Below are 72,089 nucleotides of genomic sequence, written 5' to 3'. Positions count from 1 at the left end.
CATTCCTCAAACTCAAAAAGATGTGCAAGCTTTTATTGGCATTACTTCCTATTGTCGTCAGTGGATTCCAAGTTACTGCCTATTAACTAAACTTCTGCTTGCACTAACCACTAAAGATGTGTTTGAGCCCCATCCTCGGACACCTGAATGTCAGTAGTCTTTTGAGCAAATTAAAGCTGCACTTTGTTCGGCTCCTGTGCTTGGCACGCCTAATTACAGCAAGCCGTTTGTACTATATGTCCCTGAGACGGCTGGTTGTGCGCTTTCTGTTTTAACACAATAATTTGGAGATAAGCAACGTCTGTGTGCTTATTTCTCTGCTATTCTTGACCCTGTCGCAAGAACCTTCCCGAGCTGTCTTAGAACGTTTGCAGCTGTGGCTGTCTCAATAGGACAATCGACTGGAATCATACTTGATACTGACCTCACAGTCATGGTACTCCATGCTGTGGATACCCTTTTGAATAAAACCAAGACACAGCACCCCTTCTGAAAATGACAAAACTGGGAAACATGATTATCTTTTTTGTACGGAAGAAGAGATGAAAGGATGGGTAGACCTGACTGATGTTCCCTTACCTGATCCACAAGGGGAACTAAATGTCGAAGGCTCTTGTTTCAAATTGCCAGATGGCACTACAACTGCTGCTTACGCCATCACCACATTGCGTACAGTCATGGAAACATCATGAGTCCCTTATCAGTCCGCCCAAGCAGATGAGTTAGCCGCCCTTGTTTGAGATTTTGAATTGAGAAAGGGACTGATTGTCAATATTTATACTGACAGCCAGTATGCCTTTGGGGTCGCGCACAATTTTGTGCGATTCTGGGCTGAGAGAGAGTTCCTTACTTCTCATGGAACAAAGATTCAGAATGGTCCCCTTATACTGAGGATTTTATCTGCTTTGACACTCCCTAAGAAGTTGGCATTAGTAAAGTGTAACGCCCACAGAAAGAACACTGAAAATGTAGGTAGAGAGAATGCTTTTGCTGATCAGACAGCTACAGAAACAGCACGGACTAAGATGCAGAGAATTTTTGTGGCAGGTCTTGCTAGGTGGGTGCCTGAAGGAGCTATGTTTGAGGATACACTTGAGAAAGTGAAAGAGATCCAAAGCGAGGCTACAATAGAAGAACTAGCTATATGGCAAGAAAGTACAGCACAATTGAATGACGAGGGATGTTGGATTGATAAGTCAGGAAAGCAGAGATGGATTTACCAGATGCATATGTTCTTCCTGTGGTTACGATGGCCCATGGTCCAGCCCATATCAGTGCTAAATGTATTTGCAAGTTACTAGACCCAGTATGGCAAAATGACAACATTCCCAAGACAGCTGCACATTTAGTTAAATATTGCATGGTATGCATGATGCACAATCCTGGGAAAGGTACCCCTACACCACCCGGCAATTTTGCACCACCCACTTTTCTTTTTGAGGTTCTCCAATTAGACTACATTGAGTTGGACATGGTTAATAATTTGAAATACATGTTGGTGGTTGTTTGTGAGTTCAGTAAATAGGTTGAGGCTTACCCCACTAAAGAAAATACAGCCATTGTGACTGAAAAGGTACTCCTGGAGGAGTTCTTTCCTCGCTTCGGCTTGCCCCGTTTGATCTAGAATGACAACGGAAGTCATTTCAATGCCAAAGTTATCCTGTTAGTTTGTGAGGGTTTACAAATAAAACAGATACTTCATTCTGCGAATCACCCCCAGTCAGCAGGTTTGGTTGAGAAGTACTCTCAAGCTGAAATTGGCAAAGATTCAGGCGACGACAGAGTAACAGTGGCCAGATGCTTTGCCATTAGCTCATTTGTCAACGAGAACTACAGCACATTCTAGAACAGGATTGTCACCCTATAAGGTCATGCTTTGATGCCCAGCAAATGTCAGGGGAGTCCCGAGCCTGCGTAGGTTTTCTGATTGAGTACCCTTTACTGACAGATTACCTGTGCAAGTTAACTGAAAGTTTGTGTTCTATTCACCAACAGATTTGTGAGAACTCCCACCCATACCAGAGGGGCCCGGTTACAACATCCAGCCTGGAACTGGGTTCTGCCGCATAATTTCCAACGGAATAAGAGCTTGGGTCCCCGGTGGAAGGGGCCCACTCAAGTTCTCCTTGCAACTTGGACCGCTGTAAAGGTTGCTGGTCAAAAGAATTGGATCCATTCCAGCCATTGCCGCAGGATACCTCTACCCTTACCGTATGGCAAATGAGGCGCTGATGGCATGGGGGACGCTAAGTGTGAAAAAGTCCCACAGTTCGTTCCCTTCAGCGATGTGCAATTAACATGGACCCACATGGATGCTGAAAATTATAACTTGCTAAATGCAGCGGTCCCTTCCGAAATCCGAGCCATTAAGGAGACACTGTTTGTTAACCACTCTGCGCCTGGAGTCACAAGGTACAATTGCGTCCTCGAACTGGGAATAGTGCACAAAAGGAGAAGTCAGATTAGACTGGGATGGACTGTGTAAGTTAGGGTGTACTTTGCTGTAGTACCAACATAGTCACACCATGGTGAAGTAAGATTTGTGAAATGTTCATGACATTGGACAGGATAAGTTGCATGTGCTCTCTTGTGGGAGGTACATTATACTGATCGTCGTGGGATTCATCGCGAGCTTAGTACAGAACAAGCTCTACGGCCGGTGCTGAAGAGCGCCAACATTGATGAACAAGTTTCAAGTTTCAAGTTTATTTTATTTAGCAGAGTTACATAAAACCATTGCTACACATATCTCATTGCAAGTTCCAAAGTTAAAATCGATTAAACACATTACAGTATTTACAGTCCATTAAAAGAGCAAGCGATTATTCTAACAGCCTCAGTCTCTTTCCTTGTCAGCTGCAATGCTGATCTCATTTAGCATGTTCTTCTCCACTTTTCCTAAAAATTTTACAAACCAGCAGTTAAGCTGCATGTCCCCAAGTGCAAAGCACGCCAACACGGCCTGTCTCCGTGTATGGATGCCTCTCTGATTGAAAAGTGGTTTTAAAAGCTGTCTCCTTTCCTCTGTTAGATCTTTGCATGTACAGAGGAGATGCAGCATGTCTTCTTGCTGTGTGCCACATAGACGGCAATTAGAATCAGATTGGTTTTTCAGTCAATGTGGATAGTACTTTGTGCATTGGCAACAAGCCTAGTCTGTATTTTAAAATTTAAAATGCAGCCTGAGAGGAATAGGTACCCAGGATCATCCAGCCATGCGACCTCCTTGTTAGGGCTGCCTTATCTTTGATCCAAGATTCGTGTTTTACTATTTTATTTGTTACTTTTTGAGAAGACAGTGACTTGTCGGAGTTGCACAAAGTTCGGTAAGGCCCAGGATTGACACAATATTTGCTAGATATTTTGCTGCTGGAGATGACGGTTTCTGTTGTAGCCCAGTCCACAAGTGCCAGTTTAGGGTCCCTGGTTTAGATTTCCTTACTCTGTCCCAGAAAATGACTATTGCGCCTTTCCTTGCAGTGGTCTGTTTTTGCACACCAAACTCGAGCCTGATTTGTGCTGGAGAGACTTGTGTAGGTAGACCAAAGACTATTCTGTACACTTTTGTGACCACAGCATACAAGAGCTTCAAATCCCTTCCCCTCTGTGCCTCTCCCCCATTGGTTATTGTGGGTAGGAGTTGTGCTCGTATAATTTCAACCAGAGGGGCGAGTGAGGGGCCCATTAATCTGGAATTTAGGTTTCTCATTGAGGCGGCGAAGGCTATGCCTTTCTTTTTCATTGCATCATTTTGGTTTACAAAGTGTCCACCTTCATCAATGATCACCCCCAAGTATTTTTACTCTGACACTGAATCTATTTGAATCTTATCCCAAAACCACACAGGTATTTTCTTAAGGTTTTTTTAATTGTCATGGTTTTGTTTTTTTCCAGGTTGATGGTTAAATCATTAGCCTTCGAGTATTGAAACTTGATGTCAAGAAGACGCTGTAGAACCACCTTTGTTTGGCTAATCAATACTAGGTCATCAGCGTAGATCAGGCATGGTAGTACTAGATTCCCAATCTTTTTTTGGAGTGTGAGTTGCAGGCATTTAATAACGGAATCAAATCTGCAAGAAACAGATTGAATAACGTTGGGGCCAGTACACAGCCTTGCTTGAGGCCTTTTGTTGTTGGAATTTTCCTGGATAGTGTTGACCCGTCGCTGAGCTTTACTTGCACCCAGGTATCAGTGTGCAAGTTGATTAACAGGTTCAGTAAAACCTGGGGGATGCCCCAGCCTACCAGTTTCAACCAGAGTTTCTGTTGGTTCACATGGTCAAAGGCTGCCCGGTAAACGATGAAGCATAAATGTAATGGGGTTCTTGTGACCGCAGCCTTATCAATTAACAAAGCTATTGTTATTATGTTTGTTGAGGTCCCCACAGATTTAGAGAAGCTTATTTGATTTAGGGGAATGATTGAGTTATCTTCCGCCCAGAGTTGCAGTTCATCCAGTAGTTTCTCGGCAAAGTATTTTGCATCGTTGTCCAAGAGGTTGACTAACCGATAACTTTTGGGCTGGGTCTTGTCAACTGATTTAAAAATTGGTGAAATTATCGAATTCCGCCATGATGGAGGAAGTCGGCCTGGTGTTCTTATTTCCCAGAAAAAAGGACTAAGGGCCTTTGCCCAGTATTCTATATTTTGTTTGTAGAGCACGGGTGGAATTCGGTTAGGCCCCGGTGATGAACAATAGGAGCCTGTACCAGTGAGGCTCAGACTGACACTGGGAACACTTATCTTTATTATCATTTTCATTGCATTTCATTGCATTTCTTTCCTTGCCTAATCATGCATCCTTTTGGTCGGCCTGTGGCTGGTTCATGGAGGAGAAATGTCGAGTACACTGCTTGGTAGGTACTACTACCACTCACCCTGAGCACATTTTTGTTACTTTGGCTCCTCACAAAGAAGAGCATAGAAAGTTCTATACAGACAATGTATTTATACAAATATTGCATCAGGCCCATGATGTGTCCAATACAACAAAGTGTTGGGTTTGTGGATTGCTCCCCTCAGTTACTCACAGGAGTGACAATTTATTATCCATGCCATTGTCATATATTGGAAGTTGTGAAGGGTGGTTTTAATTGTTTAGCATTGTACATTATCATTTCCAGTTCTCTACTATAGGTATGACATCTGCTGATTCTTGCACTGTGGTAAAGTCTATACGTTTCCATCATAGGTTTACTTCTGTGGGATCGACAGTACAAGGGACTTCTGGTACATTATCCCCAAAATTCTGTATGAACATATACGAAAAAGTGAAGAACGAAACATCGCTTCAAATAGAAATGTCTTGTTTTTACAGGTTTAAGACTTCTGAGTACTTTCAATCTTCCCAAACTTGCAGACTGACCAAGGATAAACAGATACCTGTATCTGTGGTCAATATAACAGCTGGTTTCTGTGTCCAGGGGACCGGAGAGCTAAAAGTGGGAGAGAGTAAGTGCAATTACACCTATAGTCTGAGAACGATTAATATTCTGCTTTTGATCCAGCCTCATTATGTTTATTTTGTTTGTTGATGCCAAGCTAATGTCTGGCTTCCTAGAGGATGGTCTGGCACATGTTATCTATCTTATCTCCTTCCTCCTGTATATGTTGCTCCATCCAGTTATCATAAACCTCATCAGCTACAGCGTAGGAGCACTTACTTGTCCCGAATGAGAAAGGCTGTTGACACTGAAGATATAGATTAGACAGACACCACTGCACAGCAATTTGGGAATGCTATCTAAGGCCTCCTACCCTTTTGGGGCCCCATGGCCAATAGCCTTCAGCTTTGTCAGTTAACAAGAGTTGTTGAAGGGGTTATGCTGGAATACTGACAAACATCACTGCTGAGCTTCAGGCTACCAAATTTGTAACTTTGCAGAACTGGACGGTGTTAGACGTTATACTTGCAGATAGGGGTGAGGCATGTCGCGTCATTGGTAGTAGCTGTTGCGTGTACAGACATGACCACGCTCCCAATGTATATGCAGCCATACAAAAATTGCACAGGTGTTCATCTGACATACACCAAGCGACAGGTACTTGGACACTATCGGGGTGGTTTTGAGACAGACTCACATCTTGGGGCTGGAAGATCCTTATTATTCTAGCTGTGGTTGCTGGTATCTTCTACACGTGTTGTCTTTGCATACAATGTCTCCCAGCTTGCTGCTGCTATTGTGTCACTATCCTTACACCGAAGTCGGAAATATCCATGCATAATATTAATACAGCAATCTTGTTGCAGAAAAGCATTGACGAAATGATGCACATTGACAAAGGGATTTTTGGTTCTACATTGTCCCTTGCAGCTTCTATCTCTGATACTGAGTATATGGTCTGTTCCGAATGCTAGCATCCCGTTGCTCTCAAGCCTGTTATGTTTTGTTTGCCCACCATGTAAATATGTTAGTGAATGCTAAAAGCAGGGGCTGATGAAATGAAGATATTTTTGCTATTCTGTCAGTGCACAGTTTTATGTAAAGTTAGCATTTGCGGCACCATTTTATGTTTAGCCGCCATTTTGAATCATGCCACTGTCTGCTTATTGTCTCCGGGTAAAGCAGCTGGTGGAAAGTTTCATTTCTCCAAGATTAGGCCTTACTCTGCTAATGAATGCACTGTCTTATTAGGGCATACCTTTCCCACTAGATCGAGGTTTTCTCCCACTAGTCTAGCGGCAGGCACGGCCAGGATGATCTTGGCTAAGAGATACTGTGTGCCTGGCCTTGGAATCGAAACTCATCCTACTGTACTTCTTTGTGTTAGCCGCACCTGCTCGGAAAGTTCCATTATGGGCGGGTCTTCCTTGGATCTGATATGTAAATAATGTATTGCTATGTTTGCTGAGGTCAGTCCTCCCTGCAGCACCTCCTAAGCGACTTGGCAGATGGGGCTCCACTCAAGTGTAACAGAATAAACATATACTTCGTTTTTATTCTCTACTGTCTGACCGACTCTTCATTTGTATGCAAGGCTGAGAGGTGGTCGTGAGTGACCCGGGTGGCCCTTATCGGGTCACTCTCAATTCCCTTCTCAAAAGATTCATAAAATATTTATAGCAAAGGTTGGATCAATTTAGCTAAGTCTGATAGTATCCAATCGGGAACCCATCACCACCGGGGCTTTAGCTTTAGGTATATCGGCTAGTGCCTCTAATATCTCCTCCTCAGTTAATCGCGCGTCAAGTGTCATCTGAGCGTCTTCATAGAGTCTTGTCAATTGGAGGCTCTCCAGGAATGGAGTATAGGATTCCACCCTAACCACTTGATCAGGTGTATATACCTGTTGCAGGTGCTGCCTAAATTGTTCCAGTATGCTTGCTGGAGTACACCATTCCACCCGTCAAGGATGCGTATACATGTGACCGATGGTGGTGCCTGTTCTCTACGCAACATCCAAGTTAACAGGTGACCAGACTTGTCTCCCTCCGCATGTAGCCTTTGTCGATACCGGGTAAGTCTGTATTAATCCAATCTATCCCATGTATCCGCAACCTCTTCCCCTAGTGTGCGTTCCTGCTCCTGTTCCTGTTTGTCATCCTGCCCATGTATACCCAACAGCAATTCAGCCAAGCCGTCCTCTCTGTCTCGCATTTTGGAGTGCAACTGCCTCCACACTGTATAGGTCAGTCCCATTCCTGCCCCACATACTAACCTATATTTGATGATATTCTGGTCTTCTATTTTTTGTTGTTGTTTATATTTTGACTTTATATTCAAAGTATGTTAAGCTGATATTTTGGTCCTTCATATGTTTTTTGCAAAAAAAATGTTGAGCTTGTTTGTGGAGACAACGGACAGTGTAGGAAGCAACGCCACCCGGATACTGCTGAACGACAGTGAGCGATATCTACAGCTAATCCATCGGATGGCTGTGAATGAATTTTTCAATGAGCTCTGAGTTTTTAATTACTCGGCCGGTGTTAGCTCTTTGGAATCATCAATCTAATTAGGATTCCGCTGGTCTAAAATTCACATTTCTTAACCAGATATAAGTGTCAATCCTTTAACTTTTAATTCATCATCATGAAGATGGCCCAATGGAATCATCAGCCATAGAGACCGAAACGCCGACTAACACATCTATTTCCACAATTATTTGCTTTTCTGGAATTGTTTTCTGTTGCCTCAGATTCATTTTTCACTACACAGAACCCTTGGAATAGAGGTTCACACACTGGACCCTGAGGTCATAATTTTTGTACAGAACTGTTTTACCTCGGTCTCTGTATTTAGGTATATTATTTTGTACCCTGTTTATTTGTTTGTATTAAATATTTTGATTTGTTAAACTATACAAACCGTTGTTTAAATTGTTTTCTGGAAGGTTTTTCAAATTATAAATAAGTTGATTCTAATCTTGATTGTTCATTAGTTAGCCACCATTGCTGGGCTTGACAACAGATGTATTCAAGTGATTGTTGTTTATTTGATTTCTTTATAATAAATATCTTGTTGGCACCTTTACCTATTTATTATATTTACAGTATGACGCACCATCATCATAGCGCAAAGAGTTACAGATACTTCAGTATTTCTGACGTATGTGTAGGTGCAAAAATGTTGCATTGCTGGAGTGTGTCACAAAAGTGACGCAACTCCAGCAAAAGATCATTACACATGGGCAAGTCCCATGTTAAATGTGCCTGTGTCAGTCTTACGCCTGCCATTAGGCAGGCATAAGATATTGATGCATTACGTCCTAGAAGTGGTGCAATGAAATCTCATATATTTCACTGCATCACTTCTACGACCCTTACTTGCGTCGGAACACCCCCCGCATACATTATACCTGGCACAGGTATAATGTGGCGCAGGGTTTTACAAAGTGATGCATGTACCTAGATGCATCACTTTGTAAATATGACGCAACATGGTGCATTTTTTGCACTGCTAGTGCGTCACAAAAAGTGATGCACCGGTGGCGTAAAAGTGACGCAAGGCCTCATAAATAAGGCCCTTAGAATTTGTAGGCCCTTATTATGAGTGTCAGTACTTTTTAGAATACCTGATAAATAACTATACCATGGGGTAATTTATTCACCAGGTGCGATAAATAGCACCTATTACGAGTTTATCTGGAATAACGTGCGGATTTAGATATTTAATGCTCCAAATTCTGCGGGATACTGTAAATTCCGTATGCTTTTCCAATTATATTTTGGCAGGTTTGACATGTCGAAATTTTATACGATGAGGTATTTGCATCTGATAATTATTGGATATATTTAATACCTTTTAACTTGTAATTCCAAACTTTGCATAAACTTGGGATGCATTGATTACATCGTAATCAGTCCCTTATGATTATCGTCCATATTTTGCTTTGCCTGACTCCAGGATACAGCCTATGATCAACCAACTCTTAGGTTATAGTGTGTCACAATAGTTTTCCACTCTTTTCTCTGGCCTCATATTGTATCCCAAAGTTCTTGTTCACAAACGATGTGAAAGGCAATCACTCATTCATTAGTAATTTTGCATCTGGATCTATGATGTAGCAGAAAAGGGTCTGACTGTATGTATTTGTGACATTGCTTCCGCCTTTGCATTCTGTGAGAGTGAGAACACATTTCCAGACCTACACATTTCCTTCTTGATTCTATATGCATGTATTGCATTCTTCCTCAACAATTCAACATACTATGGAAGGTTGGCATACGCTCCCTAAGAATTCTTCAGACATTTTGACACTATTTACAGATAAGAATCTGCGGGAAGTAAATGTAAATTGATACTTGTATAGCGCAGTAAATACCGCTGTGGAACCCATCCTGGCTTTCCCTGTGAGGCGTCCACTCCTGGACACCCCCAAGGTGGAGGCCAGGCATCCTTAGCGTTGTGGGGGCCGTTGTGGAGATTAAGCAAGGTATTGCCCAGAGTTGCAGAGTGGGACTCCATGATTGGAATAGGCACCGAGGCAAGAATTATCAGGGCCGTGGAAATTTGAGCGCAAGACCCGCCGAGGCTAGACCTCTGCATCAGGGTCTGCCGCTCTAATCATTGAGCCACACTTCTCCAGTACAACATTCATAGAAAGAATATTGTGTTAACGTGGGTTTCTCATTAGTAGCTCAGAAAAAGCTGTACCAGTCACACATACCTTCATCCTACACTGGACATATTTAACCTAAGGTATATACAAATATGCGTTTTCACATAGGTGCAATTCATTTTACACAATTTGAAATATATTAAATATAGCCTTATATATTTGATAACTGAGTGACTTTAGAGCTCTTTGTTTAACTTATAGGGCTATTTGCCATTTTGGTCCAAGATCCACTATAATGGTTCAAGTAGAAATCTTCAATCCATCATGCAATCTTAGGGGTGAAGGATGAACACTGCACTGAGAGGACATCTTTGTTGGCATGATCTCCCAAAGGCTGTGAGTGAGCTGCTGTTGTTCATTTGAATTACGATCTTTAATTATTTATGTTTTCACAGATTAAATGCTTCTATTGCGCTACTTTTTATTTTAATCTTTGATTGTATCCATTTCATATGTAATGTATAGAACAATGGTTATTTACAAAGGCCTCCTTTCACTACAATCATTGGATTAGCGGACATCATATGAAGTGACCTCACACAACCTTCAACCATGAATGACAAAGTCAGGGCTGAAAAGGGATAGAAAATGTGAAATGTTAGACAGCTGCATCTGGGGTCCAAGTCCAGAAGACGCAAAGGGACCTCTTACTTTTAAAATATCAAGAGATTATATTATATAGTGCTTGGTTGGTATTCATGCTCTAGTACTGTACAGGCACTGTTTAGGCGTAGACCAGCATATTTCTGACCTGCTTTTGGACAGAGTTTATGGAGAACAATGATGGGTCTCCTAGCTCTGGATTTATCACTGGATTGCGTTGCCCTAGTGTCACACATACTGTTGCACGGGCGCCACAATCTTCGAGTCAGATTCACGCAACACAAGCCCACCTTGCATGGCCCTGCGTAGCTTGGTAAATCTGGAGTGACGCAAGGTAGCGCAAGTCTCTCCCTTGCTTTACTCTGAGGTGGGAAAGCATTCCATGGGTGTAGCGTGGGGGTTCCCATGCATCCATCCATGGATTTTAGTGCATTCCCAAATTGATCAAGACTAGTAAGCCTGGGAATATGTCAAAATGATATTTATTTATTTATTTTGAAGGTTTTATATAGATACATGCATAGAAAAATATAGGCGATTTAAATATGCCTTTGCGGTAAAGGCAGGAGGAGAGATGTCTTTATTTCTCCTTGTTGGTCCCTCTTTCTAAGTGTGTTGCATTCAGCAGTACTCTTAGAAAGAAGAAAAAGCCTCTAAAGATTGTTATTAAAGGTGTACCTTTCTGCACAAAAACAATACTGCCTGTAATGCAGGCACCGTTGCAGCATGACGCAAGCTTGCCTGTGTTGGTGCTAGGCTACACTGAGTGCGCCAGTGCAAGGAGAGAGCAGGAATGAACCACACCTTGATAGATAAGATGCATTCCTGCACCCTGCATTTGATGCACCACAGCAAGTTGTCTCGCTGCATTGCGCTGCATCAAGGTTTAATAAATCTGGCTCTTAGTGTCCTTCTCGTATCTCAGAAAGTCCTGGGCATGTCCCTGCCCGGGCTCATGGAGGGAGCCTGAGAGGTCCCTTCTCTGGAGGATTGAAAAGGTTCCACACAACCATTATCCATCTAGTGAAGTTGTTTTCATTTTACTGGAGTCCCGGGTGCACATCACATGGCGAGTAGAAGAATGACCCCCTCACCTGCGCTCTCTGAAGAGGAGATCGATTGGGTTCTTTAACTCCTGTCGGGGCTGCAACCATTGGGATGTAAAGAGTATGCATGGGCAGACAATATATTATTAGGTAATTCCAGTCTAGTAGTCAGATCACACAAGTCGCAAAGAGACAATATTCACCATGATCAGCAACTTAATGATGTCCACATGCATAGTTATTCCTCTTTTGGAGGGCATCCCAAGTCTGTACAGCTGCAGATGTGCAGAAGTGCACAATATGAACCTCAATTGACTAAATTAAACATGTACAGATCATCCTACAGAGAAAATATATTTATCTAGGGGAAATAATGCTATTACATGTCTGCTTTTACAACGACTTGCGCTGGTGTGAAAAATGAATACAATCTTGGTGAACATTATCTGCGCCATCTTGCCCCTTTTCGAGCCCATTCGTGCGCGTAAGCGGCAGCCATTTTGAATGCCATGGCCTCCATGCCCCTCGCTAATAGCCAGCACGTCTCTCTCTCTCTTAACCTCGCAAGCATTCCCCCGCACGCTGACAACCCCCGCTCTCTCATGCCTTGGGTCATAAACCCCTCTTCAGCGCAGCTTCACCACTGAGTCCCATCCTGTTCCCAGCGCGACACCTCCCCTCATTCCTTTCATGGCCTCAAACCCTTTTGATGCAAACCCCCTTTTTCCTGCGTCCCCGTTTGTCTTCCCTGTTCCCAGGCCGCCACCTGGCTCTGCGGATACTGTTTATTACCCCGTACAGTAGGAAGCTTCCCCTCCCCATCAAAAGACCCCCGAACCGATCAAAGCCCCCACCCCATGGGATCCGATCAACCCCATGCATTCCGTGAATCGGCGGAATGCCCTGCTGTGCAACGACCATCACCTGTTGTGACCAGGGTGGGGAATCCAACTGTAAATGTATGTGGGAACGGGTCTGAAGGGGAGATTCCGAGGATGTTCTTTCAAGTATTAAAGTATTGCGAGAATGTGTTATGTGCAATAAAGGTCATAAACTCAACTATAAGAGGCCAGGCCTCAGAGATGTGGTTAGAGCACCTCGTGACGATACTTGCTGTCTGAATTGATGTGTTCTCCTCCGGAGAGAATAAAATCCTCGTTTCCCGCCTTCCAGTCTCCAGCGCCTGCTTCTTCATTGATTTATATTGGTGGGTCATAGAGGCGATACCGCCGGGCAACATAAAGGGGTCTTTGGTTACCGGTTGTCTTTGGAACCCCTTTTAACAATTGGCGTCCCAAACGTGGGGCCCATCAGCGACTCGTGGATCCAGTGGGAGAGGTCCTGACGACAGAGTGAACGACTGCAACGATCGGAAGGTACCCTGTCCGATAGACCCTCGTCTGACAGCCGATCATCCGAACTTCACTGGTTCCGAACAGACCTCTCTCGAGTGATCTGCGGTCCTGACTGGGAACCATCAGGAGTGCCACGAGAAGTACGGAGAGAAGAGGACGATCGGGCGCTGGATTCGGAAGACGAGAAACTGTCCATGCGGTCCGGGTAAGGTCGTGTAAACACGACGAATCGCGAAAGTGATAGATAAATTGAAAGTAATTGATAATTGTTGTGAAAATACTAGTATTACTCTTTGTTAATTTATTGGAGATTCACTGTCTACAAACGGAGAAACAACAGGCTCTCCCTTTATAAACAGCGAAGGATAGGTACGCACCCGTCGGACCTATTTTTCTCCCCCACTGAACAATTGCCCCTTCGCCCCATTGATTAACGGTTATAGATTGTTTTCTGGAGATTCTCTGTCTGAAAACAGGGAAGATTAGGTCCCCTCTTTACAGATAGTGAAAGGGTAGGTGACGCGAACCTTTGCGAGCCTACTTATTCTCCCCATTGACCATATTGATTTTTTATTTTTGACCTAACATTGATTGATTGCTCAGAATTGGTTCATGAGGTATTCACTACGTGCAAACAACGTAGAATAGAAATATTCTGTCTAGTCTTTGCGCGCAGTGATAAGATAGGTAGTGCTGACTATTATCCCATTGTGATCCGTCATGCCTGTCTTCTCCCCACTGGTTAGTAGCCTGTTTAACCCGGACCGCTTATTAGAGATGAACCATCCGGCTCCGCTGGAAGGCACCCCTAATAAGGACATGTTCATGAAGCATGGATTAATTGCTATAGCCTATAGTGAGCTGTGGCATAATTATACAAAAAGGGATCGAGAAAGACAGTGGCCACTGAGAGGATCCTTTGATCTCGACAAAATAGAAACAGTAGAAATAGCCCTTCGTAGGAATGAAACAACACCTATTATGCTCGATAGCCTCGGTATGTGGCGCAAAGAAGCCACGCAACGAAGGGAAGGCGACGAATTCAGAAAAGGTGAGGGGACACGACGGATAACCCTCCAAACGTCTAGTAGGCAAAGGGAAGGGCCAGCGATGGCACTGCCCCAAGGAGTAGACATGAAAAGCGAACGGTGTAAAGGGATGTACCGACAAGCCAACCCCGGAACACAACGACCCGAAGGTAATCCCCCGACATTACGCACAGGACGGACAGATTTGAAACAAAACCAATGTGCTTTCTGTAAATGCCTTGGACACTGGAAAGCCCAATGCCCGACTCTGCAAAGCATAGGTAAGAATGGAGGGTTGACAGAAAGGACGAACCGACAGAAAGGAAAAAGACGTGAGATAAAAACCAATCAGACTAGTGCAGACAGAACAGACAGGACCACCCCGTTTGATTATGCTCGGTGGCACAGATTTCGTCAGGCCAATTTTAACGACATGTTAGAGTTCTGGGACTGATTGCTCTCTGTTGCTCCCCCGCTCTGAAAAACAAACACAACTGCAGGTCAGTGTAAACAACCCCCCGTTAAAGAAAAGACTCAAGGAAGCCAAGCGTCTATTATATAAACTTAGGATTTAATTACGGTAAAGAAAACACACAACCAACGGTAAATAGAATAACTAGTAGAACTCTCTAAAACAAACTTTACTGATAGGAAAAATACAAAACGTGTTATGCTCACTCCGGAAGTCCTCCAATGTAACAGTTCGATGGTCCCGCCCATCCGAAACACATAGCACGTGTGGGGCGGGGCCTGCCAGCAGCCATGAGCCAAAAGGAGATCGCTGGCGAGAAAGTCCTGGAGGCTCCGCCAAGCAGGCAATGAAATGGTCTTCCCATACCGCCCTTCCAGGGATGGCGTCCCCCGGGCCATAGGTGGGGAGGGGGCGGCTGCAAATGACCCCCTCCCTCGTATCTTCTGGTCCGGCCATCACGAATTCCTCCATCGAACGGATGCAGGGTGGGCAGGGAGGAAGAGGCGACGCGGACGAGCCTCTTCCACCTCCACAGGTAGGAGGCTTCCCTGCCCTGGTCCGGCGCCGATGTCCTCCAGCCGGGCGACGGCCATATACCTACGCTGCACAGGAAATATAATGTCCGGCTGGTATATTTCCGCAACACAGGACATACAATGCCCGCCTGGTATACTTGCATAGCACAGGACATACAATGCCCGACTGGTATACTTTCTCAGAACAGGACATACAATGTCCGACGGGCATATTTACGGAGCACCGGACGTACAGTGGTCCCCCAAGAGTCGGAATCAGGGGTGTAGGGTGGTCATCATGTGCGCCCCTGATTCCAAGGGACGGCGTAGGATGCGCCGGGAGAGGAAGGCGGCACAGACGAGCCTTTCTCACCTCCCCAGACGAAGGCTCCACTGCTGCACCCTGGCGCCCCGAACCAAAATGTCCAGCTCCAGCAGCATGATGCTCTGTCCTTCGCCATCACGAGAAGTTTCTTCCACTCCTGACGGATACGGCAAAGGCGGCTGCCACAAGGATCCCAAAATGGCGTCTGGGCCCTCGAAAGGCGGGTCTAGGCCGCTGGAGTAACTTTGTCCAAAATTGCAACTCGGGCACTTGCCCACCTGGGCGCAAGCCCCCACCATCGACAAACATCCCCTCGACTTTGAAGATTCTACCAAAGTCCCAAGAGCCCTCGGCCCCTTCAGGCTTCCGGTGAGGAACAGTTGCATTGATCTCAAATGAAATAACCACGGCCCAGCAACAAGATGGCGGTGCTCTCGTGTCTGCATCAGCTTCCGTCTGAACGACCCAGGAACATTATGGGCTAACGAACTTGAGTAAGTTCCGGCTGAACATCAACATGACCCGGTAAGAAAGACTCTACTCCCTCCCTCTCTTGATTGACAGTCCACACCACCAGCCCCTCTGTTAGCACAGTTTTCTTTTGAACTGCCGAAAGGGACTCTGGTCCAACCGCCAATTGTCGGGGATATTTTGCCCCTGATACTACCTCCGGACTAAACCGGCCTCGCCCAAAATGGCGCTGGTATCAATGGAAACTAACGAATGCCTCGTGGTGTTCCTTAGCTAATGAAACTTGATGTACTAAGATATATATATATATATATGTACGAACCATTGCGCACTCGATGTTAAAGGGAGGAGGGTCCACTTGGCGAACATTTAAGAAGGGTTCCGTAAAATGTTGATTTCAATGAACAATCTATTTTCGATATTTGTTGTAACTGATACATAACGTCGCTTATAATGCATACCCACGGTATATATCTAGGAAATGTGATTACGATGAACTCGACTATGTTTCCTTTTATGAACTGAAATGCCCCTGATTCCTTCATCACGCAACGAAATGTTTTTGGTTACTTGCAAATAATTAATTAGACCTTTTTTCATGTTCTTGTGTTACAAAAACCCCTACTGTATGTGCTTCCATCGACGACATATCAGGCCAAAATATGAATTGCGCTCTCACATTTTACGTACTGAATAATTCTACAAATAAAGGTTTTAAAAAGCTATGAATAGGCATCGCATACCTTTGTGAATACGGGTATTGGTGGGAGGGTTTTTCTGTACGCAACTGTTCTGCTCTTTTTTTAAGGTTATCCGAGAAATGGTTGTTCGGCCCTGGGTTGATGGTCGAATCAAAGGTATGATACGCTGCCTCCAAAATATGCGACTAAGCCCAGGAACTAACGTATGAAGAAGGACCTCGACTTCTGAGAATGGGTAAAGTAAAGCAGGGTGATTGATAAAGTGTTATAAAGATATGGTGATCGAAGGTACTAAGGTGCAGGGTTGAACGACGAACTGATATGCTTTAGAACATCACAGCTTTGGGAATGATTTAGGGATCCCGAAGGCCGGATACATCTACAAACCCGGGTACCTCACGCTAGGCACCTCTGATTCTTTTTTAAACGTTTCACTACACACGATCCTTAATGCCTTCCTCGAACCTCCCCATGAACAACCTATCACATTACCTGCCCCCATGACTTTAGGAAACCAGAACCCTAAGGGATTATATCCCGAAGAGATGAATACGAGTATGCAGTAAGTAAAGGACTTTCGTGCCCATACATTTGATGTGTTTGAATGTTGTCCTCCCACTCCCCCCTTTTCCCTCCTTTTTCCCTCTGCAGGTTACGTTAGAATCCCGATTAGAGTATCCTAAGGGATCTGGAACCACGTCACGCCCGATGCATGAAGACGGACTAGCGCTGCAAAATGGCGCAATGAGGACGCTCTCACGGCCTTTTTACCTGATCTAATGCTCTTCTGTCCCGAAACTGCATGCCTTCTACCTCGTAACACAGACCCGAAACGCCTAAACGTCGGGTAACGCCCTGAATAGCCCAAACAATACACGGTCATTCTCTATGTCCCATGTGTACTGTTTTGCCTATTGTCTCTCTCTCTCTCAATCTCTTACTCTATCTCTCTCTCTGTCTCTGTCTGTCTCTCACTCACTCTTCCACCCCTCCACGCTTTCCCTTTTCCTAGCAACTGGCACCTAATTGGCGAACCTGGTGCACCTCCTGGTTGGCCCCAAATACCCCAAGTATTTGCACAAATTTGTCCTAAATAAAATTGTATCGGTACCACGTTACTACCTCTCCTTTTCTACTAAAATATGGATGAAATTTAAATTGGCCAATAGGAAAGGGACAGGTAAGACGACAAAGGTTCCCTAAATTTGACCCACTCTCAGGGACCTATTTGTCAGTGGTTTCTATGATAAAATGTGTCTGTGGTAATGCGACCATTCCCATTGAAAATTGTCTCCGTACCCCAAGCTGTAAGAAATGATCGAGACACCCCCATCTACCCAAAATGCCCCCAGTTTGGTATCAGCCACCCTGAACGAGAACTTGAAAAATGCCCCTTGCTCCGATTCGCTGTGTCCCTAATCGTTTTCCATAAGATCCCTCCTTCCCGGAGGATAAGTTTAATAATTGTTTCAAACCACCCCTTCCGAGTTTTTGTAGTAACCAGGTTGCGAGGATTTATATAGAAAGTTAGAAGGATGTGTGTAAAGTTGAAAATTAGATTGAAAATCAAAAGAACTTGTTGCAGTAAGCCTGGTTGATAATAAAATGTTTTTATGTAATGCAGATTTGTTTAGCCTATGTTCACCCCTCAGAAGGATGCCTATCAGACTATGGTGACTAGCACGTTACACTTTTTCGTAAAATACAAAGCCCTGAAAACCAGCCTAGCCTTGCAAGACTCGTACTAGGAAAATAGGTCTCTACCGGAAGAACTGACATCTACTATGATAAACGTTTGCAATAAATGAGTACCAGACCCCGTACCTATTACAAATGAACGTAATAACCATCAAAGCACCAAAGAATTAGCCACAAAAGGAAGTTGTAAGGAATCCAGCAAACCCATCATCAATTGCATATACGCTAGCCGCAAGAATCTCCAATGTAGCGAGTGCTTACCCCAGTTGCTTGGTGTTGGGAGAGAAATAGACTTATGTAATTACCTTCTTCTGCAATATTTCTAAAGACTGTCTTTTCAAAACTCATTTAAGGGTATCACTGTCGGAGGAGGAAGAGACCGGATGTGGGAGCACGCGGCCTGACAGCGGATTGTGGAACATCAGCGACGGAGGCCGAGGCGAGACCACAGCAGTAAGGAGACGCCGGACGGGGCATTGTTTCAGACAAAGCTAAGGAAAGGGCTGACCAGAAGCCCCTGCTATATGATCAACGTGTGCCAAAAGCCCCCGCTCTCTGAACTTGGTTACGGACTCGCCTGTCGCAAAACTCTCCGCCTCCCCCTGATCTGTTCCCGACTTGGCCTTGCTCCATCCCCTCCTCCTCCGACCTACCATAAGGACTGTTCACACCCGCACCTCTCCATCTGAACTCCCAAGTTCCTCCAAATCCTACTGAGCTACCCAGAGAAGAGTGCTCCCTGCATCGGAAGGGAGGGAGCTCCGACTAAGTAGACCACGAACTATGTTAAACCCCAGAACGGTGACCTAGAACTCCACCAAGGGTCGCCCCCGAAGAAAAGATAAACAAAGTCTGTGGTTCTGCCCGCTACCAAACACCCTGAAAATGATGGAAGCAACAGGAAATGCCCACCACAGAGACTCAAGAAACGAACAGATCTCACAATTCTGGAACAATCGCATTTTTTATTGCAAACCTATGCTCTGCGCTACAAAAGAAAGTGCACCTGTTCCAAAACCGTAACGCATTGCTCCTATGGGGTCTGGCGAAACAAAGCAAAAAGTACCCCTGCCCGCAGACCTCCAACGACTCAATCCACATGAACATTTCTGTTGATAGGTAATCCAGGTGCTCAACAGTGCTGACAGAAGACGACAAAGGACAACGAGAACTCTGACATTTTTTTCTGTATCTCCTTTCTCTCCCAATCACCATTGGACTGACTATGCACCCGCCGTATACAAAAAGGACTTACTTATATGATAACTCACCAGTTCTTATTCTATGATCTGTACCCAACGCCCTCACTGCGTAATTCTAGTCTGATATTGCATTACGATGATTTTTCCTGCAACCAACTTAACAATGAACCCGCTTACTAGATGATGGGATTTTTCAATGTGATGTTTATAAAATGATGTATATGCGCAGTTCCTTTGCCTAAGCCCCCTCTCCCTTACTTATGATCGCTGCATATAGGTGTAGATAGGAAATAGGCCAGCAAGATGTCTTGGAAATGTTAAAGGGAGGACTGTGAAAAATGAATACAATCTTGGTGAACATTATCTGCGCCATCTTGCCCCTTTTCGAGCCCATTCGTGCGCGTAAGCGGCAGCCATTTTGAATGCCATGGCCTCCCTGCCCCTCGCTAATAGCCAGCACGTCTCTCTCTCTCTTAACCTCGCAAGCATTCCCCCGCACGCTGACAACCCCCGCTCTCTCATGCCTTGGGTCATAAACCCCTCTTCAGCGCAGCTTCACCACTGAGTCCCATCCTGTTCCCAGCGCGACACCTCCCCTCATTCCTTTCATGGCCTCAAACCCTTTTGATGCAAACCCCCTTTTTCCTGCGTCCCCGTTTGTCTTCCCTGTTCCCAGGCCGCCACCTGGCTCTGCGGATACTGTTTATTACCCCGTACAGTAGGAAGCTTCCCCTCCCCATCAAAAGACCCCCGAACCGATCAAAGCCCCCACCCCATGGGATCCGATCAACCCCATGCATTCCGTGAATCGGCGGAATGCCCTGCTGTGCAACGACCATCACCTGTTGTGACCAGGGTGGGGAATCCAACTGTAAATGTATGTGGGAACGGGTCTGAAGGGGAGATTCCGAGGATGTTCTTTCAAGTATTAAAGTATTGCGAGAATGTGTTATGTGCAATAAAGGTCATAAACTCAACTATAAGAGGCCAGGCCTCAGAGATGTGGTTAGAGCACCTCGTGACGATACTTGCTGTCTGAATTGATGTGTTCTCCTCCGGAGAGAATAAAATCCTCGTTTCCCGCCTTCCAGTCTCCAGCGCCTGCTTCTTCATTGATTTATATTGGTGGGTCATAGAGGCGATACCGCCGGGCAACATAAAGGGGTCTTTGGTTACCGGTTGTCTTTGGAACCCCTTTTAACACTGGGGGGCGCTGTAAGATAGGGAATAGTTTAATTTACTATCCAAAACCTTCCCTACTATCCACGGGGACTGGAGTTGGAATAGTAAATTAAACTATTCACTATCCAGCGCCTCCCAACGCAATTCGTTGCAACGACTTGCGTTGTAAAACCTGCGTTGTAAAGGCATGCGTGGAAAAAGCATGCGTTGTAACGACATACATCCTATTTGTGTAGCACAAATCTAGCCAAAAGCATTGGAGCGCAGTGCAGAGTTTAAAGCAAGGATACCGTCAACGAGGGATTGGAGAGGGAGCTGGTGTCTGTGAGCAGAAGTGTATGTTACTTCATTAGGAATGATATAGTGTTCTTTACAAAGGCGAGTCTTCAAATCTTTCCTAAACTGGCGCCAGGTAGCCGTGGTCCTAATGGATACATGAATGTTGCTCCAGATCCTGGGTGCTTTGGTAGAATAGGTCTGCTGCCCTTTTTTCTCTTATTTCACGTTTTTGTCACATTGTACCTGATATTATTAACCAGAGTGGACATTTTTTTCCAGAGCAGCATGCCCAGTCGCAGCTCATGCATGTAAGTGTGGTGCAGCGGGGTGGGGTTGAGCTGGCAGCAGCAAACGACAGAATAGAGGAAATAAAATAAATAAAACCCCTTACCTTGCTCTCGCCGGCGATGCAGCGAGCGCAAGGTAAGTGGTTTTATTTATGTATTTATTTTATTTCCCCTATTCCGACATTTGTCACTTACAACCCCACCCCGCCGCGACCCACCACCCCATCGCGCTTACCTGCACGAGCTGCGACTGACCATGCCGTGATTTCAATTTTGTTGAGAACTGAGATGCCTATTATTATTAATGTCACTGTATTTCTGCTCATAATTTGACCAAGGTAGGCTCAGTAAACATTTAGACATGTGGCTCGAATCCACACTTTCTCCTTCCCAGGCAATAATGCAACACATAGCCTAATTTATAACACTACAAGTAGCCGCTGGCATGTCTTACAAAATGGCGCAGAACCTACAAGATATTCCTGTTACATACTCAGCACTCTGAATGTGCTAATAATGAAATAAGTACAACAGACAACGTATATATTCTAAAGGACTTTTAATATAAAGCTCAGTTGATCACGTTATAGTCCTGACCAATATTAACATTTTTTTCAATTTATAAACTTTTTTTTCCAAATGCAGTAACAAAAAATACATAGCGTTCCATCTCCATGAAATCCTGAAGACAAATTTCTCGTACGGGGGAGATGTCATCTAACAAGATTATACTTATCTGAACAATTCTTTACAAAAATTAAAATACTGCCATTTTTACATGCACAGAGAGAAATTCAGTTGCACTGATGTATTAATTAAAAACCACAAAATAAGAACAAGGTATTCTGTCATCTGTCAAAAGGTACTTGATTGATATGTATATCTAAAGTGCATTATTTTACAACAAATTAACAAAAATAAAAATACAGACAAGTCAGCAGCACCAAGATACATTTACAAAATAAATACACCATCCAACAAAATAAATTATGGTAAAATGCAACAATAATAATTGGCTTAGCCTTTAGCAAAAAAATATTCACAATGACCAATGTGCAGTTTCATAGAGCAATTTACGGGTACCGGGGAAGGGGGCGATGGGGAATGAGAGCTGGGGCTGGGGAACAGGGTTCATTCTATTGCGTTTACAATATTTACAGACAATAAATATTTCTAATACTTTTCCAAATTTTCACCATTCCAGAATATTGCAAGACGTTTTTTTGCCAGGTCTTGGCTGAGAAGTATCAACGCCTTCTGGAACAAGAAAGGGAAAAAAAGAGAAACACGTTAATACTCGTCTTCTTGCAGTTCGGGTGCATTTCCATACATTTGTCTGACTTCACGTTATTTCTTTTATGATGTTTCGACATTAAATTAAAGCGCTTTTAAAACAGTTGAATACAACATGCAAGCCGGTGTTGTTGCAGAAGGCCTCTGTGAGACAGAGAATGCCATTGGTGCATATCTGTCAGTGTCTTAATGACGTCACACAAGGTTTGAAACCCAACTAAACCTCAACCAAGGAAGGAACATTCTGAAGTTCACTGCTGATTGCAATACAGAAATGGATAACAAGGACTGCACACTAAATTTCCCCTTTTCAAATGTATATTGATTACTGTAAAAGAAAGGCAGTAGGACCAGATAGGGGATGTAATCAGCATTATAATAACTTCTCCACAGGCTCCTAAAAGGTGTTTTGCTCTTAATAGTTGAGATCAAAGATCGATGCATGGAGTATGTCTCGAAGAAATGTTTGTCTGTCTGTCTTCAGTTCACGCTCAGGCCAAGGATTTGTTACACCCTGTGCTACCGAAAGGCTGCCAGGTATGAGAAAAATGGGCAATGAAATACACCACATGGAGCACATTTACATACATTGGGCCAACAGAGGGGTGCAGCACAGACCACAAACCAGCGTGTTAGTGTGAAAAAGGCCTCTTTATTGAAGACAGGTGCACCTAACAAAACCAATTCCTTGGCCTGTGCCGTACAAAACTAAACCTCACTAAATATTTACCGCCTACCATTCCCCCACCCCCTCCCCTAAAGTTTCCCCTTTGCAACCATTTAACAACCCACAAAACTTGCAACTTCTTAACCTTTCGTAACCTAGTTATCTATGTAACCTTTCTATGCTACTTCCCCTTCCTGCGTGCTCCCAGAGTGACCTTTCCCAACCCATAAACTGCAAACAGACCTACCAACTATTACCCAGGGAAAAGCGCCCCCAAACGGCTAACAATCCATAAACAAACCCAGCACCTACTTCAAGCGACAACCAAACGTGCATGCTTCCCCACCCGGTGCACCTGTTCCCAACAACCCGACCACTGGCAGTGAAAATTACCTCTTATACCTTGCCCAGCTTCTACCTGATAGTTACCCCCCTGAAAAAAGGGGTGGGACAAAAATCATTCCCCTGCCCTACCCAGCCGGCTGTCGTGTCACTACCACGGAAATGGTGGCCAGTGACTCAAAATGGCCGACTAAATAGCCCCCAACCCAATCCTAGCCCAAGTGAAGCCCAACAAGCCCAATTGGGCTCTGGCTACACCCCCGGCCCAAACCCCCCCGGGGGGGACAAGCTCCCGATGGTCGCCCCCCCACAAAGCCCTATTGCACCAATTGCTGCAGGTGGCAAAAATACCAGCGGTCACAGCATACGGAAACCTTAGAAATAGTACTAAGGCCTTATAGAGCAAATCAAGGCTCCATCATTACGCCAGTGTTGTGTTTGGAGGCCACATACAACCCATGATTCCCAGTGCAGCTGCTGCTTGAGTTGTTTTGAGGGAATAGAAAGACTAACAATTACTGCAGGCCATATTCTCTCTCACAGAAATAAAGCCACTTTGCCTTAAAATCAAGGATATTCTCTTCCGCACAGTGGTGACCAGCCTTGAAGCAGAGGGGAGGAAGCGAAGATGTCATGGGAACCAGAGGTGCAGTTGTAGCCCAACCATGAAATTGATTGATCTGCGGAAAGGATGTGATGAACATATGTCTAGTCCATCCTTGGTCTCTGGGGCTGATGTACATCTTTCTAAGTGGGAGAGCTTATACCTCACAAGGGTAAGGGATCACCCTCAACTTCATGTGAGTAACGAGTGATCACGTATCGGTAATCCCTAACCTATCAGGATGGGTGAAAAGGACCCCTATCCAATTGTAAATACTACTTTACGTGAATCGACAGATAGACACATGAGGAACAACCTGGATGGGGTTAAAACCCTAACCCTGTTGAAAATATTCAGTGAATTAAACTAAAGACATTCATTCATTTCTGGGCAATGAGTGCAACTTGCACGAATCAATGTTTTGGAAATAAACATACATGAGTTCAATTTGCGCAAAAATGTGTCTATATTATATGTTACTTATAAGAAGCTTTAGTAATCGCATATCATTTTTGTTTATAACAATTTTCCCAACTCTTTGATAATGTATGGTTGTGGATATATGAGACATGTCCATGGCTAGAAAAACGCATCATTTTAGAAAAAATCTATAATTTAGATCTCTGTCTCTTGATTAATTATTATTTTTTCCTCAAATGTTTTCCTTCTCACACCAATCCTGTAAGTACTGCTGAGACTCCTTCCATTCAGTCAGCTGTGCCACCTTTGTACGGTCCTGTTCGGTGTGTGTTAGCTGCTTAGAAAATTGAAATGCACGCATTGTCAAGCTTGTGTGGATACCCAAAAAGGGACTTCTCTGGGGGATAATGTAATTATGCATTTCTTGTTCTTGCTCAGGCGCGCTCTTGGTCACACTAACTTTTACATTTGGTGAATATTGGCCTCATTGCCTACCGCAACCAAGCGGATGAGCCAAGTAATAGATGTTTCTGAGTTGTGTGCACAGTAAGCACATGGCCTGCATGGTGTGCCTCCTTGGAAACTACTTTCTATTCAAAAGCTGCAGAGCAGATGCCTCATTTAGATTGGTGGGAGCTCAAAACCTGTGGACTAATCGTGTTATCTGGCACTTTGTCATCACCATTCCCAAATCTCCTTGTTTTGTCAAACTCCTACACATCAGGGAATTGAGGGATTTGTGTGTTGGGTTCAGGAAAGCAATACTCTTTTTGCATATATTTTGATTTTTAATTTTCTGGTGCAAAGTCTAGCCTCAGTTTCCCAAAGAGCCCTATCTCTTTGATTAATACATTTCATTTTTTGGTGGGGTGGGGGGAGCAATGTTTGCAGTTTCCTGTACTGCACCATTGGTTCTGAAAATTGCCCAACTCTTAGGTTCAACAACTGCTAAAGGCCATTGTAAGGGAGCTGGATGGGAAACTGCTGCCAGCGACACAGCGCAAAGTGTTTACTATCCAGCTCCGCACAGGTTATCAGCACATCAAAGCGCTAGCATGAAGGAGATCCAGCACCAGAAGCAAGGAACCTCAGCTGCACTTGATTGGCACTGGAGCGCTCTCACTCAGGATGCGAGACCGGAGGCGCATCATCTGCCCTGGCATGCAGGAGAGATAAAAGAGGAACTGCACATAATTCATTTCACACACAACCTGCTGGAAGTGTCAACCATTTGGTAAAAGTTCAAAAACAGAAAAAAGTGTCTAATGTTCTTTTCGCTGCTTTTGGCAGGAACATTGGCTTTGACGGTGCCATCTAAACTCTTGGGGGTGTGATCATTACCCTGTGGCTTGGGCACTATTCCAGCCATCTTAGCATCAACACAGCACCACTGGCGTGTACCAGTGGGATGCACCGGTCATTAATACCTACTGATTGCGCCAATAAACAATCAGAGTCAAAGCCCTGCTGATCATTAGCGATATCAAGAAACTAAGTGGGATCTCAATGGTCTTTACACAATTTGTTTTTCTGGGCAAAAACGTTACCAATGAGGAAAGGGACAAAGTTACTTTTTCCAAGTTCAAGGGCAGGAGAGATCTTGTAGAAGGTACTACAGATATATTGGTTTCTGAAAATAAATCAGGTGCTCGATAGTGAAATGACAAGAAGCTGTTAAAGTCCTGCAGAAAGGAAAAGGATTGCAGCAGAAGAGTAATAGGACATCTTGAAATGTAAGAATGGCAGCGCCACAAAAGTCAAAACTGAAACACCATCAAAACAGAGTATGGCCATGCCTTAGAGTCAAAAACTGGAACACCATAAAAACTGAGTATGGCAGCGCCACAAGAGTCAAATACAGGAACCCCATCAAAACTGAGTATTGCAGCGCCACAAGAGTCAAATACAGGATCCCCATCAAAACTGAGTATTGCAGCTCCACAAGAGTCAAATACAGGAACCCCATCAAAACTGAGTATTGCAGCGCCACAAGAGTCAAATACAGGATCCCCATCAAAACTGAGTATTGCAGCGCCACAAGTGTCAAATACAGGATCCCCATCAAAACTGAGTATTGCAGCGCCACAAGAGTCAAATACAGGAACCCCATCAAAACTGAGTATTGCAGCGCCCCAAGAGTCAAATACAGGATCCCCATCAAAACTGAGTATTGCAGCGCCACAAGAGTCAAATACAGGATCCCCATCAAAACTGAGTATTGCAGCGCCACAAGAGTCAAATACAGGATTGCCACAAGAGTCAAATACAGGATCCCCATCAAAACTGAGTATTGCAGCGCCACAAGAGTCAAATACAGGATCCCCATCAAAACTGAGTATTGCAGCGCCACAAGAGTCAAATACTGGAGCACCATGAAAGGAGAGTACTGCAGCACCAGAAGAGTCAAATACTGGAGCACCATCAAGACTGAGTATGGTAACACCACAAGAGTCACATACGGGAACATTAGGAAAATGGAGGAAAGCAGACCATTGAAACTGAAATACTAGAACACCATGAACATGGCGCACCACAGCAATCAGATACTGGAGCACTGTGGAAACTGACTACTGCAGCACCACAAGAGTCAGAAACTGGAGCACCAGGAAAACTTACAATGGAAACAACACAAGAGTCAAATACTGGAACACAATTGACCACAATGATGGCGAAGTATGGGTGCACCGCAAGTGACAAATGATGGAACACCACAAGCCAAGCATGCTGACACCTGAACAGATGGATTTTAGAAGAGCGTGAATGCTGCGCCAGGAGACTACAGTGGAGGCAAGTCTTAGAAGACTAGGTAAGATAAGCACGGGCACACACAAGAGCCAAATGTTGGAAACTATTGACTGCTAGCTATGGTGACATCACAAGAGCTGAAAATCTAGAAGTTCATTACAGCAGAATAGAGTGACAGCTCAGTGGCAGCATCTTGGAACTCTAGGATCCCACACGAGTGTGTGTTGGAGCTTTTCAGAAGCTAATGAAAACCATAAGCTTTGGAAGTAGGGTGACCGTCTAATCCAGGGCATTACAGTCGCTGTTCCCAGTTTCTAAACTTTTCCTACAAATCACTGATTCCCGGTTAGTCAGTCTAACGTGTTCAATGAAGCAAAACAGGACTACAACACCCAGAATGCATTAGGCTGTCACACAACAGTCCAGGACTGGCAACAGTGCCCAAAGTGACCCAGGAGGAGGTACTCATTTAATTTGGAACACCACAATAGATGTTTATAATATCAGCACCTTAATAATAGTTTATAAATGACAGTGTGGATGGTATAGAAAAACGACATTCTCCATGGATAGGCACGTCATACGGACTAAAATGGGACAGAAGACCCCCACAAAGGGATTTTCAATCATCACTTAGAGTAAGTAAAAAGACATCTCAGTTGCTGTGTGTGGGGGACCTTCCAGAAAAAAACATTGCAGCCACTGGAGGGGTGCTGGGTTTGTGAATGAAAGTCGCCCTCATCGTTGCCATGAAACGTGCAAGGACTGTCTGAAAATGCTCTAAATTCATATCAGTGACCTGTCAGAATAGAACCCTGGCGCGCAGAAGCCGCACAGTGAAACCGGAGCAGGCCTAAGCCACGACAGGGAGGCCTCCTTTTCCTGAATGTGTGTGTGAACATGTAATATATATAAATACAACTCCTAAAATACTCTGGAGCTGTGAGCTGTCGTTCAGACGCCCGAGTGCTTTGTGGCAATCCCCGCCGCCGCTAGAGGTCTAAAGCATGCGATGACAGACGGCCTGGAGCAGGCCCTGGCGGGGCGACCGAGCCAGACACCGTGAAACCGTGCGGCTTCTGCGCCTCGTCAGAGCCGCGGCGTCCCTCGGAGCAGAAGGGAATCCCCCTTTCGGGACGAGGCGCGAAATAACGGTACACCCCAGTGCTGGTGGTGGCCCGGAAGGAAACGAGGGAGTTGTGTCAGCGCTTCCATCCAGACACCTCAGATTTCGGGTGGAATTAGCAAACAGATGCATTTTGAAAACGTGGACTTCCTGATTGGGTGAACAGTCTAGACGAACACTGTCCATAATAAACATGGAGATATGCGCCAGTATACTAGCTCGGTGGGTTGAGCTGGTGCTGCACAGTTTGAGTGTCATTTACAGTCCCCATGTTTCAGCCCCAGCAAATCGCACTCTTTTTTAAGTTGATTAATAGGTAGAAAAGTGCACTATATGTAAGCACACTGCAAGAGACACATTTGTTTCTGAGGTTGAATATTTTGAAGAATTCAAAATATAATCATGGAATCTTTCAGCAAGTTTATAAAAGTGTCGCTGGCCGGGCATCACAATGGTAGTTTGGGAACAATCGCTGAAGTTCATGGTCACAAGATGTTCTAATATTCGCTGATAGCTCACTGTGGCTTGTTTTACGGGATAATCTTAAAGTATGTGTTAAAACTGCCTCGCCCAGTTCCTTCCTTTCACCCGCCAGTTTAACTCAGGGTCACTTTGAGATGCTGGCCTTGGGATCCCTGCAGCCGGTCCAAATACATGACCAGCTTCCTTTACAAGGGGTCATTTGTCACGAGGCGTGAAGGACAGGGTCATGAAAACATACCCTGGTTGGACAGGTAACCTTGGTGGGAATTCCAGCTGCAAATAATTGTACAATATGAGTATGTGTGTATACATATCTATCTATCTATATTTATAATATGTATATATGTGTGTGTGTGTATATATATATATACATATATATATATATGTATGTATATATATACATATATATATATATATATATATATATATATATATATATATATATATATATATATATATATATATATATATATGTATGTATGTGTATATATATATATATATATATATATATATATATATATATATATATATATATATATATATATACATATATATATATATATATATATATCACTGTATGGACCCCTGTGATTCCAGTTCCGTGCTGGGAGCAGTGCATTGTGTCTAAATAGATCACTTGGTTGCAGGTGGTATTTTTTTATCTAACCATGGAACTTTCCATGTTTTTTTCTGCTGGTCATAAGGTGGACATACGATGTCCAGTGTAGAAAAACTCACATGCCTCATCTAGATCCATTAGAAGCCATGTGTAATTAATCACCTGGAATTTCTACCAATGAATGCACATGTTGGTATGCACCACCACGTAACTATATGTTGCACATCAATGACCACACATCACTTGTTTTTAAATTAGAGGTCATTAGGAGCCCAATATTCCTATCCTAATCTTTCCTTTCCAAACATACGTTATATGGTTAGTCCAATGGGGCCAATTAAACTGAACTAAGACTACAACTCCCATAATGCACTGGATGTTAAATGTGAGCCTGCTCTTGTCCGGGGCTTTGATTTTGCAAATGATTCTTCTCAGTCAGGTTAGTCCACTTGTTTCATTTAAATCACACGGGTCTTCAGGGCAATATGGGCTTGTCACTATAGATCAAAGCAATGTGAAATATTAACATGGACACAAAACAGCTTTCAACTGAGGACATGTCAGGAGGGAGACCATCAATCAGTCGTAGTTTCAGCTTTAAGTGATAAGCACGCTCGGACTTGCGGCCTAGCTAGCTGAAAAACCAACAAGACTAACTAAAGGCCACCTTTGTGACACTGGGTCTGTGGCTGCCATGAATAAAGTGATTGACCTCAGGGTTCAACCCTGCAATCAGGGTTTTAAAGAGAGGACAATGTTATAACAGTAGTACCTGCATTTCCTGCAGTTGTAGCCAGGTGGTGCATTGACATTTCGTAGCAGGGCTGCCATATTTTTAAAGGGACAGTACACGACTTTTCAATCTTACATTGTTCCTGTCAGGAAGTGAGGACTTGTACTTCTACTATTTCAACCATCAAGACCAATTTACCTTAAATGCAAGTCCTGCCACGTGTCCAAGAAGTCCAAGAAGGGCAGGTCTTCTGCGCCACTGGCAGACTCCATGGAATGAGGCCAGGCCGAACGGGTCCGCCTCTTCTTTTTCTCCTGCTCCTTGCGTTTCCCGGGCTTCACCTTCTTCTTCTTTCCTGGTGTCTTCAGCGCGGGCTCCTTGTAGGGCTGGGCCTTGTTGGTCTCTTGCGTCAGGTAACCGCCCTCGTCGCAGTTGCCGCAGCGCACGTGATTGTTGTAGTTCTTGGTATTGGTGGAGGGCTTGGGGTTCGGCGACACCTCCGAAGTGGCCCGGATTTCAGCCGTGTTCACCCCCTCGATTAGGTTCTGAAGGAAGATTCTTCTCCTCAGCTCTTGGATCGACCTTCCCTTGTCATGCAGCAGTTGGTGCTCCGACACTGCTCTTTTTCTGAAAAAAGAAGGAGAAAGGGAGACCTATGAGATGAGTGTTTTCAAAAACAAGAAAAAGTAATCACATTTTCAACCAGTAAAAATAATTTCTAGGGTAAATAAACTTTATTTGCTTTCATTATGTTGGTTAGAATATTTAAATATCAGTTTAATTGAGGACTTTGCAATACTAGTGAACTCATCTTTTTGACTCCCTTGTTCCCCTTTCAGAAGGCATTGTGTCATTCCAGACATGAGATTGACTAAAAAGTACAGGAAAGCCATTGCTTTTAAATTAGTCAAAACTCCCATATGTTTATCCTGCATTTATGCACTATTTTTAGATTTGGCTCGGTGCACCCGTGATGGACACACCTGTGCCTAGATTCCCTGAAGTAGGGATTTATAGATTTTATATGTACTGTATTGATGATTATGGTGTCGATTTCATGTATGCTTATGGTTTTTATTTACTAATAAACTTCATTTTTGATTGGTTGACTAAAAATTGCTTTAGAAAGCAATCCATCCAATTATTTGTTAACATCCATTTTAATTTAAAAGATAGTTTCCCTCTCCATTTTTTAATGGAACACAAAACAGTTTTAACCCATATACTCTAGCCTGCTTCACTCATTTGCATTCAAGTCCTTGAATTCTAGTGGGGAACAATGGATCAATCAATCGCAGACAAAGACAACGAGGAGGCTGCACGAAGCAGCTGCCAGAGTTGTCGAAATGTTGGGCTTCAAGTGGCTGAATCTTAGAGTTATGACATATTTCACATCTGCAGACACAAATCACCATGTGTATCTAGTGCCTAACCTACAGGAAGCTACCTCAGAGCTGACAGTGTGCCAACACGGAAGTGGCCCCACCTTCTCCTCCCTACTTCATGGACATTATCTCATATCTCTACCCCAGCACTTTTGATGTATAGAGCTCCCTTGCTCTCCAGATGGATTTACTCTAAATAAATGCCATTGGGGACTTCGCTGCCTGTCCTAAGATGGCCGCCACATGATACTTGACAAGGTGCAACAATCAGTGGCAGTATCAGATAACTGTGATAACAACTGTTTTTGCAAGTTTCGTAGCAAAATGCTGTGTTTGGCCCCTCGATCCTCTGTCTCTTGATGGACCAGCAGCCATTCTGTCACAGACAAAAATATAGACCAGCAATCCTTTGGGTTGAAGTTGCACTCCATTCCCTGTCCGTCTATTTTTCTGCCACCGTGGTTTCATTAGGGAATTTCACTTATTCTCATTTCATGTCTCATCTGTTGCAGGCATGTAGGAATGGTGTAGTGAAATCTAACCACAGTACAGACTCCTACTGTGGTGACCTGTTCTGCTCTGCAGCAGTAAGTAAAAAAACACTATATTCCCTTGAGCAGTTCTAAGCAAGATAGTTAAGTACAAACAAACCTGGTTTCACTGACTGTGAGCACAGTAATTTTCTGGTCCCATCTGTTTGATTATTAATGTAGTTAAAATAACAGACATACTGTAAAAAGCGGCCTTCTGCGCTGCAGACGCCCAGGGGCGCGGCTTTTTGGTGCGCTCACACAAGCATGCAGTAACCAGCACGCTGTCTGACATCAGCCTCATAAGTCATATGTAAGGTGGCGGAGCAGGGGGGCAGGGAGGAGAACGTCAGACCCCCTTTATTAAAGGACCTGAGGTTCAGTAGCGGCGTGACATCACTCCATGCCACACCTTGCCCTGTCTGATGCACTGGAATTTCCACTCTCCAGCCCCCTGATTTCCTTCATCGGCCTCCACTAGGGACAGGATTAATTGCCGCTACCACCCACTTAGAGATCTTACTCACAGGAAGTGACTAACCTTCCAGGCAAAAGGTGTGCCATAGCCTGGACTGCCTGGTTTTTCGTAAGGCTTGGGTGAAGGCGTCACTTTCGTTTAGTCTCTCTCTGCTCTTAGCTGTGCAGCGCGCGCCTACCTTCGGATGAGTCAAAGTGACACAGATCCTGCTTGGGTGCCAAATCTCTTAGGGTAGGGGCAGATTAGGCTGCAGGCTCTTCCTGCCCCCTACAAGGTTGCAGGCCGAAATTCCCTTTTCTTGGCTTACATTGGGAATTACTTCATTATGTCATTTCATTTTCAATTCATTTCATTTTCAGTATGCCAGTGATGTCACCTAGGCATGCTAATGCAGCTCATTGGTCCTGGCTGAGCTATGAAAGAATGATGGGATATTGGGATACGCATTTGGAGTGGTACAGGGAATCTGAACGCAAGATTTAAACTCCTCTCAAGGTATAGCTTCCTGTCTCATCACAGGAGTGTCGTAATCTTTGCCTGCGATAACATTTTATTTGGTGGATGGTTCTCAGCACCTGAGGCCAGACCTGGGGATGGGAGGCTAGACAACAGACTCCGTCCAGTCATGGCACCGATAAACAATAAACACAAATACAAACTTAGGAATAATAAATACTAATAATACAGAATTTTGTATAGCGCGATCAGCTACCTCACGAGGAGGTGTCCCGGCGCTGTGAGAACAAGATGTCATGACTGCGGAGGCAGGAAGAGGGTGGCAACTAGCGTGGCTGGGTAAACAGCCAGGTTTTCAGCAGATGCTTGAAACAGACTTCGGATGGGGCCTGTTGAAGAGCATGGGGGAGCGAGTTCCATAGTGTCGCCACGTTGGCCGAGAAGGTTCGTCCTCCCAGTCGGGCTCTTTTTGCTCTGGGAACTGCAAGTCTGACATAGTTGTTGGATCTGAGGGAACGAGATTGAGTGTACCTAGGTAGTCGATCTTTCAGGTAGTTTGGGCAGTTACCGTAAATAGATCTGAAGGAAGAGATTGATAACTCTGGGGCATGATCATCCTTGAGCTTAGTCTATGAAAATATGCCACATCACTTCAAAATCATATCTCAAATGTTCGAAGGCCTTAGTTCCTATAAACTGACAGTGCATTAGTGCATGCATAGGTCTGTGTCTGAGATGTCAGTCAGGGCCTGAGGTATGGGGGCTGTCTCTCTGACCAATCTGGTGAAAGTATCTACACCCCACCATGCTATCACACATATTATGGTTGCTGCCTAGGAGTATCCGGATTGCACATGGGAATAAACTATTTAAGCACTAGGCAGCCTTTTCACAGTCAGACATATGGGCCTTGGAGCTAGCGGATACTTTACCGTGCTAACATCACATAAAGGAATACAGAAATTAAGTTGTTGGTGTCTAGCTTTTTTTCACAGGACACTATTTTTATAAAAATGATGTCCCAACTAGATATGAGAATGTCTAGGCCACATCTTACTTTGCATGCATATCCTGCTAATAATAACAAAATGTTGTGACTATTCCTATGTTAAATGCAGAATTCAGCCACCTATGGGCATGAACATTTAGCTTTTACCTGTTGTTGACTAACTCAATATGGCGCTCAGAAGGTGTTTGTTACCGAAGGTTGTACGCGTGCGCAGTACAAAGATGACAGCAGCCGTGCCTGCGCCCTCTGCCAGTGGCACCCTTCCATCACGTTCGTCACTTCATCGACTCCTGTGACTCACAGCACATTCCTGGCTCTAAGTGGCTTCCCAGGATGCCTTCATGGGAAATAAGGTTATCATTCCATTCCCTGGGTTTATAAAAAGCTGACAGGAACCCCGGTGCTTGACTGGGTTTAAAATAGAAGGCCCCCGGAGGAGAGCAAAGCGCGCGCCGTCGGCCGCCAGCTGGTTATCGGGCGGTAATTGCTAGTATCAGGCAGGAGCTGAAAGCCCCTTAATCCAGTGATGAGCACCTAGGCGCACAAGTGCTCTCTGAGAGGGCTGCCACCGAACAGATTCACTTTTGTGCGCCCTCTCGGAGCGAGAGTCGGAGGGCTTGGAGGGCTGCGTGCCCGCTGCCAGGAGCTCCGAGTAACCTGCAGGCCACAAGTTCAAGCCCCATCCGATAAAAGAGCCCCATTGAGTCAGGAGGGATGGCGCCACGAAACTATTCGCTTTGTTGTGGGTGGAGTGTGAAGAATCCATGTAAGATGGCTGCCTCTTGGTAGACACCCTGTCAATGTTGTCATAAAGGGGGGTTAAGCTGATCACCAGACCAGACAAAACTAGGCCCAAACTAGGAGTGAGAGGTTGACGGCCCAATGGCACACTGACACCAAAGTGTGCTGCTTTGATGCAAAGTGTGAAAAACGCACTGCAACATGATTAGGAAGTAGCTTTTGCTCAACATTGATGGTCAGTTTCTGTTTGGCAAGCTTCCTTTGATACACACGAGGAGCTGGCCCAAGCATGTCAGGCTAAGCGCTTGTGACTGCACTGTGCACTTGTACTTTTTGACTTTCCTTTGCACCTGTGGTAAAATACGTAAGATTATCTGACAACTGACTATAGACTGAAATAATTACATCTATGTCGCACTGAAACCACACGCTCCTGCCCACACAGAATGGTGCAGCTCTTGAGTACGGTGTGATTGATACTGTTTTTACTTCGACTTGATGGTGAACGAACACCACATATGTCTTTACCACCGATCTGTTAGTTGTAATAGTGCACGAGGTACACTCTCTTTCCTGATTGTCTAAGAGATTTCTCCTGTCCCTGACAGAGGCTTCATATTGTCGCCATTCACTAAGGCCACCTGCCAATCAAAAGTTGTCAAGTATCAGAAAACAGTCAAAGAGGAAATGGCATTTGGGGCCTCAAGAGTGAACTGAAAATTAAATATCTCACTGAGGACCCAGGGTGTGTAGTTTTTTCACCAGCTTACTCTTGCTAATCATTCACTTTGGTTCAACAGGTGTAGAGTTCACTTTACAAGCAGTTCAGTTGAAAGGGGGGGCGTGTCCTATGTGTTTGTGACTCGGTCATTTTCACAGTGTTTCTAAACATAACAGACAGTGTTATCAAAGTTTAGAACCAAACCTTGGCCTCTAGCTGCCCAAGGTCACACAATATGTGAGTCAAGTTGTAATGCACCAAAACCAGGACGTCCAGATGACGTAGCACGCACCCCGAGGGCTGGAGGCAGCCAGAGGTGATAAATAAAGAGCCTCGGACCGCTCGAGGTCAGAGTGCAGTAGAAAGCGTGAAGTGCGTCTGGTCTGTGGGCAGGGAGGCCTATGGCTACATCGTGGGCCCCTGTGGGCAAGGGCCCTCACCACAACCAGGATGTTCTCACCCATTACATTTGTAACATGTCTACCAGCGTAGGCAAGCTTCTCGTGTTGGCAAGGGCAGAAACGAGACGAGCCAGACTGCGCCCTATACATAGAGCTTTTCACTGATTAATGGAAGCCCAACAAAGAACAGCAGTTGGGACTTTCAGACCGAATGCATTCACTGAGTGGGCGCCTGAACGGAAACTACTCCCTTGACAGGACGTTTACACATCGAAACGCCAACCACTCCCAGTGCTTAATCGAGATTTTCCAAGCTGTAGTGCAGAGGAAATCTAAAATTAATATCTACTTAACATCGGACTTTAAGCTTAAGCCACTATGAACACGACAATATCGTCCACAAGGGTTGGATTGGGATTACAATTCGACCAGGGCACGCTAAAAAAAAAGTGGCCCACATTTGCATATTGCCTTGCCGCAAAAAACCGCTTCGACTTCTCCTAAAACAGCAAGCGTCCCAGAGGTGTATCTGTTTAGCAAGTTGTTTCTAAAAGTGACAATGTTAATTGTGGCCAATTTCAATCTTTATTTCGTTGCATTGCAACATAAAAGATACATAAAATATACAATACATTATAGATCATACAACAGTAAAAATCTTCATCATAAGGGCACCCTAGTATTACATTGACTCTACATTTCATCAATTCATCACATTGGCAAATATTTCATCAGTAGAGCACATGATATATAACTCAGTTTGGCACAGTATCAATAAATATAAAAATATTTTAAAAAGAGTAGAAAAATTAAAAAGATATTAAATTGAATTTACACCAAAATTTAAAATGCTATACATTGGCATTATTCATGATTCCGGGGGGTTTAGTTTAAAATGGAAGGGATAATTTCCTTCTAACAAAGTAGGTAGACAGTAGGAATTTGCTAATACCGAACACGATTACTTGACTGGTGTCCGTGGTCAAGATTCTGCCCGCTTCCCTATGGGAGGATGTGCCAAGATTGCGGCACAGGGGGACTATCCATTTTTTCCTAGCTTTGTCATATCTAGGACAAAAAAACAATATGTGGAAGATGTCCTCCCTTTGGTTATCGGTGCACAAAATGCAATGCTCTTTATCAGACTTCCCCCATCTTTTCTCAGTTACTTTTAGCCTCAATGTTCACTGATTAATGGAAGCCCAACAAAGAACAGCAGTTGGGACTTTCAGACCGAATGCATTCACTGAGTGGGCGCCTGAACGGAAACTACTCCCTTGACAGGACGTTTACACATCGAAACGCCAACCACTCCCAGTGCTTAATCGAGATTTTCCAAGCTGTAGTGCAGAGGAAATCTAAAATTAATATCTACTTAACATCGGACTTTGAGCTTAAGCCACTATGAACACGACAATATCGTCCACAAGGGTTGGATTGGGATTACAATTCGACCAGGGCACGCTAAAAAAAAAGTGGCCCACATTTGCATATTGCCTTGCCGCAAAAAACCGCTTCGACTTCTCCTAAAACAGCAAGCGTCCCAGAGGTGTATCTGTTTAGCAAGTTGTTTCTAAAAGTGACAATGTTAATTGTGGCCACAAGATGGCGCTCGTCACAACTGAAAGAATCTCGACCGCTTCAGACTCCTGTGCAGCGCAGTGGCTGCCCTGCGCTGAATTGCAAACAAAGCTCTGCTTCCTATCTAAAGCTGCGGGGTCAGAGATAACAAGAAACAGTAAGTCAGAGGCGAACCCTGAGCCCGGCGTGCTGCCAGGTAACGCCCCTTCTCGATGACGTCTGCAGGGAGAAGAGAACCGAGTGAAAAGTTGCGTTTCTTATCGCAGCTGGGCCTTCAGAAAGGATTGTTCTGCGCGCGATTGGATCAGGCGGATTTCCTCAATGCGCTTTCTCTGAGGTGGGATAGAGGAAACGCCGTTTACCGGCACGCGCTTTTTTGGGATTCAGCATCACTTCCCCGGGCCCCAGGCGCGCAACACCCATTGGGCTCACCGGGCTTCAGCCCCCCCCCCCCCCCCCCCCCCCCCCCCCGTCGCCTCCTCTGCCCGGGCTAAGATTACACGCACTGAAATGGTGCAAGATAGCATCCGATCGGAGAATCATTTTTTTAAAGCTTTCTGAGAGGCCCAGCAGCCCGAGCCAGCCAGCCTCTGCTTCAGTGAGTGACCTCCTGCCCCCACCTCTTGTTTTCCTTTACTGGCGCCACGAGGTGAAATCCTTGCCTGAAGGCAGGGATTTCACTTAAGCACTTGATCGCTTGTGAGCATGGGGTGTGAAGTGCACAGCAGGGGGAAAGGGCTGGCCAGTTAAGGTGATGCTTTTCCTTTGTAAAGGAATTTCTGCTGGCGTCATAGCCCATGGGGGTGCTGTCTGTGCACTTGTATAGATGTGTATTTCATACAAGTGCGCAGACAGCAACCCCTGGGCTATGACGCCAGCAGGAATTAATTTACAAAGGAAAAGCTTCACCTGCACTGGCCATCCCTTTCCCCCTGTTGTCAGGCAGCAGTTTTTTGTGTAAGTTCCAGTAACTTTAATGCATTTTTCAGCACAGCATTACATACTGCCTACATATCTAGGGGCCATATGTATCAAGCCATTTAGCATTCGCAAAGGCCGAAATTCTGCGAATTTCGGCCTTTGCGAATGCTAAATACCTAAATGGTATGTATCAAACATTTTTGCATCAAAATAAGGAATCGCAAAAATTGCTATTCCTTATTTTGCGATTGCACTTAAGGAATCGCAAATTTTGCGATTCCTTAAATGCAATGTATCAGAGAAAAAAAAAGAAAAAATGCCATTAAGGAATCGCAAATTGCCACCAACTTCCAGTTGGTGGTAAGTTGCGAATTCTTTTAATAATGCTTTTTTCAAACAAACCAAAGGTGCCATATGACGCCCATACATGCCCTTAGGGCATGTATGTGCGCCATATGCCCCCAAATGTCTTTTTCAGGGGTGCAGCAGGGTGTTCTTGAGACACCCCTGCACCCTTGAAAAAATTCCTAATTTGCGATTAGCTAATTGCTAATCGCAAATTGCCCCTTCATTCCTATGGGCCTCCTGGCCCATAGAAATTAATGGGTAATTTGCAATTAGCAATTTGCTAATCGCAAATTAGGAATGGTAAGGAATCGCTATATAAAAGCGATTTTGTTCATACATACCATTTTGCATTTCCAAAATAGCGATTCCTTAAAATTCGCTATTTTGGAAATGCAAATTGGTTTGATGATACATATGGCCCAAATTGAGAATGTCTTCCCATTCATTCCTATAGGCCTCTAGGCCCATAGGAATGAATGGAGAGGGTTTCCGTAATTGTGAATCGCACTTTGCGATTCACAATTATGGAATATGTAGGATTCACAATTTTTTTTGCAAATCCTACATACATCTCGTTTTGCCATTCTCAAATAGCGATTCTCTAAAATTTGCTATTTGAGAATAGCAAAACCAAACTTTCATACATATGCCCCTTGGTTACTGTGAATGTTGTTCTTGACTTACATACATAGAAACGTCAAAGAGGACAGTCCCCTCCAAATATGCAAATGTAGTGTAAGTTTGTAGTGTTCATTTTTTTTTGGGGTGCTAGTGGGTAATTTTAGAGTTCAGGGTGGGTGTGGGTTTTAGGGTGCCAGGGAGTAATTTTATGGTTCAGGGTGGGTTACGGGTGGGTTACGGATGGGCGTGCCAGGGGGTAATTTTAGGGTTCTGAGCGGGTATGTGTTTTGGTGTGCCAGGGGTAATTTTAGGGTTCAGGGCAGGTGTGAGTTTTGGGGTGTCAGGGGGCAATTTTAGGGTTCAGGGTGGGTATGGGTTATGGGGTGCCAGGGGGGAATTTATGGTTCAGGGTGGGTATGGGTTATGGGGTGCCGGGGGGAATTTATGGTTCAGCATGGGTATGGGGTTTGGGGTGCCAGGGGTAATTTTAGGGTTTAGGGCAGGTGTGGGTTTTGGGATGTCAGGGGGCTATTTTAGGGTTCAGGGTGGGTATGGGGTGCCAGGGGACATTTTAGGGTTCAGCGTGGGTATGTGTTTTGGTGTGCAAGGGGTAATTTTAGGGTTCAGGGCAGGTGTGGGTTTTGGGATGTCAGGGGGCTATTTTAGGGTTTAGGGTGGGTATGGGGTGCCAGGGGACATTTTAGGGTTCAGCGTGGGTATGTGTTTTGGTGTGCCAGGGGTAATTTTAGGGTTCAGGGCAGGTGTGGGTTTTGGGGTGTCAGGGGGAAATTTATGGTTCAGGGTGGGTATAGGTTATGGGGTGCCGGGGGGAATTTATGGTTCAGCATGGGTATGGGTTTTGGGGTGCCAGGGGTAATTTTAAGGTTTAGGGCAGGTGTGGGTTTTGGGATGTCAGGGGGCTATTTTAGGGTTCAGGGTGGGTATGGGGTGCCAGGGGACATTTTAGGGTTCAGCGTGGGTATGTGTTTTGGTGTGAAAGGGGTAATTTTAGGGTCCAGGGCAGGTGTGGGTTTTGGGGTGTCAGGGGGCAATTTTAGGGTTCAGGGTGGGTATAGGTTATGGGGTGCCAGCGGGGAATTTATGGTTCAGGGTGGGTATGGGGTGCCAGGGGACATTTTAGGGTTCAGCGTGGGTATGTGTTTTGGTGTGCCAGGGGTAATTTTAGGGTTCATGGGTATGGGGTTTGGGGTGCCAGGGGTAATTGTAAGGTTCAGGGTGGGTGTGGGTTTTGAGGTGCCATGGGATTAATTTTAGGGTTCAGCGTGGGTATGTGTTTTATAGTGCCAGGGGTAATTTTAGGGTTTAGGGCAGGTGTGGGTTTGGGATGTCAGGGGGCTATTTTAGGGTTCATGGTGGGTATGGGTTATGGGGTGCTAGATGGGAATTTATGGTTCAGCATGGGTATGGGTTTTGGGGTGCCTGGGGTAATTTTAAGGTTCAGGGTGGGTTTGGATTTTGGGGGGCAAGGGGGAATTTATGGTTCAGCATGGGTATGGTTTCTGGGGTGCCAGGGGTAATTTAAGGTTCAGGGCGGGTATGGGTTTTGGGGCTCCAGGGGGGTGATTTTAGAGTTCAGGGTGGTATTGGGTTTTGGGGTGCCAGGGGGTAATTTTAGGGTGTGGGGTGGGTATGGGTTTTGGGGTGCCGGGGAGGGATAATTTTAGGGATAGGATGGGTATGGGTTTTGGGGTGCCAGGGGTAATTACAGATTTCAGGGCGGGTATGGGTTTTAGGGTGTGAAGGGGTTAATTTTAGGGTTCAGCGTGGGTATGTGTTTTGGTGTGCCAGGGGTAATTTTAAGATTCAGGGTGAGTATGGGTTTTGGGGGGCAATGCATCAAACTAACAAAAATGTGTGCTTTAATTGGTGTCCAGTTTCAAATGTAGAATTCACCACATTTTTTTCTCAGCTTGACCTGAGCATTAACCGATCCTGATTATCTGCCATTTTAGCTCCGCCCCATTGATTTACATTAGCCACGCCCCTTCCTCTGCCATGTTAGCCCCCCCCGAAATTAAGACCTAGTTGCGCCCCTGCCGGGCCCTATTCCAAAAGGCTGTCCTGGTCTGCCGGTGTATACGGTGACACACAGCTCCACACCCTGTAGATTGTTCACTAAATAGCACGTGCCACCCTTTGACCTAATATTCGGCTAATACTTGCATTAGATCTATTTAGAGGCCTCTGGAGGAATGGGCGACAGAAAACAAGGACGCGGTCCCCAGACTCGAGCTATGTAAGGGCTGGGGCAGGGTCAGATGGTGTCAGCGGTTTCCCTGGCCCGACAGGCCTTTCGAAGGCGGGTTTGTGTGGACGGAAATCACCCAGTATTCCCACAGGCACTGTTTGCCTCCAAACAGACTTATGTCGGCGACAGTTACCACACACAATGCTGCTGCGCAGGCACTTTCTTTTGAAGACTATCTGCACAAGGAAACACAACTCTATTCCGTGATGCCCAGCAGCCGTTTCAACCCAAACTCTTCGGGCGTTGAAGTAAAGTTTATCTGGTGACTCGAAGACAGTCAGTGCCCTGCCACGAATAACAAACCTTGCCCTTTGAGATTGTGTATAAACTCAGATTGCACCCCACACATCTGAGCGACTTTTAATTTAGAAACTTTTTTTATTCCTCTCTTATGCCTTCTTTAAATGTCGCCCAAAGTGAGCGGGGTCTGTTAATTCCGCCACTTGACACCATGTTTGACCTTGGGCTAACCAATCGGTCTCTCTGCACTTTGACTCGCTAACTTATGATTTGTGTGGTTCGCCTTCTCTTGGTGCATTGTGAAATATACAAAGATAGCCATTCATTCATTCACACACAGTCACACACCATAGCTCCGCACAGCGGCTTTTGGGAGCCAGCCTGCTGCGCCCTTACTGCGAGAGCTGGGGGTGCCGGCGCCATGTGTGGCGGCCGTTACCGAGGGAAAGTGATATCCTGCCCTGACATACATAATAAATGTTGCAGAGAGGCCCTTAAACTCCTCAATGGGGAAAACAGATATGCATTTGGAAGGCCTGCTGCGCTGCACGGACCGGGTGGAGCGGTGCCAAGGCACAGCTCTGCAGTTGGAGAGAGCACACTGATTGGGCGAGAGGGACATTTGGTGGTTTCAAACCATAGGGAACCCCCCCACAATGTTATATGCTTAGCCACGGAGGCCGGTGGCCCCGGCACGGTTAGGCGTACTCGCTATATGAGTGAATCCGACGTACATTCACTCTCTTTATGTAAATGTATCTTTGGTGGATGTCCTAAAATCTGGCATGGATCCTCATCCAGGGGCGCTGTGGACCGGCGCTGGACACGCTGAGATTGGATAAGCCCCTCTGATTTGGAGCCGGGCTCAACACCGAGGCACTCCCTGTCATCGCTCTGCAGTTTGCTTCTGCAGTAACTGAGCTGCGGGGAGCAAGTTTCCAAGTGAGGGCGCCTCGAGGCCCGTTGGAGGCGCCTCCGGAAACAAAGGCTCCGCCGACGAAGACAGTATGGTATTATCTGTGAACAAAGATCTATACATAGGAGCCAGGGCATTTCACACTGATGCATTCAGCTTGGTGCCGGAGCTCTGGCATGTCTCACAAATTCTGAAATAGGAATCCTTTCTAATGTATAACAACACAGCACAGGAAAACATCCGAGACGTCTTTTCATTGCCTGTAACCTTAAACAGCTGCAGGTAATCTCTTGAACTTTTAGGCACAGCAAGCATTTGATCGAGGCGCTTTTTCACGAATGCAGCTTCCAGTGTTCACTTTGTCTTTGTGGGGATGGCTCGAGGTGCAGTTTCTTCCCCACGGGCGCCATGATCTTTGCCAACTTGACTTCATTTAGCAGTTCTATGTTTCCAGTCACATGCTAGCTTGGAGGCAGAGCAGGTAAGATAGCTCGTGCGGTTAGCGCAATTCCTGCAGAAACCAGAGTGCACACTGCAAGTCACTGTTCTGGAATGCAAGGGAGTTTTTGATTGGCTAAAGTTTTGACGGCGAGTTGCAGCTCACGAGTCCCCAACTTGTGCCAACTTAAGTGCTTTAAGTTATTCAGTGCCCTGCGCATGCACTCCAAATCTCTGTGGGACAGAGGGCAGACGGTCCTGCAACGCCTCGTGGGTGCTGCCGGGTGCAGACGACATCTGGCTGACTTTTGACAGTCATTGCTCAAGGCGCGCGAGGCGAAGGGACCGGTCACTGGGCCTCGTGAACCCTGCGATAAAGCCTTGAAGAGAAACCGGAAGTGCCAGTGTACTCAAGGCACTGCCCTTCAGACCAAGCAGCGGCCACAGGGAGTGGTCAGGGGCTGAAGATGCCACACGCCTCAGCAGTGCTGCGCCTTCTCCAGAGTGAGTAGAGCCCTGAGGGTGTACCCAGGGGCACAAGAAGCCACGGGGCCATCAGGTATCAGCAGTGCCGTGCCTTGTCCAGGGTGAGCAGAGGCCGCAGTGCGTGGCAATGGACACCGGAAGCCATTGCCACAGCAGGCCCGCACCGTCCAGACTGACCCTGAGTGTCTGGTCAGGGCATGCCAAGCATAGCAGTACCCCTCTTACTCCAGAACGAGCATGTAGCTGGAGTTCGCGTGAGGCCAGGTCTCACCAGGCCCCTCGCTGCAGGGCCGTGTCCCGGCAGGAAGCCAGGGGGCAGTGCCTGGTGCCAGATTTAAGGCGCTACAGAACTCTTCGTTGAGTCCAGGACAAAGCCCTGCTCTTATGAGGCTCCTCACAGTGCGGTGCACACAGCAGAACAACGCACTATATACCATACTAGTTAATAACCGGTGTGTACACAATGCACTAGCACTTTCACAAGAGACATCCGTGCCAGGTCTGTCGATGTGACCCCTGACCCCGGCAGCCCCTGCCCCACACACCGTGTGCAGTCTCCGGCTTTACTCTTCATTGTTCAGTCATCCTCCTGGCGCGTGACTACCCATATTTCTTCTTTGCATCGTGACTGAAGTAACTGTGCAGACATATTTTACACTACGTCATACAGGTGGATGTCTGCACATAGCTGATAGATGTACAGACACCCTGCGGCGCGCGCCTTTATATCACAACAACGCACCCTTGCATTTTCCAAGTGTTTCGGGGCTTTTACTGTTTAATGACGTTTCACGGGCATATATATTGCATGCTCTATTGATATCATCGACGCGAGCCTCTGCCAATCACAGCTCTCCATGAACACTCACGTTTTGCAGAGTTTGCTGACCTTCGAGTGAAACCCTCACCAGATGCACCAAAGGTACCTCGGAATGAAGTGCGTCTATCAAAAGAGAAGGACCCCGTCGAAAGAAAACATCTCTCCACATTTGTGTGGGCGGCATGCTCATGAAACCAGTGCTTTGAATCTGTCGGTGTGGCCTGCAGCGCTACGCAAAGCCCAGCAGATAAAGAAAATGTTCCACTTGCCCGCATCTGAGGCTTTTTACTTGGACTTCCATAGGGTTGCATTAGACAGTGAAACAATCGATGGCGCTATGTACACAGCGGACAATGAACGCCCCAAGGCACTATGTCGTGACCAGGTCCCGGGGAGCTTTTAATAGCTATCAGGGATAGGACCTGGAACAGGAAGTGGGGAAAGACCACACCCAGCTCTGCCACCTGATGTATATTTTTCACTTCAGAAGCACAGTCATTCAGGACATAAGACTCCCCGACCTCTTCTTAAAACTTTACAACAATCCCACCGACATCTGAATTATCATGCTCTCACAGCGGGACAGTGAAGAAAAATGAGATTCAGGGAGAAAAGTTATGTTCACAGGATCAGCCAATGTATGCAGAATTCGGGCAGGTTTTATAAATACAGGAGGCAGTGTTCATTCAGGAATATTTTAAGATACTGGCACGAAATGCGCAATATTGCGACATCGCTGGCAGAAGGAAGGTGATAACATTAAAAGATATGTTACACCATGTTTGCAGCTTCCAACCTGCCTAAAGCAATCCAGGGACCTTCAAAGGATGTTGCACGTGCCAAAAAAGGGGGGAAATACATTTTCATACTTAATGTGTCAGAATTGTAATAGAAAAAGGCCAAGTCCTACCACGTGATACCTGGAATGAACTGCCTTTTTCAAAATGCGTTTACATTAAGAGCTCATATTTGCTAGAAAGTGCAATTTCTGCTAGCCCGTCAAATATTGCTATCCTTTATGTAAATGTTCAGCTTTTAATTTTCCCAATTGGACTCCGGCTGAGATTTTCCTGAAGGCGTTATCAGGAAATATCCGAGTTATATTGGCCAGTCGGCACATGCCTCCCTTCCTGAGGGCTCCCAATTTAACAATGAGCCCTGTCACCTGCATCCCCATTCCGGAAATGTGTCAGTTTCCACTTACTCTGGGCCAGTCCACCTGTTTCTCTATTTAGGAAAAGTTCCAAATTCACCGTGGGCGGCTTTTCCTTTGTTTTCATTCCAGGAACCGCCCAGTTTCCTCCCAGGCCTGTCTCCTTTTATCTCTCTCCCTTTGGCCAATGTCCCAGGTTGCCTGCAGGTCAGTGGTTCTGTGACTCGATTTGGTATCTCTTCCAGTTTCCTTACAGGCCATTTGGCCCTGAGAAAGCTTCCAGTTATGCTGCTGCCAAGTCTGCCTGAATCTCAAATCAGTCGATCTCTCATTTCCCTAAAGACTAGAGCTCCCAACTTCAATTTAGGCGGGTCCAGGGTTAGAGAAAACTTAAAATTTCCTTGATGGCCAGTCCGCGTCTGTCTCCATTGAAGGAGTCTCCCTATTTCCCCATTGGCCAGACCCCTGTGTGGAAGATCCCTTAGATTCCCTAGAAGCCATTCCCTCTGAGCCCCCCCACCCCCCTCCACCACCCTTGCCCCCACGCTGTCAACAATGTACCGCGCTGGCCCAGCAGATGCCAGGTGGCCGCAAACTATAACAGCCCTTCTGTCTCCAAATCAAACAAGGGCCCGTGGTTTACAAGTGCGCTGTTTGCAGAGCGGCCCTGCTCCAAAACCAATCTGCTCACTTAAGGCTCATTAAAGCCGACGCCTCGCGCCTCACCTGTGTCAGCAGCGCGCGAGCCCTCACCGTGTGAGCGCTGCGCATACAGGGGGCTCGCGCAGTGGCGTGACGCAACGTGAGGGGGCGCCGGCGCCCCATTCCCCGGACCCAGTCCTGACCTCTTAGGCCAAGGGTTCGCCAGTGCGGGAGGGGGCCCCGGAGCTGGGGGCGTACTGCAGGGGCTGCTGGGACCTTTTGTTGCACCACTGGGCTTCTGCAACCACGGGCAAGGGAACATGGGGTCCGTTGTAACAGGAGACCCCTGCAGACGTGGGTGCAGGAATGAGGAGGGTGTCGTGGGTAGGGGCTGCGTAACACAAGCCCCCCCGAAGCCCCTGTATCGCGGTTGGGGTGGGGGGATTAAACGTTCAGGGCGACCAATTTCTTGGGGGGGGGGGGGGGTCTTACTGTGACATATGGGAATTTCTGGGCGTGTTCACATTCAGCAGGGGGGGAGGGTCATCATGTTATGTCACGACACTGCTCGTGGGGGGCTCATGCTAGACCGCGTCCAGGAATGTGGACTGTCAAAACAGGGCGTGTCACGTGCAAATCCGAGCAGGGGGCCGTGGGTTATCGAATCTGGAAGGGGTACGTGCAAGCATATGAGGAAAATGGGCTGTCATTCCAGGGGCTCGTGCACAAGGACGGGAGCTCGTGCAAATGCGGGCATTCATAGCAGAGGGCGGGACGGTGGGATTGTGTGCACCACTGGTAGCCAGAGAGGTGCCCTCAACGGCACCGATCAATGGCCTTGCCCTTCACCCAATATCGATTTCTCATATAAATATATATATATATATATATATATATATATATATATATTCAGCTCAGCTTCAGATTTATAATCTCCAAAGAACTGCACTCGTGGAAACCAAAGGGTTGCAGTGCTCACACCAGTTTAATCACACTCGTAAACAGACAGACGCGTTTCAGCGGTATGCCTTCCTCAGTGTCAGTTACACTGTGAGGACCTGCCGGGGATATAGCGTCCATGCCAACAACGACATGGTAGATGGACTACATCGTTCTCACGGGCGCGCCATCTTGGAACATGCAATTACAGTTCACAATAGGGTGTATTTTGCCCAGGGGAAACAAAGTAAATCAAGCCGTGGATCGGCATAGAACCCCGTGTATCCACATCCGGGGTGATGTGGGGTACTTAGAATAAGAACCCTCTAAGTAATTCCCCAGTCCATCTTGCCATGAATTGGCAGGTGCTCCAGTGATTCATATGTACAGTGTCCTTAACCCACCAATAAACTTATTAAACTATAATGAGCAAATAATGCATCTGTAAGTTACATTGCTATTAATGTTCATATTGCTGTACATCAGTTCATGAAGAAATTTCAGGAAAACCTCATATTGCTTATTTCCCTAGGTGAACTGCCAGTTCTTCCCCATGGTTCAGCCCGCCTGGACTTTTGGTCATGAGGTCGATTATATACCTTGATTCCAGGCGTCTCAGAGTTTTTTGCCTGTCTCCTTCCCTTGGGTTTTCAGCTACAAAATCTATGCCAAAGTACCGCAGTTTGGTCCTGTCCCTTTGGTGAACCAAGTCAAAATGTCTTGCGACTGGATATGCCGGATCTGCCTTGTCTATTGCCCTTTGGTGCTCGAGTACCCTGATTTTCAATTGGTGGATCGTACTTCCAATATATCTCAATCCGCATGGGCAGATAAGGCAATAGACCGCATAATTAGTGCTACAGGTCAGAAATTTCTTGATGGATTTCGTGATGTTTGCTCCCGGGATGTCATAGTTTCGCACTCTCTTGCATCCCGCACAGGCCTTGCATTTTCCGCAAGGAAAAAATCCACCCATCTCTGCAATTTTACCTGTTCTTGGGGTCACATTCTTGAAGTGGCTTCTCACAAGGGAGTCTCTTAATGATCTTGCTTTGCGGTATGTAATCAAGGGTTTTGTTGGAATTTCATCCTTCAGGATCGGGTCTGTCTCTAGAATGTGCCAGTTTTTTTGCATAATTCTTCTCAGTCCCATAGAATCACTGGTATATGGTGTAATCAAACGAAATTTGCCCTCGTCTTTGGTTTGTTCATTAGGTACTTTTGGTTTTAGGAGATCTTCCCTTTTTATTTTTCTTACTTTCTTCAGGGTTTTATTCAAAGAGTCCAGATCGTATCCTCTCCTTGTGAACCTTTCTATGCAACCTGCCGCTGCTGTTTCAGGTAAAATTGCAGAGATGGGTGGATTTTTTCCTTGCGGAATTTCTGACCTGTAGCACTAATTATGCGGTCTATTGCCTTATCTGCCCATGCGGATTGAGATATATTGGAAGTACGATCCACCAATTGAAAATCAGGGTACTCGAGCACCAAAGGGCAATAGACAAGGCAGATCCGGCATATCCAGTCGCAAGACATTTTGACTTGGTTCACCAAAGGGACAGGACCAAACTGCGGTACTTTGGCATAGATTTTGTAGCTGAAAACCCAAGGGAAGGAGACAGGCAAAAAACTCTGAGACGCCTGGAATCAAGGTATATAATCGACCTCATGACCAAAAGTCCAGGCGGGCTGAACCATGGGGAAGAACTGGCAGTTCACCTAGGGAAATAAGCAATATGAGGTTTTCCTGAAATTTCTTCATGAACTGATGTACAGCAATATGAACATTAATAGCAATGTAACTTACAGATGCATTATTTGCTCATTATAGTTTAATAAGTTTATTGGTGGGTTAAGGACACTGTACATATGAATCACTGGAGCACCTGCCAATTCATGGCAAGATGGACTGGGGAATTACTTAGAGGGTTCTTATTCTAAGTACCCCACATCACCCCGGATGTGGATACACGGGGTTCTATGCCGATCCACGGCTTGATTTACTTTGTTTCCCCTGGGCAAAATACACCCTATTGTGAACTGTAATTGCATGTTCCAAGATGGCGCGCCCGTGAGAACGATGTAGTCCATCTACCATGTCGTTGTTGGCATGGACGCTATATCCCCGGCAGGTCCTCGCAGTGTAACTGACACTGAGGAAGGCATACCGCTGAAACGCGTCTGTCTGTTTACGAGTGTGATTAAACTGGTGTGAGCACTGCAACCCTTTGGTTTCCACGAGTGCAGTTCTTTGGAGATTATAAATCTGAAGCTGAGCTGAATACTTTGCGGGTACCCATTACCGCAAACTGCACCCGCCCGCGAGTGCCCCGACTACATAGTGGGACAAGGAGCGCCATATATATATATATATATATATATATATATATATATATATATATATACACCCACAAATTTCATATTCATCTAACAGTGCTTAAGTTATTAGGCAGCATTTCACATGAAACCATATCTACAGCTGCTGTACCCGACTCCAGTTTCGTTCTAAATATACTGTTCTTGTCAACCCTCTTTCTTTCAGTGTCTGCATATCCATCAGTTCAGCCCTTGTTCTTTCCATGGATAGAGGGAAATGTGTTGGCCTGCTTAATTTGAGCCGGTGGTTGGAGGTGGGGCGCACAAAGGGGGGAAACGACGACAAGAGGTCAACACTCAGAACAGAGACACAGAGAGAAGCCCGGGAACAGTCTGCAATGGTGGGGTACAGGGGCAGGGAGTGTCTGGTGGTGACTAAAAGAGGTTTACGGTGGAGTCAAGACTGTGCCCTCTTGTTATTCAGCACCCCTGATGTTCGTTGCACCACCCGCGGGCGTCCGAGCTAAACTTTGGGTCCTGCACTTACTGTTTTAAAAATGAAGCGCGTATTGCTTTACAAATTAAACACGGAAAGTGGTCCGATAGACAGCGAGTGGATAGGAAGGCAGACTGGCAGATTGATATGCAGGTACATGCTACCAGGTTGGTGTCACAAGTTCTGCACTACCACTTGTTGTAAGTACTCGAAAGGCCGGTGGGAGTGGAGGATGTGTGGCCAGCTTGTGGCTAGCTATATCTTGTAAACACTGCCCCCCGCTCAACAGTGAATAGAATGTGATGGTGTACACTTTACTGATCTGTACTGTTACGTATATGGTCATGTTAAATAACTTCTCAATGTGAATTCAAAAGCAAGGCAATGCGTGTCGGCTAAGACGGAGCCTTGCTCACGTCTACAGATTACTGGGTACATCTATCCTTTTGTGTTTAAATCTTGTAGACACTTCCCTCTACACACTCAGATTTTCTATGACTTGTTCTCGTTTTATCCGTAAACCTCGTGTTCCACCTTGAACATGTGTGCGCCATATGTGTCTCATTACATCACTGCCCGTCCACCTGTGTCTCGTTATCCGCGCTCTTTTTGCTTCAATGCCCTCTCTGCATACTCCTGTCTGTGCCCTCAGCCCCCCTCCCTGCAGGGCCCACACACAGGTGTCAACGCGACTGGCCACGGAGCAGAACAAGCCTGCTCACAGCCTGCTCCCCGAAGCCAAGTGACGCCGCGCAGAGGCGCTGCAATGCTGCTTCCATCGAGACGAGACAAGGCAGGTGCCGCCAGTACCCGGGGCACAAGCCCTGCGGCTCACCAAGCGCTTAGATGCCCCACATCCAGCGTTTGAAATTGAAATATCGAAGTGCAGGTACTCCTTGTGCCAGGGTACGCGTCTACTGCTGAGAAGTGCTGGCTCTTTCACATTAAAAGCATTTTAACAGTGCTGAAAAGTGCCAGGACAGAGAAGTGCCGGTACTGAGTCCCTGACTGTACCTGCTCATTCGAAACATTGGCCCCGACACTGTATACGTTTCAGGCGCTGTTGATTTTAACCCTGGAGAGTGTGCGGCATCCCTCGCCGACTCTCCCTGACCAAAGCACTAAGGACAGTGGAAGTTCAAACTCAGAAACACCGCTGCCGCCATCAAACCACTTCACACCAGTTTACAAGCCGCGGGCTGCGGCTGCGGCCGCCGCTCCCTGACAGGCTGCCCTTCAACTCCATGTACACTGGGAAAAGCAAAGCCACAGGTCCCCAAATGCAAAGAGAAAAGCCACAGTGAACTATTCACACCTGGAAGGGGACAACGTGAGAAAAGCTGAGACACACAACACCGCACACTCACACACACAGGCAGCCAACAGCCTGGAGAAGTTACGCTTAAAGTTGTGGGACTTACAGTCTGCGGCTGAGTCCTGGCACGGCTCTCCCGTGGGAGGGCGCCGAGCAGCTGAGCAGGAACACGGCGAGGCACCACTGCTGCAGGAAGACCCTGAACATTGTCCCCGCCCGGCCGGCCGGCGACCTGCGTTCACAGAAAACACCAAGCGCAGCGCGGGGCACTGCGGTCCGTGCGGGCGCTTCTCGGGCAGGCGCTGCGGGCTCTCGTCCCCCTCAAGTACAGCCAAGGTCCGCCGCGGGACTCACTTCTGACAGCCGCTCTGGAAGCGCCGAGGGCTCAGTCTCCTCCCGTCCGTCCTTGTCTCAGACCAGAATAGCGAGCAAAAGTACTCGAAACACTGCAAGAAAGCGGAATGGGCAACAGGTTAAAAATGCTTGTGGCGCAGCAGATTGGACGTTCGCAACATCTGGGTAGTTACTGTCCTCAATGGGGCTTGCGTTTTCAATGCAGGCTCCTTGAATCTAAAAGCAACTGAAGAAAAGTTCTAAAGCTACAAAACTATCCACATTTTAGAAAAAGTTTCCAAATACATAAAAACTTTAGTAAAACTTTTCAAACAATGAAAAAAGTTTGCAAAAAGTTATAATCCGCCCCTCTGCTGCTCAGAGGAGTTTGGGGTACGGGGTGCTGCGGAGACAGACACGCAGTCTGTGTGGGAGCTGGGAGGGTGGGGCGAGGGGTGCGGAGATGTGTCTGTGCTGTACCTTTTCTGCCGCAGGGCTCGGCTCTGTACCCCCTTAGATGTCTGGACCACCACTGGGCGCAGCCCGCGCTGGGCAGGGTGATGGGAGAGCGAGGGGTGTGCGAGGCTTTGCTGGGGAGGGCAGCCCGGCTGCAGGTTGGAGCAGAGTTTCTGGGGCTGGCTGGACGGGGCTGGACTGGGCTGTCCTTTTCTTTTCTCTTTTTTCACTTCTTCTGGGGGGCTCTGCTGGGCTGGGAAGTTTTCACACGCTCTCTAGCAGCGGGACCAGCAGTAGCTCGCGCTGCGGGAGGAGGCTGCTGCTCGTGCGCAGAGGTGGAGACATAGGGGCAGGAGGGCGCCCCCTGGGGGTGAGACCGAGAGGAGGAGACGGGGGAGAGATCCACAGGGGGTACAGAGGAGACGGCCAATCATTGGGCTCGGGGTAGACGCGGCTATAGTCCCCTCAACCCTGTTGCCTTGCGGGCACTGAACTCTGACCATCTCAGACCCAACCTCACCCCGTCCCTCCCCGTTGCACTAAGCTGGCCCCTACCCGTCGCCCACTGAGCACTGAGCTGCGTGACCTCTCCCAGTCCGACACAAACACTACACCCTCTTACCTTAAACTCAGTCATGCACACATTCGCACACCTGATACCCAGTGGCACCCCCTCTAACCGCGCACTCAGTCCTAGATCTGACAAAAGCTAAACTCAGAACTAGACCCACCTAATCTAAGATCACATATTAGCTAAACTCAGAACTAGACACACCTTTTCTTACAAAACTCATTAGCGAAACTCAGAACTGGACCCACCTACTCTAAGAACACTATTCAGCTAAACTCAGAACTAGACCCAAACTCAGAACGAGACCCACATACTCATTGAGCTAAACTCAGAACTAGACCCACCTACGCTTAGAGCACTTATTGGCTAAACTCAGAACTAGACCCACCTACTCATAGAGCACCCATTAGCTAAATTCAGAACTAGACCCACCTACGCTTAGAGCACTTATTGGCTAATCTCAGAACTAGACCCAAACTCGGAACGAGACGCACCTACTCATAGAGCACCCATTAGCCAAACTCAGAACTAGACCCACCTACGCTTAGAGCACTTATTAGCTAAACTCAGAACTAGACCCACCTACGGTTAGAGCACTTATTGGCTAAACTCAGAACTAGACCCACCTACGGTTAGAGCACTTATTGGCTAATCTCAGAACTAGACCCAAACTCGGAACGAGACGCACCTACTCATAGAGCACCCATTAGCCAAACTCAGAACTAGACCCACCTACGTTTAAAGCACTTACTGGCTAATCTCAGAACTAGACCCCAACTCGGAACAAGACCTACCTACTCATAGAACACTCATTAGCTAAACTCAGAACTGGACCCACCTACTCATAGAACACCTTTCACCTAAACTCAGAACTAGACCCACCTACTCTTAGAGCACCCATTAGCTAAACTCAGAACTAGACCTACCTACGCTTAGAGCACCTATTGGCTAGTCTCAGAACTAGACCCAAACTCGAAACGAGACCCACCTACTCAAAGGGCACCTATTAGCTAAACTCAGAACTAGACCCACCTACGCTTAGAGCACTTATTGGCTAGTCTCAGAACTAGACCCCAACTCGGAACGAGACCCACCTACTCTTGGAGCACTTATTAGCTAATCTCAGAACTAGACCCAAACCCGGAACGAGACCCACCTACTCATAGAGCACTAATTAGCAAAACTCAGAACTAGACCCACCTACAGTTAGAGCACTTATTAGCTAAACTCAGAACTAAACCCACCTACTCTTATAGCACCCATTAGCTAAACTCAGAACTAGACCAACCTACTCTTAGATTTATTTATTTATTTTCTTTTATTTATTTATATACTTTATAAAGCACAACTAATGCCGTTAGGCGTCTTGGCAATGTAGGAACAGACAGAGTTGCTGAATTAGATGACTGCATCCAGTTTAGATCACTCATTAGCTAAACTCAGAACTAGACCCATCTACGCTTAGAGCACTTATTAGCTAAACTCCGAACTAGGCCCACCTACTCATAGAACACCTTTCAGCTAAACTCAGAACTAGACCCACCTAACTCAGATCACTCATTACGTAAAGTCAGAACTAAAGCAACCTACTTTTAGAGCATTCGTTAGCTGAACTCAGAACTAGACCCACCTACTCTTAGATCACTCAATAAGCTAAACTCGGAACTAAACCCACCTACTCTTCGAGCGCCCATTAGCTAAACTCAGAACAAGACACACTTACTCTTAGATCACTCATTAGCTAAACTCCCAACCTGATCCACTTGCACTCAGCTCATTCTCAGAGTTGTCACAGACTGAATTCTGAAGTAGACCAACATTCACCGAGTTCTGTCTTAGATCACTCATAAGCTAAACTCAGAACTAGACCCACTTACACAGAGCTGAGGCCTCGATCAATCAGTATCTAAACTATAACTGTCCACTGGCACTGAGCTCAGCCCCAGATCACTCGTTGGCTAAACTCAAAACGATACCCACAGTTTAGTCCTAGAACTAGTCCCACTTATATTGTACTCAGTCCTAGGTCTGTCAGAAGTTACATTCAGGACTACACTCACTTACAGTGCACTCAGTCCAAGATCTGTCATAGACCAAACACAGAACTAGTCCCACTTAGATATAGCTCAGTGCTAAACTTAAAACTAGTCCCATTTACATTGTACTCAGTCTCTAATAAGCTAAACTCAGAATTACACTCTAAGCTTCTGCCACTAAACCCAGACTTTCTTTCTCCTAGCCAGGGTGCAATCACAATCCATATGATATGTTAGTCTCAATCATATTCCTCGCTTAGCACTAAACATACTCCTTTACCACTTCAGGCGCCAACCGAAGTCCTATTGGTAAATAAACTCAGTCTCACCTGCCCCTCTCAGGTGCAAAACTCAACCCATTCTCACCTAAAATAATTAACTGAAATCTTCCCCTGATCATAGAGAGACCTGGCCCTCCTCCTTCTCATCGCACTAAACTTAATTATATATTTTGTGTTCTCACAAAACTGAAATGGCCCCCACTTACCCATATCCATGTAATCCATATTCATACTGGACAGTCAGTGCAGCCATCTACACAGAGACAGACTAAACTGGATCAGAAATACCCCTTCTTAAGCATAACACACAATCCTAGCACCTTAGTACTCGAGATTCAGTCCGGCCTCTCTCCTGCATCGGCGCAATCAAACGCATCCTCCTGCTACACCAGGCTCACTTCCATACACCTACTCAATCTGTTCCCTGTGTGGAGTAAGCTCACCCTCACCCCCTTGAGCCCTTGGCAGGCACGTCTTCCCTTTCCCTCCTGCACAGACATCTCCTGTGGGGTGGACACAGTCCTCTTCCCCTCCCCTCTTTTGGGCTTTACCCTCAATCATGCACATCTCTTGTGCCCTAAACTCAATTCTTCCCCCCTCCAAGCACTAAAACCAGCACCTCCCCTATGCTGGGACTTAGGTCAGCCCATTCCATCCCAGGGATTTACTTAACCCTTGTCCTTTCTCTGGCACTCGAGAGACCCCGAGGCAGTGAGTGCACTTTAGCACCGCTTTTCCAATTACCTGCCTGCGCTGTTTTGGCAACTTGGTCATCACGCGTCCGCGTACCTGTCCGTTGCGCGCGCGCCACCGCCAGCGCGCGCCAAGATAAACCTATTGCCTAGAAGCGCCAGTGAAAGAGCCCCGAACTTTTATGCATTTCAAAATGATGTTATGGCCTCCCCCTCGCCCGCCGGCCCACGCTGAGAATCCATTCATCACCACTTGCCTAAAAACGCGTGACGCCCTCCAATCAGATCCGAAATAAAAATCAAAGCGTATTGTTGGCCTGCAGTAGAGGGGGAGTCGACACACCCTTCGCTCTAATGCTCTGTTTGTGGGACAGAACGCGCTCCAGCCAGGATAATATTTCTTCATTTTTTAGCATTCAGAACACGCTGGAAAATTGAAAACTTTCCAGACCAGAAAAAGGCTGTGAGCATGTTTCCCTGCCCTCGGATGATTGCCGGGCAGGCACCCCTGGTGGCATCATTAAGCACAGGCACATGTTTTCTTAGCTCTCAAATCCCGCTCCGGAACTGTAGGCGCTAAGATTGAGAACCGCGGTCTGTGTTGTTGTCTCTGGATCAGGGGTTACAGATGCATACAAGGGAGCAGGGCAGCTAATACAAAAAGCTATGCAGTGTGCCCTCAGCCGATCTATAAAACACAACTACCTGTTGCTGGAAAGCCAGCAGGGGGGCTGCACGCACGTGTTGACAGCATGATAATAGGTCGATCAATAACAGATATTGACACTGCGCTAATTTCACTTATCTGTAGATATCTGTGCAATTCACAAAGAGGTTCTAAAGAAGTTCTCACGATCTGTGTCTTAAAATGGCATAAGCAAAGTTTGAACAAGTGTGATGCAGGCACGGTATTGCTGTTTTGTTTACACCGATACTCACATAAACCCACCTCCTGTATCTCGAAGGAGCGCCCCTTTAGAATAGTTTGTGTATGCTGTTAACGCAATTTTCTTAAATGAGACATAGGATGTTTCGATTCAAACGTGCTTTGCATACAAATCACACAGAGCGTCAGCGGTAGCCGGGAGTCTGTCTTCCAGTGGCCCTACACAGTCGGTCAGCGGTACCCAGGACGACAACGAAACAAAAGTTGCAGGCTCAGCACTGGACCAGACCAGCCCCACGCCGTCTCCCATTCACACCCCCGCCCCCCGCACGCGGATTGCAAAGCATTAATAACTTGTTTTAATGATAGTTTATCGGGAACACATCTGGTCGCCACATCAATGGCTGGGTGCCATAAAAATCCGTTTCTGCGCTAGATTCATGTGCATCAAAGGCACTGTTAACCAAAGTTACTAAAACAAACTTATCGCACTGCAAGTACGTTAAAACAACGTTTTCTGTGCATATTGCAATCGCCAATCAACCACCAGCCCTCCCTTGTGCTCGCCTGGCACCTGCACCCACGAGAAACTGGCAGGCAACGACCAGATCCAGTTAAACTCTATGCCAGGTAGCGCTCCTTCAAGACACAGGTGAACATATCCAAGCTATGCAGTGTGATCTTTTCACGTTTAAACACCTCTGTAAAATTCCTACACACCTTCTCGGTGCCAACACAGGCAGTCGCACAACAGTTCGTAAACACTTGCAAAAGTGTAGACAACTTTACTTACATTGACAGCTTTCTGCAATCTGCTTCCCTGGGACGTGGCTGTCTGGAGGTGAAACAAATCAGCGCTGACACCCCGGCTGTCTCTCCTCAAAGGGAATATTGGAGCAAAAGACAGTAAAACTTCGGCTGCCGCAGTAGTTTGTGAGAAGTTAATAGAAGCGGTAAAAGTTTCGCTCGGGACGGCCGCGCTCGCCTCCTCTCTCCTAATAAATAAGGCGCTTCCTCGTGGGGCTGCCCTTAATAAAGAGCGCAGTTTCTGACATCATAATCCGCATTCCCTTCTGGGCTGACAATCACCTCCGCTCTGCCGATGATGCGCGCACATGACTGTTCAGCCCTCTTTTTTTCCTCTCGCCTGGAGTAGCGGACATGTGCCAGCATGGGCTACATGTTTGCAGTTTTTTTCTCCTCTCCGCGATTTACTGTATTCTCGTGTGAGGTGAATGGGCAGCGCGAGGAGGCGGAGGGGGCTGCCTCCTTATCTGAGTTATGTCTGTCCAGAAAAAACGGGTTAAGTGCGCCCTCCCACCAGCAAGCATACCACGAACATAAGACTTCAAAGAGATTCCTAGACTGTCTGTGAAGTGTAATCACCCCGGGCCCCCAAATCACCCTTCCATGGGCACCACAGGGTGAAGCTGACATTCTTTGGAAAACAAATAGAGAGAGCAAGGGATAATGTCACTTGGGAAGTGACAAGAGATATCTCCTATTCCCCTGGTAGGAATATTTATGCAAACAAAAAGAAGGAGTATCCCCAGCGTCAGGTTTTTTGAAGGAAAAAACTTTCGGAGGGTGAGTTGTTTGGCACAAAAAAAGGAAAAAGTCAACCTTTTTGATAGGAAACCCCTCACTCACCACCTAGTGGTGACTTGCTTCATCATCGGGGTCCACCCTGGTGACCTAGCGTCACCATACTCCTTCTTTTTGTTTGCATAAATGAAGCTGACATTCACCTGCACCCATGGGTGCTGCTGGAACTAGGAGGCTGAAGGGTTTACAGGCTCAGATGAGACTTGAAAACATTTATTGATACTCTTAACACCTCAATCAAGCCATGTCTTCTGGCCTAAATTCTCTCCCTGCGGACCCCGCCCCATCTTCTGCACATGTGGGTCACTGTCCCATGCGCATTTCACACTAGAACCACCTCGCCATTCTCCTGACAAGAGTTCCCCAGCGCCTAGATGCCGGGTTTGCACTTTGATTGCAACAGAACTGTCTCTCTCTCTCTCTCTTTCTCGCTCTCTCTCTCTGCTCTCTCTCTCCTCTCTCTGCCTGTCTCTCTCACCCACACACACACAAACATAACATACCTATTATTATGAGGACCATTGACTGTAATGAAGTGTGCAATTACTATTCTAACTCGAGGCGCGCTTTGATAGTAGAGTAGGTTATATAAAGCACACCAAAGCAAGTCTAATTGCACTTTTAGTTTTTTTTATACACTCGGTCGAATGTACCTGGGCCGGTCTTCATAATGCACCAGTCCTCACAAAAAGAGTGTATGTCTGGTTCTGCCAAGGTTAACACACGCTATGAGGACCGAGCCAGTCCCCACAGTGAGGGTTATATATTATATATATATATACATATACATATATATATATATATATGCATATATATATATATATATTTATTTATATATATATATATATATATATATATATATATATATATATCCTACTGGCGGGCGCCAGTAGGTAGTTATAGTTAGGATTTTTTTCAATGCAAAATCTCAAAATTCTATTGTGAATAACTTTGGCGCCCGGTTAGCGAATCTGCCTGAAAATGTCCTCAAATTTGCCTCGCGGAGCTCCGGTCCTTCCTTGAAAGTTTGGGGGGGATTTGTCAAGCGGGGGCCGAGATAAAAGGGGGGTCCCAAAACGTGTTTTCTCCATGTTAATTTCCATAGGGCGGTCAAACTCACTTTTAGCCCGAACGGCTGAATGGATTTCCACCAAACTTGGCAAAATTGTAGGGACTGGTAGCCCGATGTGCCTTTGCTATGTCTCAAGATATGTGCTCCAGTGGATTTTGAGTAATTTAGGTTAAAAAAATATATATATCTATGGCCGCGCACCGGGGAGAGCAGCGGGCGCGACACGCGAGGTGCGCACGGAAAGCTGATTGTCTCTCGGGTGTCTGTAAACATTCAAAACAGTCTGGACCGGCCGCCATCTTGTGTGTCGGTAGGATAGAGACACAAGAGGTGGAAAAAAAAGGGGGAAATGACCATAAGGGGGCAGGGTAGACCCCCCTGACCTCTAGGTTTGAGGTGGGGGCTATAAAAGGGCCCCGCGGTGCAAAAGAATATATATATTTTTTTTGATTTGCGCGAGGGGAGAGCCCGGTACGCGCACCGGGGAGCGGACCGGGGAGCGGCCCAAGGGGAAAGAAGAATGACAGAGTTTTAAAAAAATGTAGCCTTTTTTTATAAATTGGAGGTAGTTCTAAAAAGAACAGTTTTTTTTCTTCTTTTTGTTGTTTTATATTTTTTTAGTGTTTTTTGGAACATTTTGTACTTTTTTTTGGCTTTTATGAAGTATTTTATTTTTTTTTGTTATTTTTATGGGGAGAAACGAAAAAACAGGGAATTGAAAATGGCTCAACTGGAGCAAAAAAAAAAAAAAATTAGGGTTTTTTGGGGCATTTGTGGTTGTCCCCAGCAAGGACGATGAGCTTTATGCTCAGTTCACCATAGGAAATGGTCTTACCACAATGAATACATGTTATTCGGAAAACCGCAAACCGTGGTTGAATGCAAGGGATCGTCTCCCTTGCCTCTGGTCCCGATGGAGTGGGCTGCTTTCTTTTGGAGCTGGTGCTTGAAGATTGGGGAGGGTTACTGGCCCGTTCCCTCATCTCTGCAGCAGAATAGTTGATCGGATGCCTGCGCTGCATGTGGCGAATCATGGTGTTGTTTCCAAAAGAGTATTTTTTATTAGGGTTCCCCCTTGAAAGTTCCATGCCACAGATTAGGCAAGTCACCTTGGCCGCATTGACTTTTTTCTTGCCCTCTGGGATCGAAAAAAACTCCCATACAATGTGTGGTCTTGGCTGGTATGGGGTATTGTGTTCTTCCAGCCACCTCCTCTTGTTGACCACCAATGTAATCTTGTGGTGGTCCTCTTGGTTGTTGTGGTGGTGGTGTAGATGCTCCAGCTGCTGCTGCTACTGTAGCCATTTCAAAGTACAAAATATACCTCAAAGATTGCAAAACAGGTCTTCCTAAGTCAAAGGACAAAGTCAGAATAAGGAAAAAAAGTGGGGTCTTTCATCATTTGGCAAAAAAAAAGGCCTGAACCAATGAGAAGTGTTATTTTCAGGTCACAAGACCAGGGATTTCATCATTATGAAACCAAAACTGTTCTGCACCAATAAAAAGTGTTATTTTCAGGTCACATGACCGACGCGCTTACGCGGCAGGCCCCCGGGCGCGCCCCGGGTCGCATCGCGTAAGCCCGTCGGATGTTTACGTTGCGCGATCGTATTCGCTCGAGTGCTTCCGGGTGCGTATCATGTGGACGCGGCTACGCGATACGTCACAATGATGTTTTTGTTCGCGGCAATAGTGCTAACGGGACGCTCTCCGGAGCGCGCCCTGGGGCGCTTCAAAAGACTACGCTTTCTGGGGCGCTCACCGGGGCGCGCCCCGGAAGCGCTCCAGGGTAAAAAAAAAAATATATATATATATATATATATACATTAAAAAAATTGTTTTAAATACAAATAAAATGTAGGATTCATTCATTTTCAAAAATATTACATTTCATAGCTATAGACATTTGCTATTAACAACATTTTGAAATTCAAAGAAAAAAACATAGGTTTGGGGCCTTATATATAGTTAGGAATTAGCATTTAAAAAACGTATGAAATTCACTGAAAAAAACATAGGTTTCTCCACAGTTATAGTTAGGAATTAGCATTTACAAAACCTATGAAATTCACAGAAAAAACCATAGGTTTCACATCCGTTATAGTTAGGAATTAGCATTTAAAAAAACTATTAAATTCACGGAAAAATCCATAGGTTTCACACCAGTTATAGTTAGCTGGAAATTTTACTGACATAACACCATTGAAATTCTCACGTTATAGTTAGTTGGACTCACTATAACTTGCGCGCCTGCAATGCACTGCTGATGACGTCACATATTACATCACTCATGACATGGTCAGTGACATCACTCATGACATCACTGATGACACCATCCTTGTGACAGAGTGAGAGACCTCCTTTCATGTTTCTCGAACACTAAATAAATGGATAAACACTGCCTTTAACTGTTGGGAGTGCCGAGTCAAGTCTTTGCTGTGGATTGGATGCAGGACATGGGTATAGATATATATACAGATATACATACATACATACATACATACAGGTACCTGCTACAGAGATCTGTGTTACAGAGCATAATACCAGAAAGAAAACTCACATGGCTATCACATCTTTGCAATCTACAGTCATTTGTTTGAATCTTTAAATAGCTCAGTGGCTTAATGCCTCTATTGCACACATACTTCTTTAACCTACATGGTACAGATTGCAACCAGGCAGACTAGTATATGGAGCTAAGTGCCCACTGCAAAGATGTACATGCAGCCTGCACTGCCTAACCTGTTAAACCTTATGTGTTACAACACAATCTTTCATTATCTGAGGTCGTTAGAATGGCTTTGGTTGAGCAGTGCTAAACACTGATTAAGTGTCAAGAACACACAAGTTTCATTGTGCGCTATGCATATTACACAGACAGGCAGAAGTGACATTCTTAAAAACCACATTTTTAAACAAAAAGCTTGTCAGAAACACTTTTAAATATCACTTTATCTCTTATTAATTTGAGAACTGATGCCTGTCTGAACCTCTGGTTTCTGTTGAATTTAGCAGTAAGGTTCCACCTGAGCTCCATTTAAGGCTCCCAGCAAGACACGTGACACAGACAAAACGAATTAGGGATTGCCATTAAGTCAGCTCTTTAATTCAGACTACACTGTAAGGAAAGGAAGAGTCCCCGCCCCCCTGCATTCTGCAGTTCTGCTTGGGGAAGTGCGGTTAATGTGCCTGCACCCCCTGACTTGGGACGTCGTGAACCCCCTGATTTAAAGAAGGAGTGTGGTTGTTTGTGCCCCCCCCCCCCCTCCCCCCGTCTGCAACGTGGCCGTCAAAAGCTCACAATGAAGCTATTAGATTGATGGATTGATTGATAAGCGAGGGAAGGGTGGAAGGAAGGACCGGTGGATGGACGGAAGGGTGAAAGAAATGTAGAAGGGTGATAGTAAGGATGGATGAGTGGGTGGATGGGTGAGTGGGGCAAAGCACAACTGAATGGGTAGGTGGATGGACGGTTGAAAGAAGGCAGAGTAAAGGGAAATCTGAGTTTGGATGGATGGATGGACGGATTTACTGATGGATGGGTAAGTCAGAACATGGATGGATTGATGGATGGATGAATGGAGGAATGCATAGATGCTGGATGTGTTAATGAGTGAATGGAATGACCAATAGACATTGATTTGAATGGTGAAAGACTGAATGATGGCTGAAAAAATGAATGGACGACAATGCAAAGGTGAAATTGTGGATTTCAGCAGGTGAATGGTGGGGTGAAAGGATGAATGGGGAGATGCTTCAGAAGAAACGAGGGAGCTCTTCTAGAAAGGGTCGGGCTCACTTATTTCTCTTCCTTGGTGCCATCACTAGGGGATTGAGTGTGAGGTGCAAGCTCACATGTGACCTTTGTTTCCTTTCCAGTTAGGTACTCTTTTACCAGTGTAACCGTTGCCACCTACACAGCCCTACGGACTGGGAGTTGTGTACCTATCTTTCATATGTGCACGAACCTAGTTGCAAAGCAACAGAGGACTGTACACCAGAGGCTTGGACAAAACTGCCAATTTTTAAAAGTCACCCTGATACCTGCCAACTTGAATAACGATCTCACCTGTGAGGAGGGAGTAGGGGCTTTGAAGGGGGCAGGGCCTCATGCCAAGAGGTACCTACGAGGCACTTTTGAACCAACCTCCCCAAACTCCTTCCCATCCCCCCCCCCCCCAAAAAAAGCTTGCTGAGGCTAGTGCAGAGGCCTTGGAGTGTTTTCACACGTTTAACCTCTTCCCTGAGGGGTAATTCCCCCATGGTGCAGGGGGCGAGCACGGTGCAGGGGTGCTCATGACGAGACCAGCTCGTCATGAGTCACGTGGAGCTGTGCTCATGACGAGCTGGTCTCGTCACGACCCAGCCCACTGATTATTTCGCCCGCACAGGCGGGGAATCAATTGCGCGTGGGCACAACGGCGCCATTATTACGAGACCAGCTAGTCATGAGCACAGCTCCACTGTGACTCAAGATGAGCTGGTCTCGTCATGAGCACCGAAGAGGTTAATAGACATCAGCAATTTAAAGCCTTGGTAAAAGTGCTGGAAAACCACTATTTAAAGTGGGTTTCAGCTCGTTTTCCCTGCCTCTGTGTGAAATCGGCTCCTCACTGGGAGCCCATGTGATGGGAGCCGATATGATGTGTCACTGTGTGATTTACCAAGTGTGCACCCTATAAGGAGGGGCAAGACCTTGGAGGGACGGGGCTTCATACTGAGGAGGCCTGCGAGGCACTTCTGTTCCCCCTACAGCTGCTAACAGTGGCATAGTGTGGGTGGGTCCACAGGGACGGTTGCCCCGGGTGCAAAATTCTTAGAGGGCGCAAAAGTTTAAAAAAAAGTATTGCGCCCACTAACCTGCGGACCGCTAGCACTTCCTGAGCTAATGGTCCACGTTTAGGGGCACAATACTTTCTTTTAAAATGTTGCCCCAGGCGCAAGCAACCCATGCTACGCCACTTTCTGATAACCACCCCCTCGTCAAAGAAAAACAAAAGTTGTCAGAGGCTGGTGCTGTTGCTCTGGGGTGTTTTCACACCACATAAAGGACATTCAATACTTACTGCCTCCAAAGACTACCTGGAAACCTACCAAGTTTAGGGGTTTACACTCCGCCTTCCCTCCCACCATGTGATATTTGAGTGACAATACAAGCTAGTCTACGGGCATGGGGGCTGTACGATGTAACATTTGTTCGTTTACACTGGATTTACATTCTTCACAAAAACGACACAAACTTAATTGTCACGCCAGGCATGATTCCATCTGATTCACATTGAGATGTATTTATTTTCGTGAAACTTCCTCGAAAACAGGTGTCCTTTATATGTCTCGTCCCAATGAGACCTCTGAATTCGCTGTAGAGGTTAAGCCCTTGACATTTTTGACATGCAAAGTTGGTCTCTAAGCACATTCAGGCAGAGCTGATAATTGAAGCAGTTCTGTTTTCCAAGCCTCATGTCTTTTTGTTTATACAACATTATTTTATGGTCACAATTTCTCCTTTTGGGGAACAAATTCGGGGACGCAATGCACTTTCTTCTCCAGTTGCCTTTGTGTTTTCAATACCTACTCCTATATTTAGTGTGACTAAATAGAATCATCAATTGCTCATGGAGAGGCCAGTGAGACAATTTCATGTGTTATAATATCCCTTTTCTGTTTCAGCATTTGATTGATGACAGTACATTATTTGGTATTTAGTATATTGAATTCTCATGCTGAAGGAGTCCTCACGAACCATTCTTTCCCAACGCTAACCGTCTGACATCTGCACTTCACCGGGTCCGTCTGAAGGGTGTCACTGTCTTGTGTAACACACAGTGGCACAGTGTGAGCTGGAAGGTTTGCATTCACAATGGGTAGCGCTGAGATGGGTGAGAAAAGAGGGGGCAATAGGAACTAGTAGCAGACCTGGGGTGAGTTGGTAACTGCCAGTCCGCACCAGACCACTTGCTCGCACACATGCCTGCTAAATGAACCCTTTTTACAAACCAGTTAAAGAACAGGCATGGAGCTGCGAGTCATAACTCTTTGAAAATCTCCAGTGATGTCCCCTTTGCACATCCATGCAACAAGAATATTCTATTTTATTTTATTTATTTTATTTTTATTTTTGGAGTTTTCTATAGCGCTGGCCAGACCCGAGGGTATCGGAGCGCTTTACAATCGATCTGGAGGGAACAAGTGTGGAACAGTACAGCAAAAAAGATTCATACAGGTTCAGAGGTTTAACAAAGTTATTTGCGCCTGAGGGGCGTGTTTGAGGTAGTGTCTATGAGGTAGTCAGAGTTACAGGGTGAGCAGCTGAGGTAGAGTTCGGGAATGCGCGTTCGAGGTAGAGGATTTTTAGGCGGCTCCTGAAATCTGGAAAGGAAGGGGTAGTTCTGATGTCCACTGGGATGGAGTTCCAGATTTTTGGGGCGATGCCCGCAAAAGAGCAAGTTGCGGTATTTTGTTTCCGGGTTTTCAGGGGGATGAGTAGTAGGGAGTTTGAGCTTCTGAGGTTTCTGGATTGACCCGCTTTCTTGAGCTTGGAGGCTAAGTATTCCGGTTTCCCTGTGTGCAAAGCTTTGTGTATAAGACAGGCTGTTCTGAAGCTGGCACGCATTTCCACTGGGAGCCATTTTAAGTCTTTGAGTGCGGGGGATATGTGGTCAAATTTCTTTGCACCTGAGACCATTCTGGCAGCTGCGTTGAGAGTGGTTTTCAGTGGCGCTAGGTGGGATAGGGCTGTGCCGGATAGGGTTGCGATCCCATAGTCCAGTCTGGACAGCACCAGAGCTTGGGCGGCTTGTTGGAGATACCTCTGTGGGATGTGTGGTTTGATTTTGTTGAGGAGCTTCAGATTGAGGAAGGCACTCTTTGCGGAATTCTTGATGTGGCTCGTCATTGATAGTTTGTGGTCAAGGGTGATTCCAAGAGATTTTACTGAATTAGTCAGGGTGAGATTTCCTATGAGAGTGTCAATAGCTTTCATCCATTCGGTGATTTGGGGGTTGTCGTCCTTGTTGGAGATGAGGAGGATCTCGTTTTTTCCTTGATTGAGTTTGAGGTGGTTCGTCCCTAGCCAGTCTTGGATTTCTTTGAGAGTGTTGTTGAGCCTTAGAATGTCGTTAAAGGAGGTGGTTTCTATGTAGATCTGTGTGTCGTCTGCGTAGAGATGGAAGGGGATGTTGGCTTTCTTCAGTGTGATGTGAGGGGAACCATATATATGTTAAACAGTTGAGGGGAAAGAACGGATCCTTGTGGACCCCTTTGGTCACGGGGAGAGGGTCGGAGGTAAAGGATTTTATTTTGACTCTTTGGAAACCGTTGGAGTTGAACCATTGCAGGACCACATCGTTTGCACCTACTCGTTCCTTGTGGGCCTTGATGAGGAGCTTGTGGTCAACCGTGTCAAAGGCCGCTGACAAGTCTAGGAGGATGAGTAGGCAACACTGATCTGAATCAAGGGATCATCTACTATGTTTAGGATTGCGGTTTCGGTGCTGTAGCCTTTTCTGAAACCTGATTGGTTGTGGTCAAGAAGATTGATGTTGTCGAGCTAGTTGTTGAGCTGGCGCAATACACATTTTTTTAGGATTTTGGCTAGGAAGGGCAGACTTGAGACTGGTCTGAAGTTGTTAAAATCGTTGGAGTCTAAGCCTGGTTTCTTCAGGAGGGGAGTAACCTGGCTGACTCTGAGGCAGTCAGGGATGATGCCAGTCTTTAGGGAGCTGTTGATTATTTCACACCAGAGTGGAGCAAGGGTGAGTTTGAGGTCTTTGGCCATTTGGGAGGGGATGGGGTCAAGGATGTGGGAGGAGGGTTTGGAGTATTAGATTAGATTGAGGATCTCAGCTTCATGGACGAGGTCGAAGGAGGACCAGGCGATGGAGGTGGGGTCCGTAGAGGTGGTTTCTGTTACTGTTGGGTCGATGTTGACAGTCGTGGTAGGGCTGATGTCTAGAGATAGTTCGATCTTGGCTATTTTTTCATTGAAGAAGGTGACAAAGTTATCACATAGAGTTTTGGAGGGTTGGGCAAGGGCAGTGGATGGCTTGGATGTTTGTTTTTTGATGATGTCGAAGAGTTCTCTTGGCCTGTTTTAATACTTAATTTGAATAATTTAAAGAGCTTTGGTACCATATGCTTCAAGTTTTAATTCCAGAGTCACACTTTTCTGAAAGGTAGTTTATAAACATTTTTAAGAAAGTATTTGCTGAGGAATGTTTTTGATCTGCACAGGATCTATATATTCCCATACCTGCTTTCGGTCTGTTTAAAGAAAGACATATCTGGTGTACCCACCCTGTCACATAGGGTCATCGTACACAGCAACCCTACTTTGCAACCATACTTTGATTGAGCTAGCTAAGTTTGTATGCAGGTTGGTGTTGTCTTGTGTCTGTAGTGTTAAGAAGTCGTTAAAGACATGCTTAAGTGGTAAACTCCATTGCTGCTGTCCCACATCTATCTAGAAAACATGTTTGCAAAGCTGAGATGCCTATTGGTGACTCAGGTATGTGTGCCTACAAGGGATTAGTTCAATAATGCATATGTACAGCAATTGAGAAATTACAATTGAGTAGGCTGGGAGGAATTTGCGTAGTCGCGTTACGCAAAGTTCAGCGAAACTGTAAAAATTCTCTGCGAACTTCGCAGAATTCCGCGAGCATGTGGAAGTCGACGTTTCGGTCTAATATTGTCTTTATTCGTTAGACCATCCTCAGGACTTTGATGTTGTTGATAGAAATGACCCTTCGCACTAGGAAAAGTCAATGATTGAGACAGCTAGTCCACCAATCGACTTTCTCGTCAAGCAAAAAAATGCTGTATTTGAAACAAAAGAACTCTCCAGGTTTGAACATTTGCTAAGTAGTCGGCGTCTAGGTCTATCAACAAAAGCAAAGTCTTGAGGATGGTCTAACGGATAAAGACAATATTAGACCGAAACGTCAACTTCTACACCTATTCCTTATTTTATTGTACTTGAGGCAATTTTGCCATTGTGTAAACTTTTCAGATTGCCTATAAAAACTTTGTGAAAAGGTGTTCACAATTGTAACTATGAAGACCATTTAACCCTTTGTATTGTTTTACTTCTGGTTGCATTGTGTGGATTTCTTGATTTCTGTACCCTATATAATCAATTGTTTTCTATAAATATAAAATCAGGCTTCAGAATACCTACTCCTGTGTTGTTCTTATCTTTTCTCTATGATAATGTTTGATTCATTGACTAAGTACCCACATTTTTTGTGGAGTAAACTAACTGTAAGCGATTTTAACAGAGCTTACTCAATTGTAATTTCCCAATTGCTATGAATATACATTATTAAACTAATCCCTTGTAGGCACACATTTATTTATTTTTATTCATTTATTTAGTGTTTTATAGAGCACAAACTTAAACCGTTAGGGTATCAGAGTGTTTTACAGGGGTCGTAGAGTTACACAAGGTTAAGCATCATATAATATTCACACAGTGCAGGAAATATGATTGATAGAGGACAAATATGTACGGATTATATTTATAATTACACAAAAACAGGGTCCGAGGTATCTTGGGTAAAAAAAAAGGTGGTCAGGAGGGAGGCCAAAGCCGGACATTAGCCAGGATCTCAGAGGTGGTTGGTGGAAAAAGTTAAACAAGGAATTTACCCATATGTTAGGTTTTGGCTTCTTTCTTGAAGCGTGCCAGCGAAGGGATTCTTATAACAGCAGGTGGGAGAGAGTTCCATATTCTTGGTGCTGCCTAGGAGAAGGGTCGGTTGTACATTTTTTCTTCCAAAAACGTGCAGGTTGGAGGAGGACGTTTCTAGCAGACCGGGAAATTCAGCTTCCTCTGGAAATCACAAGTTTCTGTGCAATATATGCCAGGAAGTTTGTGTATAGCGCCTTGTGCGTGATGCATACCAGTTTCAGCTGTATCCTGGCCTCGAGAGGAAGCCAGTTCAGAGCTTTCAGGTGTGGAGTAATGTGGTCGAACTTCCTTGTGCCAGTAAGTAGTCTGGCGGCCGTGTTGAGGCAGGCTTTCAAAGGTGTCAGGGAGCTCAAGTGTAACCCAGAGAGAGTGGAACAGCCGTATTCCAGTCTAGAGATGACAAGTGCTTGGACTGCCATTTTTAGGTCGGGAGCATCAAGGAAGGGTTTCAGTTTCCTTAGGTAGCTCAGGTGGAACCTGGCTGATTTGGCCATTGAGTTGATGTGATCTTGCATGTTTAGATTGCAGTCCAGGGTTACTCCCAGAGATTTGGCTGATTCTACGATGGTTGGTGGGCAGTTGGAGGCTGTGATGGACTTTATCCAAAGCAGAAGCTCAGGATTGATTTTTGTAGGGGAGATCAAGAGAAATTCAGTTTTCTTTGCGTTCAGTTTAAAATGATTGGAGGCAAGCCATTGGACAGTCAGTTTCAGGGCCTCATTCAGGGAGAGGATCTCCTCGAGAGAAGAGACTTTGATGTAGATCTGTGTATCGTCCGCATACATATGGTAGAAGATATTTGCAGTGCGTAGAGCATCCGTAAGCGGTTCTAGATAAAGGTTGTAGAGGGTGGGGGATAGGGTTGATCCTTGAGGGACTCCGACCGTGACCAGAGAGAGGAGGCAGACAGGACTGTTAATTAGGAATCTCTGTGATCGGTTTTGTAGGAAGGATCTAAACCGTTTTAGAACAGAGCCATCCAATCCCATGCTTAGTTTGAGGCGTTCAAGTAGCTTTTCGTGGTTGACCGTGTCAAAGGCTGAGGATAGATCTAGGAGGATTGAGAGACAAGCTTCCAAGGGTTTATTGGGTTTCACATTGTTTCAGATATTATCCGTGATTCAAGCACTATATCACGTGTAATAAACATAGCATAACATGGCATATTTGTAGGATTAGAAGAATTGTGTACAGCAGCACTCTATAACCACAAGAGGTTAAAATTAGAGTTGAAATTGTGTGTAATTCTTTTTTTTTAATCTTTGTTTTTTGCAGTTTATTATAGCGTGTCTGGGACCAAGGGCCGTGCTGCGTTTTACATGAGCACCAGTTAAATTACACAAGGTCAGATTCATTTTTTATTAAGGTACGGAAGAGTAAGTGATTTGCCCAGAATCACAGGATGTTGAGTTGGTGCAGGGACTTAACCCTGGTTCTCCATTTCCATAGTCTGCATCTCTGGCCGTAACGCCAAAATAGATTGAGATTATATAGATCATATAAAGACTCTGCATTATATTTAACACTGATTCAACATAAATATTATGGACAAGATGGCACTTGTTTCGTCCCAGACTGTGGACCAGTGTCATTTTTCAAGGCGAGCTGTATATACACCACTTTAGTTCCTAGTAATTAAAGGCAGTCAATTAGGTTCTCCTATTCATCACTTCAGGACTGTCTTTATATGATCTATATAATCTTAATTTGCTTGCTATTGCAATAAAAAACACATGTAATATAATCAGCAAATGGACCTTTGATTAAAATGTAATATAAAGAGTGGTGCTGTGCACAGCTCCTCCAATTTTGCAATTACTTTGCATCTGTTCAAATGAGTACCACCACGGTCCGCTACATTTGCCCAACTGTAATTGACAACAGAAGGTGTGGAACCTGAATATTGAACTCAAAATATCATTGAAACACAATATCGAGGAAAAAAATGTGAAAACATTATCAATAGATAAGTAGGTCTAGACTTTCTATACCTAAATTCACATATATCTACCTACGTGGTACACGTATCTTCAAGGTACGGAGATGTGGAGTTAGGCATACATTCACATATATGTACCTTAGAGGTACACATATCTTCAAGGTAGGTAGATGTGGTGTTCAGAATAGTAAATCTATACATCCCTATATGCACTTACTTTCAATAATCTATTATCAATATTCTTGTTGCACGATATTCTTGGGTTCGAGATTCAGTAGTACAATCACATCGGAAGAGCTTTCACCAGTGCCTGAAATTAGAAACATGTAAGCACAGGTACCCTGTAAGAGATTACCTCCTTGTTTCTGAGAAGTGCCGGTACTTTCCAATTTAAAAGTATCATGTCACTCTTGAAAAGTGCAGGTACTCTTCCTCTCAAAATAAAAAAGTGCCTGTATTCAGTACCGGGCAGTACTGGCCGATTTAAAGCACTGGCCTTAACCTCACTTCAGCCCATCTGTATATCGAAGAAGTAGCATGTTAACCCCTTCACTGCGGCGGCTATTCCGCCGCAGTGCTAAGGGGGCGGGGCACCCGCGCGGCGGCCGCATGCTGGTGACGGAACCGCTCCGTCACCAGCGTCGGTGGCGCTGTGCTTATGACGGAGCGGTTCCGTCATGGCCCGCCCCGCTCAATGGAACGCTCAGCGCACGCGCGGAATTCGCGCCGCGCAGGAGCGCCGAGCGGGCCATGACGGAACCGCTCCGTCATCAGCACAGCGCCACCGCAGCTGATGACGGAGCGGTTCCGTCATCAGCAGGCAAAGGGTTAAAAGACCCACAACGCACATTTCAAGGCGATTCCTCGGGTGCTTGGGGGAGCTCAAGTGTCAGGGCTGACTTTGAGTTCATATCTGTGTTTTATATGTGTGTGTGCATGTGCCCTTATCTCGTTTTTATGCACTTGAGTTTCGTGGGGATGTATTTCCTATGCAGTTGCAGCATCAAACAAACACCCTTTTCCATTCTGAACACCCTTCTGTTCAAAA

The 72,089-nt window shown here is 45.7% G+C and overlaps 1 protein-coding gene across 2 annotated transcripts; it reads right to left on the bottom strand.

The window, feature by feature from the left end:
• Positions 1 to 21,768: 21,768 nt before the first annotated feature.
• PTHLH (parathyroid hormone like hormone) lies at positions 21,769 to 57,651 on the bottom strand. Of its 2 annotated transcripts, none has more exons than XM_086952803.1 (4): positions 57,528 to 57,651; positions 51,586 to 51,925; positions 30,456 to 30,884; positions 21,769 to 22,482 (listed from the first exon to the last, which is right to left on the bottom strand). In XM_086952803.1, exons 2-4 carry the CDS (start codon positions 51,684 to 51,686, stop codon positions 22,473 to 22,475), a joined length of 540 nt encoding a protein of 179 aa, XP_086808929.1. In that variant the 5' UTR covers positions 51,687 to 51,925; positions 57,528 to 57,651; the 3' UTR covers positions 21,769 to 22,472. The 2 variants fall into 2 exon arrangements, with proteins under 2 accessions (XP_086808929.1, XP_086808928.1); XM_086952802.1 differs by lacking the exon at positions 57,528 to 57,651 and adding an exon at positions 52,293 to 52,379.
• Positions 57,652 to 72,089: the final 14,438 nt, after the last annotated feature.

Source organism: Lissotriton vulgaris, chromosome 1_2 (assembly GCF_964263255.1).
Source record: "Lissotriton vulgaris chromosome 1_2, aLisVul1.2, whole genome shotgun sequence".
Lineage (NCBI taxonomy): Eukaryota > Metazoa > Chordata > Amphibia > Caudata > Salamandridae > Lissotriton > Lissotriton vulgaris.
Note: the sequence above shows the minus strand (reverse complement) of the source record. Positions and strands in the feature narration are given on the sequence as shown.

Coding starts and splice junctions, on each gene's coding strand:
- PTHLH (XM_086952803.1), bottom strand. CDS start 51,686: ATGTTCAGGGTCTTCCTGCAGCAGTGGTGCCTCGCCGTGTTCCTGCTC. Junction 30,885..51,585: donor CCAGGACTCAGCCGCAGACT/GTAAGTCCCACA, acceptor TTCTTTTTTCAG/AAAAAGAGCAGTGTCGGAGC.